This window comes from Physcomitrium patens, chromosome 17 (genome assembly GCF_059467195.1).
Source record: "Physcomitrium patens ecotype Gransden chromosome 17, ASM5946719v1, whole genome shotgun sequence".
Lineage (NCBI taxonomy): Eukaryota > Viridiplantae > Streptophyta > Bryopsida > Funariales > Funariaceae > Physcomitrium > Physcomitrium patens.
The window spans coordinates 10,015,310-10,076,257 of record NC_143426.1 but is presented as its reverse complement, the minus strand read 5'-3'; the positions used below and the strand labels follow the sequence as shown (position 1 = coordinate 10,076,257).

General features: G+C 34.7%; 7 protein-coding genes across 12 annotated transcripts; 5 read left to right on the top strand and 2 right to left on the bottom strand.

The window, feature by feature from the left end:
- The first annotated feature begins 5,914 nt into the window (after positions 1-5,914).
- On the top strand, positions 5,915-9,092 carry LOC112294479 (RHOMBOID-like protein 1). Of its 2 annotated transcripts, XM_024544946.3 has the most exons (3): positions 6,021-6,711; positions 7,228-7,322; positions 7,516-9,092. In XM_024544946.3, the coding sequence occupies exon 3, from the start codon at positions 7,543-7,545 to the stop codon at positions 8,509-8,511; it is 969 nt and encodes a 322-aa protein (XP_024400714.1). In that variant the 5' UTR covers positions 6,021-6,711; positions 7,228-7,322; positions 7,516-7,542; the 3' UTR covers positions 8,512-9,092. The 2 variants fall into 2 exon arrangements, with proteins under 2 accessions (XP_024400713.1, XP_024400714.1); XM_024544945.3 differs by lacking the exon at positions 7,228-7,322 and having other exon boundaries at positions 5,915-6,711.
- A 3,320-nt stretch (positions 9,093-12,412) lies between these two features.
- Positions 12,413-14,600, top strand: LOC112294480 (syntaxin-124). Its single transcript, XM_024544947.3, has 2 exons — positions 12,413-13,211; positions 13,817-14,600. The coding sequence occupies exons 1-2, from the start codon at positions 12,703-12,705 to the stop codon at positions 14,265-14,267; spliced, it is 960 nt and encodes a 319-aa protein (XP_024400715.1). The 5' UTR covers positions 12,413-12,702; the 3' UTR covers positions 14,268-14,600.
- A 14,855-nt stretch (positions 14,601-29,455) lies between these two features.
- On the top strand, positions 29,456-32,954 carry LOC112294829 (uncharacterized). Of its 2 annotated transcripts, none has more exons than XM_024545716.3 (4): positions 29,456-29,570; positions 30,445-30,611; positions 31,140-31,361; positions 31,504-32,954. In XM_024545716.3, the coding sequence occupies exons 2-4, from the start codon at positions 30,567-30,569 to the stop codon at positions 32,266-32,268; spliced, it is 1,032 nt and encodes a 343-aa protein (XP_024401484.1). In that variant the 5' UTR covers positions 29,456-29,570; positions 30,445-30,566; the 3' UTR covers positions 32,269-32,954. The 2 variants fall into 2 exon arrangements, with proteins under 2 accessions (XP_024401484.1, XP_024401485.1); XM_024545717.3 differs by having other exon boundaries at positions 29,537-29,755.
- A 5,271-nt stretch (positions 32,955-38,225) lies between these two features.
- LOC112294478 (60S ribosomal protein L28-1-like) lies at positions 38,226-39,910 on the top strand. 2 transcript variants are annotated; one of them, NM_001378277.1, is made up of 4 exons: positions 38,226-38,316; positions 39,029-39,177; positions 39,261-39,421; positions 39,585-39,910. In NM_001378277.1, exons 2-4 carry the CDS (start codon positions 39,030-39,032, stop codon positions 39,720-39,722), a joined length of 447 nt encoding a protein of 148 aa, NP_001365206.1. In that variant the 5' UTR covers positions 38,226-38,316; position 39,029; the 3' UTR covers positions 39,723-39,910. The 2 variants fall into 2 exon arrangements, with proteins under 2 accessions (NP_001365206.1, NP_001365207.1); NM_001378278.1 differs by having other exon boundaries at positions 38,248-38,316; positions 39,010-39,177; positions 39,585-39,908.
- Positions 39,911-40,660: 750 nt separating this feature from the next.
- On the top strand, positions 40,661-43,067 carry LOC112294476 (shewanella-like protein phosphatase 2). The gene is made up of 4 exons (XM_073540224.1): positions 40,661-41,661; positions 41,806-42,252; positions 42,343-42,758; positions 42,855-43,067. The coding sequence occupies exons 1-4, from the start codon at positions 41,284-41,286 to the stop codon at positions 42,886-42,888; spliced, it is 1,275 nt and encodes a 424-aa protein (XP_073396325.1). The 5' UTR covers positions 40,661-41,283; the 3' UTR covers positions 42,889-43,067.
- LOC112294477 (uncharacterized) lies at positions 42,972-45,785 on the bottom strand. Its single transcript, XM_024544942.3, has 3 exons — positions 45,643-45,785; positions 44,993-45,365; positions 42,972-44,855 (listed from the first exon to the last, which is right to left on the bottom strand). The coding sequence occupies exons 2-3, from the start codon at positions 45,044-45,046 to the stop codon at positions 44,169-44,171; spliced, it is 741 nt and encodes a 246-aa protein (XP_024400710.1). The 5' UTR covers positions 45,047-45,365; positions 45,643-45,785; the 3' UTR covers positions 42,972-44,168.
- Positions 45,786-49,420: 3,635 nt separating this feature from the next.
- LOC112294266 (flavonoid 3'-monooxygenase CYP75B137) lies at positions 49,421-52,786 on the bottom strand. 3 transcript variants are annotated; one of them, XM_024544560.3, is made up of 5 exons: positions 52,454-52,786; positions 51,424-51,921; positions 51,196-51,325; positions 50,614-51,064; positions 49,421-50,508 (listed from the first exon to the last, which is right to left on the bottom strand). In XM_024544560.3, the coding sequence occupies exons 2-5, from the start codon at positions 51,830-51,832 to the stop codon at positions 49,876-49,878; spliced, it is 1,623 nt and encodes a 540-aa protein (XP_024400328.1). In that variant the 5' UTR covers positions 51,833-51,921; positions 52,454-52,786; the 3' UTR covers positions 49,421-49,875. The 3 variants fall into 3 exon arrangements, with proteins under 3 accessions (XP_024400328.1, XP_090099851.1, XP_024400329.1); XM_090243725.1 differs by lacking the exon at positions 52,454-52,786 and adding an exon at positions 52,130-52,410; XM_024544561.3 differs by lacking the exon at positions 52,454-52,786 and having other exon boundaries at positions 50,614-51,061; positions 51,424-52,112.
- Between the last annotated feature and the right edge of the window lie 8,162 nt (positions 52,787-60,948).

Genomic DNA, 60,948 nt, shown 5'->3' with positions numbered 1-60,948 from the left:
TATAACTAGAAGGAGGCTTATTGGGAAGGATGAAAGTAAGGCATGGTTGGATGAAGGCAAGGGGTGAAGAACTTCATCCCTATTGGTCGAATACCATGCCCAATGGGCTTTGAGGAGGCTGCCCGAGGCCATATTAGGAATTAGGGTTCCTCTTTCGAGGCCATTCGAGCTTTTGAGGCTAGAGTCAGAAGGTTTAGGATTTTGGGTATAATTTGGGTGAAGATTTTGTGTGATTTCGAGTTTTTATGGAAAAGATATGAATGTTCAAAGATAAGGTGTCAATTTTGTACCTACTGTCACTTCTTTTGGGCATCACATACGAATACGGAGAGCAACGGAAGATCGGCGACTGGATTTGGAGGGAACATTTTCTTGGCTACACATTCTACTTACTGTATAGTGAATTCTAAGATTGGGTGAAGGAGTTATGAGGCGTTGAAGACAGCACTTGTAATTTGAAGGCAGTAAGTATATCGTTTTGTTGCTAGTTATGGGTGAAGCCATATCTTGAGTTTCTGGACGAATTTTTGGCTCAAAATTTCCACAAGTGTGTGTAATTGGGTTAAGAAGCTTTAGATCAAAGTTTCATAGTATTTAAATAATTACTTTGTGAGATATGAAGGAAGTTGTACACGGGTGTAAAAAAGCTAGGGTTTGAAGCTACAGTTAGAGTTTTCAAGATATCACAAGATTCAAGACGAATTTACGGTTGAATTTTGGTGTGGTAGTTGCTAAAGATATATCAGTACTCCATGTAAAATTTGGAGTTGTTTAGACGGTTAGATCGTAAGTTATGAGCTGTTGAACTTCGGGAAAATTTCCTCATAAGGATATATAAGTTTTTTATAACACCTTATCAAGTATTTTGGTGTTCTTTGGATTTTAAGGCTTGTATATTGATGTAATTGCTCCAAAGGAGAGGAGTTTATATATATAAAATTGTTACCCTTATATTTCAAACTTGATTGAGTATTTAGTGACAGTTAGAAGCCCAGCGCTTTCTTCAGGCAAACTCTCTCTACTCCGACAACGCTTAGATTGTAGAAAAGCTACAAATCAAATTTGGTTAAGAAACCCTCAAAATTTGAAGTTTGTACTATCAAACTACTTTAGAAGGTTAATTTGAACTCCTTATACTATTGGATAGGTATGTTTTCTTGTTGAGGTATAGGTGCCATATCTCCTTAGATGTAGAAGCTTAAAGAAGTGATTGCATTATAAGTTGAACTGCTCCAAGTCTTGCATCAACATAAAATCTTGCAAAAAATCTCTCAATTTCAGTAATTCTACAAGATAAAGTATTTAACATATTCATAATAGCTTCTAATTTGGACTTAGTAATTTCAACCATACTAACATCTTCTTGTCTAATCATCCTACAAGAAAAAAAAAAAAAAAAAAAAAAAAAAAAATCTAAACAATATCAGTTTAAAGGGAGATAATCTCCAACTTCTAAAGTACTCAGATGCATTCAAGAAGAAGAATAATCTACTCTTTGTTAAGAAGGATCAAGCTCTAATATTCATAAGAGGATAGTCTTGACAAACTATCATAGATATACTATACAAAAGATTGAACAAGAAATTAAACAGAAGAATTTTAACAAGAAATCTAGCATGAATTTGGACTAAACCAAATGAATATAAGATCAACACCAACTGAGGTGAGTTAGAGCTTGAAGAGACATATTATCAAGATTGAGAATTCCCTCAGCCTTGGCTCCAATATTTATTAGATATTAGAAAGTTTTTTGAGAAGTTCTCATATTACTTGGAAACAAAGCAACCTTAAGATCCTAATTGGACAACTTCCTTAATCCTCCTAAAAATTTTTAGAATCTCCTAAAATAATCTAAAAATCTTTTTAGAATCTTCTATTGAAATATTTTAAGAACCTTTTAGAATCTTCTATAGAAATATTCTAAAAAAAGAATTGAAACTTTTAAAAATCTAATAGAATATTTCTTAATTTTTTTTATTAGATGTCTATAATATTATATTATTATTTTAAAAATTAATAATAATATATTATTAAATAAATATTATAAAAATATTATTAGAATTACATGAAGTTATATTGCTATCATTAAATAACTTTATTATCAATAATATGTATATATTTTTTAAATTATATATAAAAGATGCATTAGAAAAAATTAGATATCTTTGTACATCAAATACTTGATAATTTACTATAGAAAAAATAAACACATTGTTAATAGATAAAATATTGATATATATTCAATTAGCATAAAATATAACTAAGTTTTTTGCTAAGTAAGAATCATCAAATATTTTTATAAACAAACTATCTCTTTTTACTCTAATACAACTTGTTAAATTAAACATGTGTTAATTTGTCAAAATCTAAAAGTTGCACTTACCATTGACTTCAAAATTTCTTTACTAATACTAATCTTTAATTGCTTAGCCAAAAAAAATTAAATTTTTTGTGCTTATCGTAATAAATCAATGCTTCACACTATTGTTGATAATTTAAACATTGCAACTTTGAAATTTGAACAAGCTTAGATAATAACTGAAAATTGATTTCTTTTGCCAATATAATTTTGTGGTAGTCTTGCTTTTGTCTATCAAAATATCTTAATAATTAAAAGAAAATTCTCTATTTTTAGGTATAAAAAAGAATATATTTTAAAAAAATTAATGAATTTTTAACTAAAAGGCATTATGCATATAAAAGAGTTTAAAGCATTGTAAAAGCTTTCTATTATTTAAATATGAAGCAATTGCCCTCATTTTGTAATTTTATAAAACAAGGTTGTTGTTATTGTATATTCTAAAGGATAAAAATGATATCTTAGAGATTTTTTTATTTTATAATTTTTAAAAATAAAGAAGCTTGCTTATGATACTTAAAAGGCTTCTAAAAGTTTTTGTTGTATTATTTAGCATATGTAAATCCTAATTATATATATAAAAAAATTAAATAAATTATAATCTTACTTTGAAATACATTCATTATTTTACATTATAGAAATAATCATCTTACAAATCTCACATCCTACAAATGTATTTCTTTATATAGATAAAAATGTATTTTATTTTATTCAAATCTTAAAAAAATTACTTTTCCATTTGTTTTATGAGCCTCCTTTTCAATTAATGTGTTGTTTAATTAAAATTACAAAAGTGCAGTTCAAGACGCATTTAGGGTTGAATAAATTATTTTTTATTTTACATATTGAAAAACCCAAAACTCAAAGTTTTATGTTCAATCCGAGGTCTCAGATTATATGTAGCCCATAGTAACAAACAAAGGCAAACACTTGTTGAGAAATGGTTTGTTTAATTTGAACAAACATAGACTATATCTTTTTTGATCAAAAGGGGTGTGGTAAGGAGAGAAGCACATTCTGAATTCCCTTCACTTTACTTTGAAAAGGAATGTGGGTCCCTGACGAGGTTTATCATTTTATGCACCAAACTTGGACGAGCAGTACAAATTTATAATGCTGTACATGTAGGAAAAGTTGCCACTTTGCCTCAGGGGTGGGTCCACGTCGGCACATTATTCACCCCTTTTAGTTGATCCGAAACTTCTATGTCTCCAATGTGTGACATCCACGTCAGATAATGACACTAAGAATACAAGGAACCTTACTTTGTGCAGTTGGAAGAGCACGACTAGGGGATGGTCCTTTTTTGTAATGATTCCTTTCATGCATTCCTGTATGTATGTATATGTATGTATATATATATATATATATATATATATATATATTTATATTTATATTTATATTACATGTTTGTTGTTCAGATGTCTTCCTTTGATTGACATAGCTAATAATTTATTCAAAAAATCACATTACATTATTCTTTGAGATCATTCAATCTTCTTTCTCCAAAAACTAATAAATGTGAATATTAAAAAGTTGAAGAAAATATGGTGGGGATAATGAAACCCATGATTTTAAAATATGAAATAACACAAAATCTCAGAACCATTGTAATTTCCTACTTGCCAATACAATGACTAACCTCTCCTCCAAACTCATTAGCTTTTATACTTTTTATGTACCACAGCCAGTAACAAAATTTTATTTGATATTATAATAACCTTAGGAAATATGTCTTTTTCCTTTTTACATTACTTTTTGCATTGATTTATGAAGAAATAAATAAAAAAAAATGCTGTGGCAAAAAGGCTACCACTAGTGTGAACATTTCCAAACACAGCATCATATGAAAATCACATTGCAAACTGTTTGCCTTCAGAAAATTTTCAATTATCAAATGATATATACATATATTAAAATTAATCAACAGTCATATCTTAATAAATTATATGATTATACTATACTTAAATTATATTTAAATTATATTACAGCTTTAAATATATAAATGTATAAATATATATATTTAAATTATATTGCAGCTTTATATATATATATTTAAATTCTGAATGTAAAGCTGTATTTTTCAATATACCAAATCATGCAATTTTAGAGGAGTTTGAACTTTTATTTTTGTAAGTGGACTAAAAATAGAATAATGGATGAGTGAAAGTTTCATGGAGTAGAAAGCCCAATGAGAAAGTTCCACTACAAAATTCACAAAAGAATAAAACTTTTTAACAGAATACAAGGAAGTTAAAACCTATTGTTTGGGAAAATAATTGAAAACATAAAAAGAGAATTCAAAAATCATTGATTCTACCTAAAGTTATTTTGTTGAGTTGTCTAATTTTATTTTTAATACTGTAAAAAATTGTGGATAAAGTAAAAGGTGATGAAGACAAGTGTATGTTGTTATTGAATGAATGATTTTTATTTATTTATTATTTTACTTTTTAATTTTTTTTCCTTTTTTTTCCCCCAAATCATGATATATCCAATACTTTGGATCAATTAGAAGAAAAAACAAATGTACAAAACAACTTAAGACCTTACATTTAGATCAAAGGCAAAACCAAGAGCAAAGAAGATCTATTAACTCTAGTAAATCTACATTAAAAATACTACTATGTCAACTAAAGGTGCACTCTCATGCACAATTAACCCACATTATGAAGCTCTTTAATTCTATCAAATATTCATGCCAACCCTCACTCTATGATATTCTAAACCATCTATTTCTATGTTCCATAAATGTTGATTTAACATTTGATTGTTTTTTCATTCTATTGCATTTTTTCTTCAATTAGATTTTCTCATGTTCAATAAAATTGTCCTATACCAATTTCTATTATTGTCCTATATTGTGTGGATGTCATTGTATAAGTAAGCTTCAAAATTATGCATAAAGACAGACCATGTAGAAGCAACCAAATTTTTAAAAATAAATTATAATTTAGTAAATTTTTGCATATAAAATTGATTAGTGTCCACAAAATATCACAAAAAAAAAAAAAAAAAAAAAAAAAAAAAATCACTAAAAATCACAAAAAGAATCATTATTTAGGTATAAGATAAAGACTCAAAAAAGTCTTCTCATTGGCCAATCAAGGGAATGAATACATGGCTGTACTAGCAAATTGCAAGTTTGTACTAGTCCTTATATATAAATAAAGGGAATGCTAAGTAGACCCAAGTTTTTTCTAAATCAATCCACACATCTTAACCATCATGAAAAAAATAATAATGATTTCTAGATTCATTTCCTCATTATTGGATTACCATATTCTTCATTAAGAGTGGGTCTACTTAGTAAAAGCATGGGTGTATTTAAATTCCCCCCAAAACAAAGAACATAAACAGTAGTCCACAACAACTCAATTCATATTTAATCACTTGCCTTCTTCCAAATTTTTTCGGATGCATTTGGACTCGACGCTGACACGGAGAAAAAACAAGGTAACCGGAAGGCACGGGCGATAGGGGTTCCTGTTATTATCGTCATCCGAGACAAAATAAATGCTCATGTGACGCAGAGAAACACACTCCTTTTGCTGTTTTTCAACCCCACTTTTCACAATTTCGCAGTCGCGTCAACGTACTTTTCCCCTCCCCCCAGACCCGACTCGATTCATTGCCGTTGCACTAACAACCATTGGGAACTCCATGTGCCCAACCCACCAGCAATAGTTTCGTCGCCAGCGTTCACCAAATTTCTCTCTCGCAAATTCACGGCACCGTGTTACCGAAATTAGACTTGAAGCCTGAGCGAAATTCCACGTCGCTGAGGTCAAGCGACCGTCGTCACCGCCATGAACCGGGGGGATCGAAAGCTGCTTCTGGATATGGAGATGCCGCAGCAAGGTGGCGGAGTCGTCGTCATGATGCTGGCAAGTGGAAGTCGGGAGAGAAATCGGGGTTGATCCACGATAGGTGCCATGTTTCGTCGTGAGCATGCTAGGATGTAGTCTTGATATAGATGAATTGTTCATGGGCCAGTCGGAGTAGGGTGTTTGGACTTTGAAGGACCCGGTGACCACGTCCCAGGTACGCCCCGCGGCCATTCATGACACACAATCTTGGGGAGGGAGGCGTGGCGTTGGAGATGTTAGGGGTGATCGGAGCTTAGTCTGCAGGGGTTGATTTCTGCGCTTATCTTTGCGTAAAGGAGGTGTGACTTTTGGACCTTGGTTGGCGATGTGGTGGAGGTTGTGTCAGAGTGGTGGTGCCGTTGCGAGATTGATCGGTGGTGGCGTTATTATTTGGGTGAAAGGAGGCCGTTTGCGAGAGGTTTAAAGTTGGGCTACTAATTGTTTTTAAAGCCCTTTCGAGAGAATTGCGTTCGCTAGAGTCAGGTATGGAGTCTTGCAAATCTTGAAGAATGGGTTGGTTTATCTTGTTGAGAGTTGCTACTGGTAGCATGGAATGACGTTTCTTTTCCAAGTTGAAGTGGGTTAATCGCGGGTTGCCCTTCCATGGGCTGCTCGGTGCGAGAGTTTAGCGCTGTTGATCATGTGTTTGTGGAGATCGATTCTTTCATTCCACGCTAAATGTAGTGGGAGAAGGCCGGCTAGAGTAGCCATTACTGTTAAAGTTACGTTTAAGATCATTGCCTTCAGAGAATTCTTAACTATCCGAAGGTAGACCAAAGGTAGAATCGCCGGGCAAGAAGTGGAGGTCGGTTTGTGGCTGAGACCTTCATTTGATGGTGCTTGTCTGATTTGGAATGAGGGTACTTTCGTTTCTTTGGGGTTTGGAGCTTGGGCTACTTCTTGGTGCGCATTCATGTTACGGCAGAGAACTTTACTAATCTGCAATTTTTTGAAGTTTGGTATAAACACGAATGTTAAATTGACTTGGCTCGTTTTCAGTACAAGCTTGTTACACTAGATTCAAGTCCACAAAAGCAGCCCCCACTTGAACAAAACACAAGTAGCAGCGACGTGAAGTTCTCGTTATCAACTATGTATGTAGTTTATGTCAACCCAATTCCTCTGATTGCAGTGGGATGATATGTATATATCAAGTTTTAGCCACAAAGTAGTCTACTTCAATCGGTCCGCACTGCTCCCCTCGTGCTCTCTCGAATGCATTACCTAGAGTTCGTTAGATACACCTTCGATGTTCATCTAACGCTCCCCTTGACACTTCTTGCACAGATTCGAGCACTGTAGAGACTTTTCACCATGCATAAAGTGTCTCCTCCACCTGATGGCTCATACTCTTCGTATGTTGCTACCCCGGCGAAGAGGCACAAGAGATGTTGGCCTATCTTCACCCTCGGGGCTGTGGTGGCAAACATCATTGTTCTTGTTGTTGTTATGTATGAAAACAATTGTCCTGCAAATATTGGCTATGGCCGGAAGTGTGTGCTGGGCTCTTCATTCAAGAGGATGTCGTTCCAGCCATGGAGCGAGAATCCTCTACTGGGACCCTCATCCGCGACGCTTCAGAAAATGGGCGGCCTGAGGACGGATCTGGTAGTAGACCAGAAACAAGGGTGGCGGTTGATGTCGTGTGTGTGGCTTCATGCCGGAGTCTTCCACCTTCTTGTTAACATGATTGCCCTCTTGGTCTTCGGCATAGAGCTCGAGAGGGACTTCGGGTTCATCAGGATTGGTCTACTCTACCTCATTTCTGGCCTTGGTGGCAGTCTTCTCTCTTCCCTGTTCAACCACAACGCCATCTCCGTCGGTGCATCTGGTGCCCTCTTCGGCCTCTTGGGGGCAACGACCTCTGAACTTATCACCAATTGGTCTCGCTACAGGAGTCGATGCTCTCAACTCTTCCAGCTCATCATCGTAACAGGCGTTAATCTCGCCATCGGTCTCCTCCCTCGTGTCGACAATTTCGCACACATTGGAGGCTTTGTCACCGGATTCCTGTTGGGCTTTATCCTTCTGATGAAGGAACAGTATCGCTACGTACAGCGTAGCACCCTTCTTGACCCTCGAATGGATCCACAACATGTTAAGCGATTTAAGACTTACCAATTTATCCTCCTCTTAGTCTCCCTCCTCCTTCTGATCGCTGGATTCGCTGGTGGATTCGTTGCTCTTTACAGCGGCGTCGACGCATACAATAGATGTAGCTGGTGTCATTATCTCAATTGTGTCCCATCCTCTCACTGGACTTGCGACAGTCAGTCAGGTTAAGTGTGCTTTCAAGTTGTATTCGCCCTTCCAGCTCCTTTGTTACCTTTTGCAATCACCAACGGGTGGGTGGTAACCAGCGTCGATGGTGTAAGTGCTAATTTGCAAATAGTATGGAATAATCACGCTCAAGAGGGAACGGTACAAAGGAGTTGCGATTGGTCTTTCGGACGGCAAGCGACTTGCTTTAGGTGAAGGGCAAACGTGTCCATCCACAGAGTTTAATGCACTTGAATTGTGGAGAAAATAACGAAAGGGTTAATTGTATTCTACATACACAATCAAGTTGGCAATGTCGAAAATGCCCACTATTTGTGATGCCTCTTACCGGCATGGGATTCAACCTGGTGTGCGGATATGGCTCATGTATTTGGTGAATTGCCCGTGATTATCCTATCGAGGCAAACTGAACCCAATGGATTCAACGTGAAGTATTCAAGTGAATTGTCCAACATTGTGATTTCTCATGACATGAGTTTGGCCACATCTAGACTAGTAGATTTGAAGTAGTAATTTTTAATTTTTGGTGTACAGATCTGGATAATAGTTATTAAAAAAAAAATCGTCCAAGTTGCCATTCTCAATTGTCTCATTTGTTTCTTTTAAGATTAATCTTCACTTCATACTTTGCGGCATTTTTCTATAAATACGGTCTGTCCAGGGTGCATTGAAAACTTTCGAGGTATTCAAACACGTTCGTTCTCTGCTCATGAAGTTTCTTGCCGCAATACACCCTCCGTGACGGTTCATGTTGCTCCTAAACGGATGTCTTGAGATCTATTTTGATGAATATTATTATAAAACCTGCGACATGTAGAAATTTAAGATGAATTCTCAGAGAAAAGGTAATCGACAACAGGCACCACCAAGTTGACTCTGACGCACATAGGAAATATGAACTGGCAGATTTCGTAGAGGAGATGCTATGTTCCTGCAAGCATTAATCTTCGTGCCCACTTCCCGTTTGCTGAATTCGCCCAGCAAAATCTCACAGCCGCATGAGCACACTACTTAAATCTCTTTGTCGCATATCCTTTTGTGTGATCTATGTCGTAATCTCCAGCCCTCTCTCCCACATTCTGGAAAACATTCCTTATAGGGACAGATATTTGACAAAATGGGATGTTAAGTTTGTTTTCTACGTTTCTTGCTTTAGAAAGAGATTATGTCAATGCTGCGGGGGCTATGTGATTCTTCTGGAACGTTGAATTCGGCCTTGGTCTTGGGGAAATTTGAGTAGATCCAATTCAAATTCTTTTCCTCTGCACAAATAAGTGGTGGTTGGTACCCAAGACATACTTATTTTTCTGCGGTTTTTTGAAATCGAACAGAGTTTCAAATTCTTGCACGCAATTTGGGCATTTCAATCAGTTTATCTGCATCTAAACGTCGGATTCTTCCTGTAGATCAGTGCGAGTGCTCTGTGGGCTACTGTCTCCATCACTGTCAGATACTTGGCATCCCCTCGGCTGCCGATATACATGTTGGACACAGTTTTCAACAAATTCATTTGCAACTGGCTTCACTTAGTCGTTGATCAATGACATAGTGGATTTTCAAACCCACTTAGAAAGCTCTTGGGCACCTCTTTGCCTTGCTAATGTGCGATGGAAAAGGAGATGCGTTGTTATCCGGTAGATGATTCAGATTCCACTGGATTCTTGCTCTTGTTGATCATTTCGTGACATAACGCATTTATGTTGCTGGAATCCGTGTCAATGAAAGCGACCTTGATTTCTTCCGCTGTTTTGCTTCAATTGTGTCTGTTTAGTAGATCGATCCACATACTTTGGACCTTAAACTATTGCAGTGGAAGAAAGATCGCTGTGGCAACGACATCGATGAGTTTCACCATGCAATCACGGGATGCGCTTTCAGTACACGAGATTGTCTTCATGGCGTTGGATTTTCGCGGAGCCTGCGAACCGGGATTTTAGGTAGATCCGGAAAAGTACTTAGCTGAAGTAACGACAAGAAAAAGAGTGGGATAGAATTACTCATGCAACTGCTTGAATACATTTAAGACTCATGGAGTGCAGGACAGTTAGCTTATCACAGGCAATAAAAGCTCCGAGGGCGCCCACAGACAAGTGCATCAAGAAACTGACGAGATTTGCCGAGACATTACTTTGACTACAGCAGCTTCTTCCAATGCCGAGAATGGAAATAAGCGAAGCTGCGAGGAGGAATTTTCCAATCAAATACCTCGTAAACCATTGCTCCGGAAAAATCTCAAGGATCCGGTAGAAGAATGTCAATTTCTTTTGCAGAAACTGAACGAAGAACAAAAAGATTTGGTGAATACTGAAAAGTATTTAATGCTTCGAGCCAACTTCTGGGCGCATTATTGTATATAATAATGGGTAAGACTTATTCACAACTTTGCTTTCAATAGATATTCCTGCAAGAGGGCACTTCCGTAGCGGCTCTGTTGGCATATACCCGAGAGAAAACGCCTTCAAGTCACAAAGAATACCTGACGGAAGCGGTACTGTCGTACTGTCATCCCCATTCTGTTTGAATATCGCGACCTTTTCCTCATTTACTCATACTCCATACCGATAAACTACAAGTCTAGTTCGAGTTTCTCATAGAGGTGATTCAATCAATTTATTTACCAGCCCTCCGAATTAGTAGTTGATACAAATAGATAGCTTCATGCGGTGTGTTGGCTACAAAGTTATTGCTAGTAGACGCTCCCGCCTCACACCACAGCCAAGCGTTGTGGATTTCAGAGTTCACAACTGAGTGCATCACCTGCTCTAAGAAATACTTACAATCTCCCCGAAATAAACTGACGGATTCTTCAATGGTGTTGCTTCCATGGCCTTAGGGTTTCCTCCAAACCACCACGTGGTATTTTCCTTTGGACAAAGTCACTGCTCACCATGCTTTGCTGCATCCGGATCAGTGCACGTGAATCATTTCCCCGTTGAAAACGTCCTGCGTCAAGAATCATGAGCATAGCATCGATTCACTACCACTTACCATTCTTTCAGATAATTGCGTGTGCTTAAGATAACAAGAGTTGATCGAGCATTCCAACAAAAAGGTCATGAACACCGAGAATTTGAATAAATCTGTGCATGAGGATTTGCTCTTTCGAGAAAGGGAAACGGCACTTCATCATTGTATGCACCGCGGATATGTCAAAGTTCATGGAAGTCAACGCCCCGCTGAGATTGGAAACACATTCTAAACACAAGCGTGAATTGAACCATATAGGAAATGATCCTCCAAGGGAGCAGATGACCGGTAATTTGTAAAGAGAATTCACCAGGCACCGGAAGTCAATGCACACGCATCAGGGAATTCGGTTTTACTTCCGACGCTTCCATCGGTAGCGGCGAAACAATGTCGATGATTTGCTCGGGCGTCTTAAATTAGACTTTGGCTCGAAATCTTTGGTATGATGGATTCGCTGTAGATGCGAAGATGCCGACACTTCACTTCATTCCGGCAAGCCATTTTTCGGCATTGATGCGTTGTTTCGGCATCAGAATTGTGTATTTATACTTTGCTTGAAAGATACGGTCGGTCAGGATCCGTTGAATACTGGGGGCATGCAAGTGGGGGTCCCGCAGGGTAGGCCACTACGCTACCGTTTTTTCTTCTCCGCTAGTGCGCGGGGAAGCGTGAAGGTTTCAAGTCTTTCTGCGTGGTTGCTCTAGCAGAAGGTAGGTTACTTTCCATAGTTCCCCTGCCCGGGGCACCAGCGACACTATTTTAAGGCCTTCATCTACCACATGCTAGCTCGATGACTTAGGTGGTAGCTTCTCCACTTCGAGGTTGTTTCGTAGCTTGGTGCGGAGGGAGTGTATGATTTTACTCGTATTCTTGGGAGGTGAGTGAGGATTTTAGCGGCATGGGCGTGTTGTTGCGATCTCTATGAGCTTCGGTCTGCAGGCCATCGGGCCAAGGTTTAAAACGATAAGGATGAGATTGAAGCTAGTGGTGAGAGTTTTGAGGGAGCTTGAATAGGTTGTGGTGGGTGTGGGGCGGAAGGAGGGGTTACACTAGAGGTCTTGAACTCGAGGATAGTATGAAGTTGGGTTGCCGACCAAGTTTGGCTTGAGCAGCACATGAAACCCTTTTAGGAGTTTCGGGGACTTCTTGGGAAAAAGGTGAGAAGATCGCCGCTGTGAGGAGAAGGTGTGGTATTGTACGATCGAGGCTTCTTGAGGGGCAGTCACGATGAACAATTTTCTGAACAACCCGCTCGGGAAGGCCAAGAACTATGTTGATCTCAAGAAGGACGCCCGCAGGGGTGACATTGAGATGGGGGACACGGCGGGGTCCGGGGGTGAGTCCGAGGTTGACATGACACAGTTCTTTGAAGAAGTGGGAGTGATTAAGAGCGAGATGGACAAAATCAAGCAATTGCTGGAAAAAGTGAAGGCTGCTAACGAAGAAAGCAGGATAGTGCACAAGGCACAGGCCATGAAAGCTTTGCGGTCCCGTATGGACGCAGACATCGCGCAAGTGACTAAGATTGCCAAATCTATCAAGCTGAAGCTCGAGGACCTTGACAGAGCTAACGCCGCAAACAGGAGAGTGAGAGGGTGCGAGGAGGGAACACCTACGGACAGGACCCGAACATCCATCACGGGCACGCTGAGAAAGAAGCTTAAGGATCTCATGGGGGAATTTCAAACCCTTAGGCAGAAAATGATGGAAGAATATAAGGAGACTGTGGAACGGAGGTGAGCATTACTTTCATTGTTTCTTTTACCTGCTACAAGAGTGTCTTGTATGTTGTCTTCAACGTATGGTTTTAGTCCTAGGGTTGTTGGGAGCATTCTAATTAGCTGTTTGTGCTTGTTTAGCCTTCCTTCGTCAACCCATCGATTATTCACAAGTTATGAACATAGTATCACATGCCTTTCATTTAATTGAAGCTAAGTGGACTCAATATCCACAATAAGTGGCGCAGCTTGTGAGTTGTATTGGTGATACTATGCATTGTTCGAATTTGTTAAAGTAGGGGTCGTGGATTGGTCTTAAGTCTTACCGTTGAACTCAGTATTGAAATCAAGTCCTTTGCTTAGGCAGAAAAAACTGTGCTTGTAGAGTTTGCTCACAATTCCGCCTAAAATATCTTGTTCAAAACAGACCAAGACTTTGTTAGATTAAATTGATGCATTAAGTCTTGATTCTACTAACAATCAAGACTGGAGAAGCTGTTTTCTCGATGAAATGTATGGCCCAGTTAGCTAATCTCCTGCCTATAATGTCTGCCTCACAAGAAGGTTGTTGGGTTTTGTTCAAGAATGCTAATCAAGACTTGCATTTCTCTGGGACAATGCAGATATTACACAGTAACTGGTGAGCATGCGGATGATGACACTATAGAACATATCATTGAAACTGGGAACAGTGAGACGTTTCTTCAAAAGGCAATTCAGGAGCAAGGACGCGGTCAAGTATTGGAGACAATAAAAGAAATTCAAGAACGGCACGATGCCGTAAAGGACATAGAGAGGAACCTAATTGAGTTGCATTCAATTTTTATGGACATGGCAACATTGGTTGAGGCCCAAGGAGAGCAATTGAATAACATTGAATCACACGTGAACAAGGCGTCATCATTTATAGACCGAGGAACGCAGCAACTGAAAATAGCCAAAGACCACCAAAGAAACACCAGGAAGTGGATGTGCATCGGCATTGCGTTGGTCATTATTTTGATCCTGATCATTTTACTTCCGATCTTGAAATCTGTAGGTGCCTTTGACCGCAGTGCACCGCCACCTAAATGAGTTTATCTTACCAGACGTATCAAAATGAATTTTAGAGCTGGAGATTTCTGTCGATGCTTGTCCAGGATCTTGGAAGGCTTTCTCAAGAATCATAGAGCTCAAAGATTACGAGGAAAGTGAAGTTAGAGGCCTCATTGCAGTAGAAGAAAGAGCTCAAGGACCCAGTTATGTTTGTACGATATTGCTGTGATCATATATATAGTTCACTTAGCCTCTTTTTTGATTGCCTTGTACTCACTAACCTACACGCATGTAATGAAAGCGTGTTGATACCGGAACCAGTAAGTAAAGTAGCATCTGCGTAACGTGAATGCTAGTTACATTTGACGAAAATGTTTGACCAGGTTTGTAAAACTATTGTGTTTGCATATAAGGTTGTACCGTTGTGTTTAATCTGTACCTCTCACGGATTGAGAGTGGTAATGCAAACATTGTGTACCCATGTTTCTAAACTTCGTTTCTCAGGCTGACAGATCTATGCTGTCGAAATTTGTGTACATACAAATCAACAAGTAGCTAACCCTGTTTAGGTGTTGCGTTCTGCAATTTTGGCTAACAATAGTTTTATTTTTTATTTTTTATCAAGCAAGCAATTTTAGCTTCCGACTTATGTATTCTGTTGAAAAGAGGAAAATATTCCACCATTTTTATCGTGTTACTTTTGCATGCGTCTGAAACAAAGTCTGCTCCCCGCACTAGACATCTCGGTATCTTAATTTCAGAAGGAGATTAGCAACAATAATGATATCACAATAGTTATCGTTCTTGTTCGAAATTACAACTCAACACTAAAATGACGTGTCCTAAAAAATCTGTATAACCTACTACAATAAGCATACACATGCAAATTTCCTTCTGCACTTCCAGCATGTTGGGGCAGGAAGAGTGCACCACTTCCCAGGCAAATCCCCAGTTTAGACCAGTGATGATAGCGCTTTGCACCTGGAGAGGCGGTTTTAGAAGAATGTCTTGAGTTTAATTTGTGGCAGATTTTGTAATTTCTACGGAGCGCTAAGCGCTTCATTTTAAAGATTTCAGCACCAGAGAGTAGTACATCAATGTAAACACTTAAGGTGAAAAAACGGTTGCATACAAAAACATAAATTATGGCAGAGTCACACTAAGTTCCTGCTCTTTGAACTCCAACTCAAATTTCCTAAATAATTCAAAAGAACACTGTAATACCACACAAGAATTCAATACTATCCAATGATGTAATAAATTAGCATAAATATTTTTAAAATTGACTACTAAACAAGGTCTCAACATTTTGATGCAGAAAGTTCAAAATGTGAATTAAGTGTTAGGTTTTAGGACCTTGAGTTGCCAATAGTAACCATTTGAAGTGCAATTTATGTTTTTTTTTACAAATTTAAATAGCGTAGAAAAATAAAGAACTCACTAGCCATTGCCAATAAGTTCAAACATTTTGTATTTATTTATAGTGTTTTTCTTTTTAACAATTTTTAAAACTTCTAACATATACATTTGGAGATTTCAATAGTATCCAACATATGAATAATATCAACAAAGATTATAAGTAGTAAAAGATACAAATAGGAAATCATAGTGTAAAATATTGAAATATATTACTATATAAGCCATATATATAAGTTGCATTGTAAACAATTTGGCATTTAAATTCAAAGAAATGTCATAATTATTTTTTTATTTCTTAATCTATATCTTAATTTTTAAGCTATTTTTTTATCTTTTTAAATAAAGATAAAAATGAAACTTAGATCATATGATATTGTGAGTAAATAAGCAACTAACAAGAATATATTGTATAGCACAAAAAATAGGAAATATTGGAATCCAAGGATTAATATCATTGCACTTTAGACAAATTTAGCCAAATTCTCTTCTATAAAAATCTAATAAATAGAAGATAATTTTTTTAAGTAATTGCTTGAATTATAAAAAGATTACTATGAAAAATTCAACCAAAAAAACATCAATTAGAACTTGAGGTTCAACAATTTGTCTTCCAAAAGCTTAGAATATTTCATTTAGAAGTATGACCAAAAAAATATTTGTATATTGCCACAAAAAATTTGATATAGTGATAAAAAATGGATTACTCATAAATATTTTTATTTCTGGATTTGATTGTTATTATTTCAAATAAGTAGAAACTAAAGTAAATTATATATCAAAATCTAATGTCTTTAAAAACTTAAAAAATATAAAAAGTTGATCAAATGTCAAGTTGATTATTTCTATGTTTTAAATCCTGAATCCTAAATCATGAAAAAAAAAATGGCAAAAAGAATATTGTTGCATACATTAAATTCTTTCAATCTTTAATCCAATTTATATCCTTAATGCAATAATTTTTTTGTTTTAAGATTATAAGCATTAGTATTACACTACTAGTAGGTTGTAAATAGTTGTCTTGATTTCATAACACTCTTTAACTTTATACAACATGGTATATGTACATTGTTTATCAAAATATATGAATACTTTTTAATATATTAAATCCACACTATTTCTTCCAAAAATATGTGTAAATAATAGGAGTGCAATGAAACATTGTAGAACAATAAGTGATATTAATTAAATTAGAAAATAACAAAGAGATTTAATAGAATATACAAAATTATAGGCATTTTGGTAATTAATATATATATATATATATATATATATATAAAACTTAACTTATAATATTTCCTATAAATATAAAAAATGACATAATTATTGAAAATAATCAATAAACTGATATTTAAATTTTAAATAAAACCATTATAAGATTAATATTTAAAAAATTTTGAAAAAAAGTTAAATGTTCTTGTCTTGGAATTACTAAAAAAACAACCAACGCTATTGAATATTTTGGCAAATTATAAAAGTAATTATTAAACTTCAAGACTACTTTAGAAATTTAACAAATACATTAGAAAATTTGAAGTATTGATATAAAAGATTTAAAAAATAATAATAAATACTTTTCTAAAAAATATTATAAAATGATCTAGTTTAGCTTTTTAAATTAAAATTTGATCAAATAAAAATATAAGTTTATCAATCTTTATCTTATATATTATTATTCTAAAATCAAATAGTAAAATAAAAATATGTTATAAAACTATAGTCAATAACTTGTTGTCATGGAAAGAAGTTATATTATTTATAATACATCATTAGATGTATATTGCTAATAATAAAAAAGACAAATAATTTAATACAAATCTAAAGTATATCTTTTCATGGAAGATTTAAGTATTATTATCCATTTATCAAATCATCAAAGTTCTAATACTTCATAAAAATTAATACACAAACCACTAAATCAATATTAAAATATTTTGAGCTAATATTAAAGTTTCTTAATAAATTAAGGATTTTAGTTTATAAGTTGAAGTAATCAAACTATTTTTTTAAAGCTATGATCAAATCTTTGACCAAAATATATGAATAATCTTTTTTAAGATTAAAATAAAAAATACATAATTTATATGAATTCTAGAATTTTATATATTTGACTACCAATTCTACACTTAACATCTACATATATAAACAAGTAGTTATTCATCAATAACTACTTTATATACTAAAATTAAACATGATAAAGCATTATGGTATTTCAAATAATTAAAGCATATTAAATATTAAACCATTAGATCCAAATTCAATCTCTCTTCTCGCTCTGAATATCAAAATCCTTGCCCACCAATGCACCAACGTCAAGTTGAGACGGATCTGAGGCAATGGAAACAGGCGCTACCGCTGCCAAGAGAGACACCAATATGCAAGACTCAGCAGGTTAGGAACACTTGTTAAGGTGACCCACATGCGATTTCTACAAACCACGGTATGAATGAAACTAGGAGAGTGGACAAAAGTGCTAGTGCGATGCAAGACAAGGCTTCTGCAAGAGAAAATCGAGGCACAGATCCGGCAGAAGAAGCACCAACGATCCAAACTAAGGTGGTTTTGTGACATTTCTATGGCGCTGGGACAGTAGCATCATTGCCTTCTCCAGCATCATTTTAAGGTAGCTGACCCGTTGTCCGCCACCCCCCATTACCGATACGTAGGGTGTTCATATTTCGTCTAGGTCGACTACGTATTGTCCATCAAGTCTAACATTGTGTTGTCAACAATACGTCAGGTCCTAGCGGAAATGGGTTGAATTCTTCTCACAATGGATTTCTGGTCACTAGCAAAAAGTAGTTTTTGCATTAATTGATATATGGGTGAGTACGGCCGTTGTTTAAGGATTGGAGGTTACTTTGTTTAGGTTCATGCTGTGGTTGGTGTGCAAGCTTCTTCATAACTACATCGGCCACATGGCAAAAAACCATACAAAAGTGGTTGTGAACTAGATGAGGTGATTTGTGTTGCTTCTCCACAATTGGAGTTTACAACCATCGTATCTAGTGTGAGGCAAGTGCGGCAATAAGTTGGTGAATTCTAGATTTTGAAGTGCTCTGGTGTGGCAAATTGGAAGGTGCGGAGAGGCAGCAACTTACTATACTATTTGCATTGCATCAAGAGAGTGGGTGGTGTTTATGAACTGTTTGGAATTTTTTGAGTAACACTATCTACATTGAATTGTGTGAGTCAAGAGGAAGTGGATGGTTCTTTTTCAAATGTTTGGAATTTTTTGAACTCTCACTCAATTTCAATGTTATATTGTCTTCATTCCTTTGTGGTTATAGTTATTTTAACTCTGTATCGACCTCATCAGTTTTTTTTTTTCATTATTACATTTTCAAAAGGCTACAACACCTATGATTCTCTTTTGAAGGGATCTAACTCTCTCTCTGTTTCTTCTTTTGGCTCTCTTTGGCTTTGATTTTTGTATATATGTTTCTAAAGTCTGGTTGGAATTTGTTGTTGGCTTTTGTTTTGTTTTGTTTATTTGTTTGTTTGTTTTTTTTGTTTTTTTTTAAAATCTATTACAAAGAAGGGTATATATTTATCTTGGGATTGGAATGAAGATAGAAACCTCGTTGTCTTATGAAGTGAAATCATCTTAGCCAATGGGAGTTGGCAATATTCTAGACTAGATGGCATGATGTGGTAATACCAAAAAAAGATATCTAAAAGAAAAGAGAGGTTTAGCCTTACAAAACTTAGATCTATGAAGTTGTGTGGTGTTGGGGTCTATTTTTTTGTGGCTACCATCATGATTTTATTCATCCAAACTTAAATTGTCATTGTAAATGAAAAAACTATAGACGAGTTGTTTGTTGGAAAATATTTAGAAGTTATTTTTGAAGTTTCTTTGTTTGATTAATCTACGATTCATTATATTTACCTACCAAAATTTGCTCTTGAAATCCTCCAATCAACCAAAGCAGATTAAGGGGCCTTGATTCAATGAGAGTCACTCCAAATATTAGTTTTTGTTAATATAAGGTGTAAGTGAGCCATTTCTATTCTACTAAACTATTCCTTAAGAAGTAGACTATTGATCTCTTTTTTGTCAAAGGTTTGGAAGTCAAAGTTTAGAATGTTCTTCAAGTGGTACAAAGATAGGGAACGAGAGGTGGAAAAAATCAATCAAATGAGGTAATGGAGGGGCAAGGTTGTAAAAATATTTTGAAGGATTTCAATCAAACGTTAGGAGAAAGATATATGCCATACTAGTTTGGTACCATCAGACTGATTACTAAGCTCTCTTGGTATTTTGAAGGCATTTCAAAGATTTTTGTGATTACAATCTAACAATAATCAAATATTTATCCAACTACAATTTCTCTACTTTGAAGAAATTGAATGTCTTCGTCTTGCTTGAGTATATTTTAGTACTTTGAGAAGAAGAGGATGCAAAGGAAAGAGGATGGAGAGAAATAATTAATAATTATGAATTTTTACTTTGAATTCATTGCTATACATATTATTTAATTGGTAATAATTTAGGTGAATATGATCATCAAAAAATATGAAATTTGTTATGTGTAAAAAACTCAATAGTTGGGACCTAAATACCTTATAAAGATAATTTATGTATTCAATCCAAAACAATAATATATAATAATGTACACTTTTTTTATGATAAAAAGTTATCAATAATTTGAATGTAAACATATTTAAGTCCTTCTATTCAAAACATATAAACTTAAATTTTTTTCCAAATATAAAGCATTTTGAACAATTCAACTAAAAAATATATTCATTGTCTATGAAGTGTTGATTCATATATAAAGTGCCGACAACTTTCATTTTTTAATTTATTATTTTTCTTTTAAAAAATTACACATATCAATTTGAATACTATACATGTGGATGTAAGCTACAATTTTACAAAATATGAATCAAAGTTGGATTGGTGCTTTTTGGTGCATTAAGCTTAAAGTGGAATTAAAATAAAAACTAAAAAGCTTTGAGCAAATTCTTTGGATTACCAAATTTTAATATTGATTTGAATGTTTTTTATGTTTATATATAATTATAAAAAATATTATTTAAATTTATTTTTTAATTTTTTATCACATTTATTATTAATATTAAAATAAACATAAACTAATGGTACTTTTAATATTATCTTGGTGAAAGAGGTTGAGGCAATGTGCTTAGAAGAAGACAAGGAAGAAGCTATCAAGGCAAAAAGAAGGCTAGTTCAAGTAGAGATGTGGATAAGACAAGAATAAGGATGGAGAGTGGAATATTGTTGTATAACAATCTTAACATAGAAGATATCATAGGCATTTGAACAACTTTGCAAGATGTCAACAACTAATATTTGCAATCACAATCATTAAGATAATTGGTAAGTGGCACTTTAAATATAAGAAAAAATTCTTTATAGAATGATGAGCAAATGAGAGGGGCATTAGTAGCATATGAATAATATAGAAGCATCAAAAAAACAACCATAAACCATGACATTCCATACACAATTTTTATGGAGTGGTGTCATGAAACATGAACTTATAGAAGAAAATAATAATAATAATAATAGAATTCTAACTAATGAGAAAGAAAGCAAAGTTATAAAGTATATTTTATCTATGTGTGATAGAAGCCTAGATCTCTCACCTACAACTTTGAAAATGAAGGTTTTTGAAATAACTAGAATTCAAAGCATTCCATTTAAGAATGAAATTTCTAGTGATGGATGGCTGAGGTGGTTTAAAAAATGCCACTCAAAGCTCATAGTGAGAGTGATTCAAGCTCTTACATCTTTTAGAGCAAAAGAACTATACAAAAAAAATGAACAAACCTTCTATGATAATTTAAGTAGATTACATGCATTGCATGACTATCTTCCAAAAAGAATATCAAATTGTGATGAATTTGATGTGCAAGCATGAAAAAATGATAGTGCACTTAATATAGCTTGAAGAAGTGTTCATTGAGTACATTTCATTATTCTAAATAAAAAAAAAATCTATTAGTGTTGGTTTGTGTTAATATAGTGAAGGTCAATATATTATCTTTTTACATTTTTAGAGATAAACAATTTTGATAAAACTACATACAATATTGTAAGCCAAATACAACTATGGTAATGCAATCCAAGACTTACATGACAAATTATTTATTTTTTGAGTGGATTTTTTATTTTATTAAGAACATGAAATAATTTTGTGGTATTTTTCCTACATATAAGAATTTACTAATTTTTGAAAAATATATAAGTTATATTATTATTAAAATAGTGAAACTAGCACATGATGCTAAATTGGATATTTTAATCCTACCATCTCATACATTGCATGCCATACAACCTCCAAATATATGTGTATTTGAATCCTTCAAGACATATTTCAAAGAATATTAAGATTATTGGATTTTCAAAAATCTAAATCAACTTGCCTAAAAACAAACTCTTGTAAATTAGGTATTTCCAAGCTTAAAACGTGCTTCGACAATAAATAATATTATCATAGATTTTAATTCTATTAATATCTTTTTACTTGACAAAATAATAATAAATAATCACATGGGCCAAGTCAAACTTATGCGCAATCTATAGAAGAAGTTGGACAAGGTAAAAACAATGCAAGTGGAATTTTTATACAGAATGAAGCTAATGATATAAAGTCAGTTGGTGAAGTTTTACATTCCTTGTTGATTTACGACATTGGAGAGGATTTAGAGCTAGCTTTGAATTTCACTACTAAACATTTTTTATTGATGCCAATGTATCAAATTTGGAATTGGCAAAAGAAGTTTGTAGATTAGACCTTGCATACTCTAATCTCAAATCCATAATTTACTTTTTAACATTTTCTACCATCATAAATATATCCAACCCAAGAAGATGGAATGTGAATCCTATAGTGGACTTTTCTAAATCATTAATGCTAACCTTAGAGGCATATATAAGTATTATGTAGTAAATATAAGATCAAAATCTTGAATAAGAAAGAAAAAAAAAAAAAAGTACAAATTTAACGAGAAGAATTAAAATGCATAAGATTAATAAGTTTATAAGATAAAAAGATTTTTAAAAAAAACTCACCAAGTTGCAATGGCAAAAGAATGAGCTTGCAAGTCTATATAGTGAAAGGTTGTCACATAAGAGCATACATGCAAGGTACTTGAGTAAGATGTTGTCGTAATACATGAAGTGTTGCTTGAAAATGTGGAGCCGTGGGTGTAGAAGGTAGAATAGAAATTGCAACAACAATCCTAACTCTAATATAATACTAATTAAACTCTAATTAGACCATAAAAATTTTAAACAAGCTTTAATCAAATTCAAAGAAACCTCAAAGGAATTATAAAGAAACAATAAAAAATCTTAAATAAATATTAGAATGATTACAAATATATCTCAAATATATCTCAATTCAATCTTAATTTAATCTTAGTTAAAATCCTATTGGACTTCATTCAAACTTTAGGCCAAAAACTAACTAAATCTCAAATCCTAAATAAATTCTAATAAAATTCTAAATCCTAAACTTCAAACCCTAATTAAACCATAAATCCTAAATCGAATCCTAACCAAATCCTAAACCAAATTCTAAACTCTAAATCAAACCCTAGTAATTCCTACAACAGATTTAAACCTCAATTACTAATGAATGAACCGTTGATCTTAATCCAAAATTTGCATGATTTTTAAAAATTAAGTTGACAAGAAGCACAAAAAAATTTAAAAAGAATCAGAATTAACAAATAGACGATAGCCTCAAAAACGTGCTTGGATATTGGCCAACCTCCTTCTCTGACCTTGATGCCAATCTTCCAGAGCCAATATCTCTCCTTTTCACTATTCGATTGATCTTAAAAATTTTATACACATAGAAAAACAAGGCTAATATCCTCACATATAAATTTAACTCCAATCCAACTAGTAGATTGTAAGAAATCTTAAAAATCCTTACTAGATTTAAAATTCTACTTTCTGAGATCTTGACCCACTTGAACCTCAATAATCTTTAATTCAACCGTTAGATCGAGCTAAGATTTATAATACATACTAAGCACAACTATGACCATTAATCCACAAAATTTCACTTATAGATCTATTACAAAACTCTTGAAATCACTAGAAATGTCAATCCTATTTTATATCATAAAATCGAAGTCATCTGAAAACAAACTTGACTTTATAAAGCTCTTACAAAGTTATTAAAAATCTAAATTTCCCAAAACCAACACTCATAGAAACCCTATCTAGTTTGTTCTCAAACTCCACTCTCCAATCTTCAAAAGAACCCTCAAGTTGCTGTAGGTGCTCGGTTTTGTACCTCAAGGTCTGATTTTGACCTAGGTTGATAACCGGCCCTCCTTGGATATCAATATCTAATTTTTCTAAATAACTTTTGCTAGAATTTACTCTCAACTTCCTCTTAAAGATGTTTATATTATTTATTTTTCTAATCTACCTTATTTTGCCTTATTTTTGGTCCTACAAAGTAAATAGAAGCTATTTTTCTAAAAGAGCAACATTACTACTAAAAGTTTTACTACCTTCATATCTTTTATCCATATTTTTCTACTTTATCTTTTAACTTGGCTCTTCTATAATAAGATCCATATTATTATCTTTCACCATATAGTCATGTTATAACACGACAATGCTTTGGTAGAAGAATATGCTTGTAAGATATTTAAGTAGAAATCTTTGCCCTTAACTACACCCAAAGCCACTATATGTGCAAAAAAGGCACAATTTCAAGTTTTACAAGAGTAACAAGAGTCCTTGTTCCAAACTTGCTTTGCCCTCCAAGCCAAGTCTTGTGCATTGTGATTGGCGAGAGGGTTAAGGAGACCATTGAAACAATTCAATGCCTTTATTCTTCTACAAAATATGAGATCATATCTAGACAACATTAATAATACATGTGATTTTTTAAATACTATTTTTAATATTTTAAGAAAGTCTTTTACTAAAGTAGAGGTCGTAATAGGTATTATAGAAGACAGAGTCACCTCCAAGATTAATATTGTAGGAAAAATCCATGCCCATATGAGAATCAACTCAAATTGTTGGTCTAAGTTGGTACGATGAGCTCAATGCCGAAATTATTTTGTAAATGCATAAATTTTTAAGTCTTGGTTACATGTCATTTGAATTAATATTGAGATTTTGAAGAATTTTAAAAATTAATAATATAATTGTTGGATTTAGATTTTGAAAAATAAAAATAAGTTTCCAAATTTTAGGATGTTGTGAGTTTTGTAGCATATTTACAAGTAAAAATTGAGCAATTTTTTGTTGTGCTTGTTGTAAATGTGTGTGAAAAATTTGATGTCAATTAAATAATTAGATTGAAGCATATGAGGGACTTTGTAGGTTTTGGTCTTAGATAATTGGAATTTAGAATCAATGCAAAATTTTATAATTTGGCAATATTTTCTAGTTTAATTGAAAAAAAATTTGGTGAGAGAAATTTAGACTTAAATATCTACACATAATTCAAATTATTGGGCAATTGAATAGTTTAGCAAGAAAAAATCTTTATTAAAAGATCAACATTCAAGTTGGAGAAGGAGGGTGGCCAATAACTGAGAGGTTTTGGAATCTTTTCTTGCAATTGGTATGTTCAATCTTCTTTAATTATTTTTTTTACTAGTAGCTTGTTTAGTTGTTGGAAAATGTGCAGATTTTGAGTCAAAATCAAAGATTCAATTATTAATTATTTTATTTTTAATGTATTGTAGGATTCTTAAAAGTTGTTTAAGATTTAAATATTGATTAAAGATTGATTAGGGTTAGTTTAGGATTGAAGATTTTGTTAGGATTTATTTAGGATTTAAGATTTGTATAAGATTTGGTTAGGATTTAGGATTTTTTCAAGGTTTAATTAAGATTTGACTAAGATTTTATTAATATTTGATTAGAATTTAATTAAGATTTGATTAGGATTTACTTAAGCTTTTATTAGGATTTTATTGGAATTTTACTATGATATCATTAATATTGGTCTAAGATTTAGGATTTTATGAGGATTTGATTTAGGATTTGATTAAGATTTATTAGGATTTTTATTAGGATTTTAATTAAAATTTAATTTATACTTTGATTTAAGATTTGATTAAGATTGGTTTAGGATTTTATTAGGATTTATTAAGAATTATATTAGGATTTGATTAGGATTTAGTTAAGATATTTATTTTTGATATTTTTTTGATATTTTTATATTATATATATTTTATTAAGGTTAATTTATTATTTCTATATATTTCTTTTATTAATTCTTGAAAATTATTTTGATTTTAATTAAAGATTGATTAACATTGCTACAATTTAATTGGAGTTTATTTATGATTTTGTTAAAGTTATTAAGGTCATCTTATTGCAAGTTCCATTTTTTCTTCCACAGCCAAGTGTCTAGTGCATTCTCAAGTAAACTTCACATAATACGACATTGTTATTTGGGATTAGTAGGGCCAAACAATTACAAGCTCTAATTGATGCTATAGGCCAATCTCCAACTCCAATTGGTGCAGAGCAACAATTAACAGCTATAATAGGCATTGTAAAGATGTCCATCATACTTGGCACTATGGAGGTGTCGTAAGAAACTTACCTTGAAAGTATATATATATATATGAAGTTTAGTAACATTGTGGATTAAAATTGGAAGATGGAACATGTAAAAAAATATTTATGATGAGCAAAAAAAAGTATAAATAGTGGCAAAAATCCAACTTGAACATGGTAGATTAATTACAAACAAACATTTGAATTTTCATGGCCTCATTTATACATTTAGATCTATAGATAGCATGGAATTATATGAAGATTGATAGAATTAGTATGGACCACACATCATGGTTTTATAATAGTTGAATGTTTGGTTTTGTAATCCACTATTAATTGAAATTAAATAGGTGTATATGTCCAAAATAGATAGAAGAGAATTTTCAGCTAAAATATTTATATAAATTATATTTTTAGACCAAATTGTGTGAAAACACTTGAAAGCTTTTTTTATTTTTATCTTCCTATATAGAGGCACTTTTCTATTTTTTCACCTATTGAATGTATACTAAAATTCTTAGGTTATTGGAAATGGGTCATCTACCTTGGACTCTAAATTTCCATTTCTACTTGGCTCTCTCTCTACAATTGATAAAACTCACATTTTTGAGAGAGAAAATGAATACCTTCTTCTATGCAATATTTTTTCATTTTTAACTTTCTTTATTGGTGGACTTTGTGGCGTGCATGGTCTTGAGTAAGTGAGTGCAATTATGGGCTTTGTATCACTAGGAGTGTCCAAATCATGTAAACATATATGTGTGTCTTGCAATGTTCACTCAATATTTTTTTAATACCTCAGTGGTTTTAGTATGACTATTAGGTTTTTATATTATTTTTTAAAAATATATTTTTATATTTATTTATTTTATTTGGTGATAAAAATTATCATAAAAATAATACTCTTTAAAAAAAATATCTATTTTTAAAGATAGTATAAAGTAATATAAGATTAATACATTGATTTTACTACCCTTTAGCTTCAAGGTCTATATTTTATTTTATTATGATTTAAGCATTTTAAAAATTATTAGTATAATTATTTTATATAAAATATAATAATTATAAAATTATTTAAATTATTTTATAACATATTAAAATAATTTTTTAAATACAAATTATAGTATCTCTTTGAGTTATTTCAAGTCATAGAATTCATGCATTATAAAGCCTCAAACTCTTTATTTTATTGTGCACTTGTGGTATACCTTTTTTGTATTCTTAAAAAAATTAATATTATAAATATATAAATTTATTTCCAACTTACAATTTGTATAAATTTTTTTAGAAAAATTAAAAATTTATTTTTATTTTTAAAATATATATTATGATATTATAACTATTGGTCTTTTCAATAAATAATATCTATCTAATATGTTTCTATATGTATATATTTTCTTCTATTCACTTTAATATAATATGTATTTACAAGATAGTCTTTAAAATATTGTTAGATTATTTAATTAATTTAAAAATATGTATTACAAAATAATATAAAATTTTAAATCATCCATCATCTTTGAAGGTCTTGTTTCTTTCAAATGTACTTTATTTTGTAAATATTTATTTTGATCATTTTAGTTCCAAATAATGTGGTTTTTTGAAGGTTTTAAGAATTGTGGCTATCATTTTTATTGTATATTTTTTATTATAAAGTTATTTATAAAATATAAATGATATTAAAGTAAAATTTAACATCTTATATATTTTTAAAAAATAGAACCTCATATATATATATATATATATATATATATATGAATACATATTGGATATTGCTACTACTACCCCAATTTAGCATCTACCACGTGCCACTAGAATTTTTGCTATTGCTACCACCATCTACCACCTAATTAACATATTTATTTAATATCAATTAAAAATAATCAAAATTTTAATAATAATAAGTTTTTTAATTTTTAATTTTAAAATATTGTAATATATATATATATATATATATATATATATATATATGGCAAAATTATGGATGGTATGTAATAAATGGTAGGTTGTAGTAGCAGTAACAAAATCTATAGTGCCATGTGATGGATGGTAAATTATGGTGATATTAGTAATAATCTATCTATCTATCTATCTAAATTTTTGAAACAACAACACAGTTAAAAATCTGCTACAATCAAATCTAATTTCAGACTTGAAAAAACTAAAGCCAATGCAGATATCAAGAATCTTTAACCACCCTAAATATAAGACACAGGGATGGCCATCGTATGTACATGATATGGTACACATTACGTACGGTATTCGTAGAGTAGAGGAAGTGGGATTAGAACTTCCATGCAGTTTTTGAACAGAAGCGACACATCAGCCAGGCTGAGGTTGAGGCAGAACGTTCCTGAAGGGGAGGAAATGCGCACCATCCAGGTGGCACATACCCCCCTGGATGCAAATATTACGTGGCAGGCAATTCGGAGATGCACGTGAAGGACAACTTGGAGCAGGCGCATGGGTCTCCCGCCCAGGCACTCCTCCCTTCTTTATCCACGGAAAGACGGTGGTCCTTCTTTTTCCCCGCTGCCTCGCCCTCCTTTTTTTTTTTTTTTTTTTTTTTTTCTGTTAGCTGAGCCCTGGTCCCACGATCATTTCCTCGGTTGTCCCCCTTTCAGCAGTCCCAACATAGTACACGGGACTTGAATTGTGTAATAAATTCCGAATCCTGGGTTTCGAATTCAGATTGGGGTTGGTGCCACTGCTTTTAGGTCCTCCCCTCCCCCCAGCCTGGCGATTGCCTTCAGTGGACATCGGAACCAACAAATACACTATAGAGCAAATAACCACCAGATTTCGCCTTCATACAGCTTTTGAGCCGGAGTGAGCAGTGCCCTTTATCTCCCAATTTCTGTCAAGCTTCGTGACGATCTTCAGAGGAAGAAATGCTCCAGTTTTACCGATAGTGCTACCATCAAAGAGAAAAACCATCCCGTGCACAGTGATCGAAGGGTGCAGCTGCCATCCATTCAAAATGGTGTTCAAATGGAACAACCGTGGTTTAATATAAGAACATCCTCATCCCAGCTCTTCGGTGAGTAGTTTTCAATTGCGCCAGTGCTGCGATGAGTAACAACAAGTCAATATTCTTTTATTGTGTCAACACAAGCTTCGGCTTTTGAAGCTGCGCAATGAATTGCAGAGGAGAGATAGATTGACACCTTTTCTCGTTTCTGCCGCCACATCGCTTTGTCGCGTCAAGTGAAATTAATCTTTTATCTTTCCGACCGAGTGAGAAAGATGTCGTGGGAGGTAAAAGATGGTGTGCGTCTGTGTGCCAGCTTTGGGCTTCTCCTCCACGCTCCCTCCCACCATCCCCTCTGTGGAATCTAAGCCCCGCCCCGCCTCGCAGCGCACACCGTCTTGCAGATCTCTCTCGGTGCCTCCGTCGCTGTGCGGTACTTGTTCCTCACCGCTTGTTTCTGTGTGTTCTTATTTCAAACCAAAAAATAATAATATGCGTTGGTTTTGAGCGGAGGACGCGGTTGTAGTAGTGTTAAGGCGCCAGACGTGTCCTCGAGGGTTGGCTGGCTGTCTGTGAAGGAGGCGAAGTGCCGGGAAGCTTGTAAAGGATCCTACAGAAGTGAGATTTTGCGGTAGTCGTCTTGAATGGGTTTTTTTTGCAGGATGCGTGAGTAGGATTGCCTTGCAATTGTGATAGAGGCGATTGAGGTCTCATCGGTGGTGTTTTCGGAGTGGTCATGTGGCGGGAAAATTAGTATGGTGCACATTTTAGGGGATACTTGTTGGCATGTTTTTTTGTTTGGACTTCGTGCACACAAGTTGTAGTTTGCGTTAGAGCAAGCGTTGGTTTTGTCGCCAGAACGTGCGGGTTTTTGGTTTATACTTGGCACCAGTGTTGTAGTTAAATGTGTAGCACAAGTGTTTATCTTCTTTTTGTCTTTTTTTTTCTTTTTTCTTCCTTCAGGTAGGTCTTTCGAACGGGGATAATGGTGTAATATATTTTGAAGTATTTATTTATTTATTTATTTTTATTTGATTTGGTCAAACTTGTGCTTGGAGCATCTTCAATCCTCTGTCATGTGGCAGTTTATTTGAAGAACTCAGAGCTGTATATGCGTGAGTAGAGTTGAGGAGGGGTATGATGGTTTTTGTCGTGGCAAACAATTACAGCACTTTACCGGTTCACCGTCAACACTTAGTTCGCCATTTTGTATTTTACACTACCTGTGTAATCATGTGTTGTGCAGTCGTAAGTATGTTAAGCAGAGAACCAGGATATAATATTCATTGCAAATTGTGTCAGTGCAGGTGATCACATTGGCTGCATGTGAATACAATTTCCATAATGTGACGCGGACACGAGACATTTTGGATGAGCCAGCAGTGTTTCTGTCACTTGATCGAGCGAGATGTTCTTTGTTTGAAGCAACATGTCTTCCAACTGTTCATGTTCGTGTAGTTCGTCGAATGAAGATGTAAGCACTTAATCTTCGCTGGATTAGTATTGCTTTTTCTGAGCACGTTCTGTCATAGCTGGATATTAAGCTTTTGCTTTAACCGCTTGGTTTACATTAATCAAGGTTATGCTATATATCTAGCTTGGGCAAGTTGAGAGATTTGAAGATTTGTCATCGGTTACTTAATATGCATGCTTCGATAAAGTAGATATTGTAAACCAGGTATTAATTCTAGACTCCTAATCGCGCGTCCTCCCTCTTTCTTTCTTTCTCTCTCTCACACGCGCGCGCGCACGCTCTTGTATGATTCTGTATAGGAATAGTTTCACACGTGGTAGTTTTTGAATACGTGAAGATGTTGTAGGAATTTGAACGCAGGTTAGGTAGCTATGGTACGACCAACTTGAGCCACGCTTTTCATATCTCAGTACTCAAGGATGGAAACAGGCGTCTACTTGAGATATTTGTTTTCGTATGTTAGTGTCAAGCAAGGGTTAGAACAAATCAGACATGTGATCTGATTTTGACTTTAAACGGTGTGTGCAGGTTTCTGGCGAAACAGCAACAGAGCGACCAATGCTCTTGCAGGGTATTGGGTCCATTGCTGTGTCACTGACGTTTTATATACTCCGTAAGAGCCGGCGCCTGCCAGGTCTTGTTGGACCTGCGATAGGTGCGGTTGAGGACATTGTTAGCCCGTGCATTCAGCCTCTAGCTACCAGAGTGGGAACTGAAAGCCTGTATTTTCTGTCTCTTGCCGACGAGAAGGTATTTGACATTCCTAATCACTCTGTTGTGCATGGTCATAGCCTAATGTGGTACTTTTGTTGACTTCCTTATCCAGTTAACGAGGGGAAGTTTATCATTACGTTTGAATTCTAACCCTGTCCTTACTTTTTCTATGTTTCAGCTGTATGAGCTGGGGCAGATTACTACGAAGAAAATTCCATTTTTATCAGGCTTAATCAGGAAAGTCAAGGGTGTTCATAGTTTGATCGGTCAGGCTGGAACTGTTGCTTCATCTGCATATGAGCAGGTTTCTGAGCGTGGTGTGATCGGTGCTGCCGCGGATACTTGGATGAAGTATGAAGTGACAGTGAAATCTAAAACGGCAGACTCGCTTAAGTATGTAAACAGGGTGCCTCTTCTGAACGTATTTGTACCAGTTATTTATACGGTCGGTACCTCTATTGCATCAGCCATTTCCAGCTGGCTCAGTAAGCATAGCGAATTTCAAGATGTGCATCTTGTTTTTCACGAGGTCCACCTACTGGATGATGAGAAGGATTTGAAAACTGATCCAGAAGTGAAGCATCTGTATGTGGTGGATAGTAGAGCTGAGGTTAGTTCTAACATGGATACGCACAATAGCAGTTCTGAAATCGGCATCTCCACTTCTTCGACTCCCGAGACCTCTGAAAGGAGTACCCATCCTGAGGTGGTTAGAAAAGCAGATTTATTTGAAGAAGTTGATGAAGGGAAGCCCTCGTCTGGTGGAAGCGATGGCAAGGGGAAATTAAATGTTGCTCCTGTAATTCCTGCGAGCTCCCCTGGCGAGGATTCCGATGACGAGCTAACCGTGTTGTTTGACGCGGGTTGGAGCTTGGGAAGTATTAGTCCCCCAAGAAAGGTTTTGGTGGAGTCCGAGGACAGTAAAAAATGGTGGTGGTTGTGAGCAAGAGTTGTTGACGTAGACATGAAGTGACACATCCGTGGTATCATTCTCTACTGATTACGCATTACACAGTGATAGAATATCGGAAACCTCGCTTTCAATGAAAGAAACCTAGAGGTAGTTTTCAGTGTACATTAGCAACAACCATACAAATGTCAAAGCACTTTTCAACATTTCAACATCTACTTTCTAAAGGTGAAGATGACGGGATTTTTTCTAAACAAGATCAAGTCAACGGGGCATCATGCTTTGGAAGAACTACATCAGCACATTTCCCAACATTAGTGTGACCTGCTGTAAGAACTCTTTCACTTTTCTGCGATCCTTACTATCAGGTGTTTCCACAGCATTTGCAGATTGAAAAATCACCGTCATAGCTCTCAGTGCTGAACTGAGGTCTTTAAATTGATAGGGTTGGCAACGACGTGCCATTTACAGCTAGACTTCATAGATGGATAGGTTAAGCCATACAAATAAGTGTTGCACCAGCTCTTGTAAATAATGATCAGGTACTTCCTACGTTACTTATATAGTCTCACAGTTGTTTGCATGTTCTATATTTGGTACTGAAGTATTGATTAGAGAGCTTTTTGGGGAAGCCTAAAAGTTGTAAACTTAGCTTGATGGGTGTTCTGAGCACTGCAATGTTGTACCACCATTTTCTGTTCACAACCTTACTTCACTATGATTTTAGCAGTCAAGCTTGATGCAAGTATGTATGTTGATGATGAAATAAAACCCCTTTGTCTTAAAAACCTACTATGTGTCAAAAAGAAGGAAAAATATATATTTAAAAATCAGGTGTACATAGAAATGTATGTATTGAAAGTGTCTGTTTAGGAATGAACATTGGATTCATATGTGGGAGTAAGAGTTGGTTCAAATATAAAACTAAAAATAGGAATACAATGATTAAATCATAAAGTCTGATCTGATATGTCACACATATCCTAAAAAGAGTTTGAAATCATGATATTTAGATGCATGAAAAAGATTGTTTTGTTTAAGGATTTTTTGACAATCATTACTTTAGGTTGAATTATCCATGTGTAATGAAGGAAGAATTTGCAAAAATGAAAAGCTCCATACAAATATATAAAAACTTGATAAATAAATAAATGATAAATAAATAAATGATAGTTTTGCAAAATGTTTTATTTGAAAAGATATGCATTGTTTTATATATGTATATAGGTAATTAATTCAAATCAACTTTTTATTAACTAGGTCCATCAAAGAATAGACTTCTATTAGTATTTGTAATTAGATTATCATCCTTTATATTCAATTTTAAGATACAACAAACTCAAATATATATATATATATATATATATAGAAGAAAATGTTAAAGTAATCCATATATTTTCTAAATCAACCTACTATATTGTAACCATCATTAGAAAAATGAATCATCTCTGGAAACCAACATTAGAATCAGGGACCTCATTTCAATCCCAATCTCCTTGTTTCAACTCCTTGAGATTCTTCTTATCTTTTACCTTGGTTAGCTTCAAGTCCTAGTCCTACTTCTCTCCTTCAACCAACAGTGCAAGCTCAACATCATCTAGATCCCAAAGCATTTGCTGCACAATACCTCTCATAGATATTCTTCACAGTTTGATATTCTTTGGTTTAAGGTGGCACAATCCTCCTACATTCAATCACACATTTCTTTTGTTTGTTTGTTGCTTTGTTGGAAGTTTGGAGGTCAATCTAGTTCTAGACATGCAAATAAATATGTGCTTCTTCAAACTTTATAGGCTATGTGAGGCAAAAAGCAATAAAAATATGCTAATAATAGATGCCTACATGCAATGCCTTATGTATGTTAAGCTGAATAAGAGCAATCTCAAGTCCTTGTACTACAAGAGCAAAGTGCTATTGGACTTCACTTTGCCTTTATTGCCTAAGAGACAATACCTATATATGGCAATAGTCCACACATGAAGCAATCTTGCTATCCAAGATGATGAACCATGAACTAGTATTAAAAAATAAAAAATAACCCAACAACAACAACAACAATTGTAGAATCATTCTAATATCTTATAAGAAAGGCATAGAAGCTCTTGGCCAAGTAAAGGAGGATGGACTGATAACAATTTGTTGTTCTAGATGAAATGATAAGGTATCTAATAATTGCTATTCTTTGTCTTTTGATGTACATTATACATTATAAAGTGGATCATGATTTGAAATGGAGATCGTGACCTTTAAAGATCAGATTTATAACTTAATAGCAAACATAGAGGTTCAAAGAAGCAAATGTAATCTTAGAGTGCAAAGAAGATTATATTGTTTGTTTTGAAGAGGTGGAGGGACTTCTTATAATGTACATCAAAGAAACTACTTCTCGAAAGCGCCCAAGGTCATGCTTTGTATCCTATATGTATGCCAATGTAAGTACCTCTTGTACAAAATAAATTTGGAATAATTGCAAACATCAAAAAAAGTGTCTCATTTGCAAGAAGAAACTATGTCAAAAGTCCATGCAGTCACATTGCTAATGGTACCACTTTATATTTGCATATATGTTGAGATTTGGTGCAAGTTAATCTATTTGAATTCTAACTCTATCATACCTTGGTTGTAAGAATTTGAGATTGGATTGGATTTCCTTTTTTTTCAAATGAAAGAGATTTGGATGAAAAAATTGCAAATTTTAATTTTATCTATTGCATGGAGAAATTCAAGGCTTGACTGTTCTTATGAATCGAGCCTCAAAGCGCCATATGTGGATGTAGGTCTATCAATGCAATCAAATGATCTACTCTAAGAAATACAAACAAACAAGAAGGCAGATATATCCTTCTATACAAATCCAAAGACCCATTTTGCATGACAAACCAAACTCCAATTCAATCTCACATAGAACAAATTGTATGCAATATCTTACAACACTTTAATAATAATTTTTTAAATCACCATCAATCAACTTTATAATATACAAAATATACTATAATTGCTGTAAGTTTTGCAAACGTAAGAAACTTAATTCTTGTAACTATTTGATTGTTTTCGCATGAATTCATTTAGGAAAAAAAAAAAAAAAAAAAAAAAAAAAGGCCAAGAAGAGTGTAAGAATCACCATAATAGTTACATTTTTTTTACTTGTTATTTATATGGTGACGAGGGTTGAAAGCAAGGGTTGGAAGTGGATGCTAGGAATGGAGGAGGTCAAAATGAGGGTTAGGAATTTGAAGAATGGGGGATTGGGATGAGAACTAGGAACAAGGGTTGAGAATGAGGGAGGTCAAGATGAGGGCCATGATTCTAATTATGGTTTTTAGAGATGATCTATTTTTTTAATGATGGTTTTGATACAATGGGTTGATATAGTAAATGCGTGGGATACTTTAACATTTTCCTATGTATATATATATGTGTGTGTGTAAATGTGCAATCTTAAATTTATTAATTAATATGATAATTGTAGATTTATAAAAAAATAAAAGTATAAGAATGTAGAATTATGAATGGACAATTTGTTGTGATTGTATTTAAGATGTAATTTAAAATCTTGTCGTCTTCATATTTTAATTTCATATATATATATATATATATATATATATATTCATATATTCACATATTATAAAATAATCACTAATGTATTTATTTGTTTTTCTCTTTTATTTTTTCTCTATTTTTAATTTTCTTTATTTTATGTTTATTTTATGTTTTATGTTTTATGTTTTATGGTTTTTTTTTTTTTTTTTTTTTTTGAAATAGCTGCACTGCAACATATCAAGTTCCTTAATGAATATAAAATTTGAGAAACGTTCTAGAATCGGAATATATATATATATATATATATATATATACATATACATAATTCTATCAATAGATACAAGTACATTGTATTTTGCAATTGAAAATGTGTTTTAAAAACCAATTATACATCCTTTATGTTTTGCAATGCTCTTATTATTGCAAATATATAGTATAAAAATGTTACAAGTAATTTTTTTAAAAGTGCATTTTACTTTATGTATCAAACTTTTATGATGCCACTTTTTAACTTAATTAAATTTAAAGAATTTATATGTTTGTCTAAATTAACATGAATAATATCAACATTTTGAAGCAGGAAAATATTATAGATAAATGAATGACATCTTGATGATTTGATTAATTACTATTGTTGATTCTTTTCATTAGTACATGGAAAAAGAATTCTGTGAAAACTCTGTTTAATGTATAACAATTTGCATTTTACATAGAAACATTAATGTGTGAAAACCCATTCAAATGAAATTGTCAGATTTTAGAATTTCTAAGTTAATTCTGACATGTTCAAGAGTTTTTCAAGTTTAATTACTATTAATTTCACGTATACATATACACACATTTTTAATTACAATAAAACTTAGCTATCATGTTGCTACTTTGGTAAGAAAAAATTTAGAATTAATTTGACAGAATCGAATGAATTTGATTGATATTGTAATTTTTAAAAATAATGACACTAAAATTTTCAAAATTATCCTTTAATTTAATTAATTTTTTTGAAATACAATGAGTTTTAGGGAAAAAAAAAAAAAAAAATTACAAAAGTTGCGATTTTTTTTTCCCCTGCCTGTACAAATAAATTTAAATCTAAGTTTGTGTCATATTTAAATGTTATTTTTAAGAGATAATGAAATGATTCTTAAATCAAAAAGGAAAAGAATGTTCTTTTACCAAGTGTTTACATCAGGTTAGAAAATATAATATTTTATTGTACTTTATTATCAGAAACATACCCTTGGAAGCAATATATATGTATATATATATATATATATATATATATACATCAGATTAGAAAATATAATATTTTGTTGTATTTTACTATCAGAAACATACCCATGGAAGCAAGATATATATATATATATATATATAGTTAAAAATTTTCTTTTAAATGTTTTATTCGATTTATTTTGTTTTTTTTTCTCCTTTTTTTGATTTTATTTAGAATAATCATGATGGTTTTGGAATTTCAAACAACAATATTTATTCATCAAACAGAAATAAACCCCAGGATTTCATCATTGAAAAATTCATAAATTTTTACTACAGTTGAATTGTGAAAAAAAAAACGAATAATGAATTGTGAATGAAACATGGACACGTGTAGCTCGTATCCATATTTGTTTATGCTGAGTTTTATGATGTGTTTTCTGTTATTTTGATAGCCCATCAATATTTATTCAAATTAATATTATGGTATATTTTATCAATTCATGAAAGTTCTTAATATTAAATAATATATTTCAGCTTCCTACTTTGAATTATTTTCATGCTTCATATCTTTCTTTTTAATTTTGGTAAGTCTATGCATCTTGCGTTGTGCTTTTATTTAATATTTTTTTGTATTAATTGTTTCGAGTTAATTGTGTACAATTACATGCAACAAAAAACAGTAAAGTTCAAGTAAAGTTAAAGCAATGTAAAGTTTTAAAGTAAAGATGTAGTGAAGTTGACAAGATTGAGAAAAAAACGAATGAATGTATGTATATATATATATATATATATATATAACCAATTGAATTTTATTCTCAATATATAAAATTCAATTTTATTTTCAATATATTTTTTAAAAATATTCAAAATTACTCAGATTGGATGCTGATTAAATTATTTTATGTATGAATGTGACTGAAAAAAATCTCAAATTATTTTGCATTAAAATTGTACTCATAATGTAATATAATTGTTTTACTCATGTTTTTCAAATCTTACAGTTGTTGGTATTGTATTACGCCACCTAAATCATCGAGTACATGCCTAACGTTTTCCAAAAACACATTTAAGTGTGAAATTATAGGACCAAATGGTGTAAAGAAACAGTGTTTTGAGCCCAACAAGGGTTGAGGATGAATGTCGAACCTAACTCTTAGAAAAGGATGAAATACTTTTATCATTCATTCATTATTTGGCACAAGGTGTTTCTTAGGGCAGCCGCCTGTCTCGAGAGCTCTCTCTCTCTTCGCAATTGTGCACCTGCTGCGTTGCACGCACGCGCTCCATCGCTGCCTTGCCGCAGTACTCACGCCTCCCTTGAACCTTCAGGTACTTCCCCCCTTTTACCTCTTCGTCGCCCCGTCCCCAACCTGCGCTTCAAAATGACATGAGAATCGCGTCTTATGGTGCCTTGGCTTGATTTTGGTGTTGTGGAAAGTGATTAGGGTTCTAGGTTTTGCGGAGGCAATCCGGTCCTTACCACGGAGCTGTGTCATCAGATGTTTAGTTTCTGGTTTTTTCTTTCTTTCTTCTCTCTCTTCGTTTCAAGCGTAGCTGAGTTTTATGTTTTGAAAATCATCTGCGAGTTGTATCCTTTGTGTCCCCTGCATCGTTTAGTTTTGGGGTATTATCTGGTGATTTAAGCTTATTCTTTTTCTGGAGGGTTCGATTATTCGTGCTTTTGCCACTTCATTTCAACGCTCGCATTACTTTTCCGCTGAATAATTATTGTTTCTTCAAGTTCTTCATTTAGGTCAGGCTGCAGTTTTTCTGATGCGTCATTTACTTTTGTTTTTACATGTAATCCATCTGTTATCTTGGATGCTTGGGAGGGGTAATATGAGATGGGTTGAATGTCTACTCCGTTTCAATATTGTGAATGTGTAGAATACATCATTTTAGGGTTTTATTGTCAATCCTTCAAGAAGAATCTGCTGTAGTGGTTTTTTATTCTGTCACTTCGAACAGTCGTTTTAAATTCAGGTTGAGGTAGTGATTGAGTGTTCTTACGTTCTGGAGAAGTGTTTGTTTTGTGCATCAGAATGGCGTCTGTATCAGATGACTTGATCTGGTTGTTGGTCAAGGACAGCAACAGGTTCTTGGTGAAGAGAAATGGAAATAATAACAACAGTGTTCAGTTCAGCTCAGAGCCCAACAACCTTTACAACTTGAACACCTTCAAGTACTCAGGTACACTCTTATCTTTTCTTTACGTTATAGTGTGGTGCTCGTCACCTTCTCTTCGGATCATCTCTAAAATGGTTGATTTTCAGGGTTGGCAAACAAGAAAACTGTGGCCATTGCTCCCAATGAGGGGCTTTCAGTGACCCTGACCACCACCAAGACGAAGAAGAGGAATCAGCCCGCTAAGGCGCTTCACAACTCCCTCTTGAAGAAGGATTTTCGCAAAATGGCTAAGACTGTAGTCAACCAGGTAATAACCGTATATTTGATGACTTAATGTTAAGTGTTTTTCGTTCACTGACGGTGAATCATCACTTGACAGTCTTTCTCCTACGCTGATTAAAAAAAGTATTACTTCATGGAATTGTTTCGTTGCAGTTTACTGACATGTATGAGATTGTTTGTGGGTCTAGGTCGCCACCAATGATTACAGGGCCGATTTGAAGTCTGCCGCTTTGGCCAGATTGGCTGCAGTTCACAAGAGCTTGCGTGTGGCTAAGGCTGGTGTCAGCAAGAAGAAATCGAAGGCCAGAACCCCAGCAAGGAAGTGAGAAGCGCTCGCTTGTCTTGGGGTCCAGGGTTGCATTAGGCAAATCTGGTTAAATGGCCATTGTGTTTCTTCCCCGTAAGCCGATGTTGGCGTTGTTATTGAGGCCTTAGTTTTACCATCTGCTTTTGACTCGTGATTGACTAATTTCCTTGTGAAATGTACCGAAATGGATTGAATGTTGGTGATTAACTTTCGGCACCATAGTGTCTCATGTGTTCCTGCTTCAATCCCTGAAGCATTTCATCCCCACAATTTGGCACGCCTTGTTGACTATCAGGAATTTGCATAGCCTATTTTGAAGCTATGAATTTTGGGCAATGTGAAAGGCTGTTGCCAAATGATATGTTCAGTTCCTTTTGACTCGCTACGCCAGCTTGAGATTTTCTTCAGAGAACAATTTGAACGAACACCTGTTCAAAAGACGTAACGAGTTCAATACTTTTTCATTCCTTCATTACGACTACTGTAAAGATTTAAGGTGCACATAACTTAAAATACCCCTGATAAAAAAAAGACCATTTAAAAAGTGGCCAAAAGAATGCAAAATTTAGGTGGCAAACAGAACTTATCGTTTTATGCAGACGATGTTCAGGTGAATGTCACAATCCTCGATTGAGAATCAGTCCTTTGGGATGAAAGGCGGTTGAAGATACAGTAAACCACATGTCCTGCTCATATGTTTCTCAGACTTCAGTTGCGTCTGATCTTCGTATATTCTGCGTGTTAACATGTGCCCTTTTGTGTTTTGGAGCAATCCTCAATTAGTTGCAGTGAAGATCTAACGGCTTTCACTTCACTGAACTCAAGATTGTGAGTGCTGAGGTAAATTCTCGCGATGCCTCGCCCTCTCTCTTCATGTTTCTCTGTTTCGACCGTCGCCTTTGAGATGAAATCCGTTCGCCTTTAGGCTCATTAGCAGCTGCGCATCGTCTCTAAGCCCCTTGTGGCCGCGGGCTCATATAATGTCCGCAGAGTAGTGGACTTCGTGTGTATGGAGCTCCGTCCACTGCATTCGGCAAACATTGAGTTTCATCTGCATATCTTTTTCATTCTGGAGGAAATTTGTCTGGAACTCCGTCTGTGAAAGAGTTGCAAGCAATTTCTTCTCGTCAATTCTCTTGTTGGATCGCGACTATCGGAGGTGTAATTTTTGATTGCTGGGCTCTCGTCAAAAATATGTTTTGCATAGCAGTTAGGGTTTAGTTTCAGAGAAGGCCATTAAAAAAGTTTTTCTCTTTTTTACAGGCCGAAACAGTCAAGAAACCTGGTTTCTGAGTTCATGAGAAATTGAATTTTAAAATTCACTTATTTACTTCTTTTCGTTCCAGTTATTGCACCTCGAACAGTATTTCCAGCATTTAGGTCTAATATTTCCTCTAGCCGTGCTTTTCTCGGTAATAGCGACACTCGTGTGTGTCTAGAATTGCAGAATTTGTTCGAGGAGCATAGTTGCTTCTAGAGAGTAGGATTCTCTAAATCTCCCCATCCCAATTTGCAGTGGGTCTGTTGTGTAATGGTGAAGAGCTTGTAGTTCGACAGCCTGCGCACAAGTATCTCAAGCCATGCCTGCGGTGGCAGAAACTTTACGCCACCTGCAGCATGTGGACGAAGAGCCTGCCTTGTGCAAACTAGTCCCTTCCCTGTTCTCCTCCTTTGTAGATACATTCGTAGACTATGTGGTTGGAGGGCAGGTCCTCAAGAGGCTGGAGGCCCCCTCCGTTGATCCGAATGCAGTTGGCTCAGCCTTCACAAAGCTGGATGGAGCTCCTCCGATTGTTCTCAAGGAGAAAGGGCTTCAGACATGGCTGCCGGCCCCCAAGCGCTTGATTGCCGTAGGCGACATCCACGGGGATTTAGCGAAAGCACGGGCAGCCTTGCATGTTGCTGAAGTAATCGACGAGAATGACCACTGGATCGGTGGTGAGACTGTTGTTGTCCAGGTAGGTGTTGGATCTTCAGTGTAATTTGACTTCGCACTGCTTATCAATGTGTGAATTTCAAGGCTGTACCATATTTTTTCTAGAGCCAATCGATTAGGTTTACAAGAAAGCTGTGTCCTTCATATCATTTTCTTATTTCTGTAGGTGGGAGACTTGTTGGACAGAGGTGGTGAAGAGATCAAAGTTATTTATCTGCTGGAAAAGCTGCGAGGAGAGGCGCAAAAAGTAGGAGGGAATGTTCACATTATGAACGGAAACCACGAAATCATGAACATAGAGGGCGATTTTCGCTACGCCACTCCTCTTGGGCTAGACGAGTTTCAACGCTGGGCGCACTGGTTCAATTTAGGCAACGTCTTGAAGGAGAAGTGCGCAGGTCTCGGAAAAGAAGCAGATATATATCGTGACATTTCAGACTCTTATTCAGCTGGTTTGCGAGCTCGGATTGCGGCATTGAGACCTGGTGGTCCCCTTGCTTCACGGTTCCTAGCAAAACATCCGACAGTGTTAGTTGTTGGGAGCTCGGTCTTTGTCCACGGCGGGCTACTGCCTGTCCACGTTGAACATGGACTCGAACGCATCAACCAAGAGGTCAGCTCTTGTGACTAATTTTCATGAGGGTTTAGACAGAAGCACTTCGCAATCTATTCATAGCTTCTCACTACGGTATATGTGGTGCAGGTGAGCGAGTGGATGCTGGGCACCAAGGGGTGGAGGGGTCCTCGCTACTTGCACGGTGGCAATGCACTCGTTTGGCTACGAAAATATTCTGACGTGAAGGAAAGCGAATGTGATTGCGATCTTCTAAAAAGATGCTTAGGGTCAATAGATGGAGCCAAGAGGATGGTGGTCGGGCACACGATTCAACAACCGATAGGTCTTAATGGTGCATGTGACAACAAGGTGATCCGTGTGGACGTTGGTTTATCGAAAGGCTGCAGCGATGGGATGCCTCAAGTGCTTGAGATACGTGGAGATAGCGAGCTGCGTATTCTCAGCTCACGATTACCTCCCACTGTGATTGAGTCTGGTGACAAAAAAGATATTGTGGAGGAGAAGCAGGGGCTTGCATCATTGCTAGCAGAAGCACCCAAGAGGTACGCTTGATCAACATTCACCTAATTAATTAGGTATACGCTTAGTCTGGTAGACGTCATTTTTTCTCCCATCATACAAGACTAGTGGTGTCGCAGGTCTGAAGCAGCCACGGATACTGCTGCCTTGTAAGTAGCTGGATAAGATCAGAAAAAAGAAGTTTTAAGCTTTGTGGTGCAGCTGAAACTGAAAACCCTCAATTTTCCGTCAGCGTGTGAAGAAAAGTCTGCTGCATGTTATTCAACGTCTGACATTGTTCTTAATAAAGATGGTGGCCTTTGTGCAAACACCGCCATTCCTGTTACAAGAAACTTACTGTTGAATACCAACTCCTACAAGTTTAACTGTGCCCATACTCTTTGTGAAAGCTAGGAGTTGCGTTTTACTCGAGCATTTCATTTTCAATCGCCCCTAAAATTCGTCGTTAGAACTACCGTTACTATTTCATCTATTAAAGTGTTGAACAGACTGGGGTTCTCTGTAGGATTTCGGTTCATCGCTATGCGCATGCATGTCTCACGTCATGAACATTACCACCCAACTTTCATAGCTTCTCTTGCCAGGATATTTATCGCCTTATTGTGAACCGATTGCCTACCAGCCTTTTCAGCAAAACTATTCAAAAGAATAGTTTGGGTACTATGACGACACTCAAACGAAATCAATTCTTTGAAGCGGAGAAAAGAAGAATGGTTCATCTTGTGGAGCAAAGTTTTCGGACCCACAACCCTGCATGTGGATTGTGTGCACAAATTCAAAGGTGGAAATGCTTCTCCGCAATTAGATTTGAACTCCTGCATACGCTTTGGAGATGATGGCACTAGTAACTTCTCATGATAGAAAACGTGATTCCCATGCTTCTAAACCTCACAGCCGCGACATCATCCTCGCCACGCGGCAACATCAGTCCACTTCGTCAGGCTGTCTGGTGCAACCTTAGTTCCGTTTTCCATTCGCATCCGCCCATTCACGACTAGTGCGACGCTCGCGCATGCTATATTACCACTAATTCGCAGCTTATCATTCAAAGATCAATCTCCGCTGCTAGCACTAACTTCTACACTGACGTGATTCTGATTTATAGCACTAACAACAGTTTGCAACTGCATCTTCCGTTCAAATTTCACAAGCTTAAGACTAAGACACCAAGGCATCTGCTATCCATGCTCGGATCAATATGGGGACTCCAGTGACAGCTCCGATGGCGGCAAATGGTTCAAAACTCAAGCCGCTAACAAACGTGCAATTCAGAAACGGTGAGCCTCGAACGCAGATCAGATATGACAATGCAAGTAAACTTATCTAAACTTCGACCGCCTTCGTCACAAAGGCACAAAGACTTCACACTAATGTTCCTGATTTCCATGCGTCTGGCAAACATCCTAAAAGTATCCTGAGTGTGTTAAACATTCTTACCCAGCGAACCTATGAGCGTCCTGCGACGAATTAAACACTAAAACCAAAAAACCAGTAAGATCAGGCTGATGTGATGACCGTGTTGACCGAGTGTAGTTGCGTTCAAGAAAGCGTCGCTGGTGAAGAAGGCGGAGGGCAAAGTGGAGCCCGGCATCACGGGCAGGCAGAACGCACCCAACACTCCCCACTCTCCCCCTGGACTGAGCGGCAAGGAGATACCACTGGGCGTCAAAACCTCCACCGCCCCTCTGGCGCAGGGCAGCGACAAGCCCGTGACCAAAAGGATCGTGTACGGATATGTGTACGACGAAGAGACGAACTTCAAAAATGTGCCCAAAGAATTCAACTGTCTCCGTAAGTTCACCCAGCTCCCTCCCCGACTCATTCCTTACGCGATCGAAGCACGGGAATTGCTCCCCACCAGTCCATCGCAATCCCCGTGTGGATCTGTTTGACCGGGTCCCGCCGGATTGGCTTCTGGGCTCCTGACGTCTTGTGCTTCGCTGTGGTGGTGATTGCAACACGCGCAGCTCCTCCAAGTCGAGGTTCCCCATGGCCAATTCGGCGGCGTGTGAGATGCTGGACGCCACCGAGGAGGACGTCGCGGTGTCCCGCGGCAGCGACGTGATAAAGGCTCTTTGCCGAACCAGAATTAGATTCGTCCCTCGCCGCGGGAGCTGTTTCTGTGTTGAAGCAAGAGTGTGACGTAGGTTAAGGAGTTGGTGGCAGACAATTTTGATGGAATTGGCTGTATGTTTGTGTTAATACACGATTTCTATGAATTTGTAACTACTTCCAAATTTGTGAGCAGACAACTTACGTCTTCGGAGCTGCTCGCATGCTCGACGAGTGTGTGTATGCATGCGCTAGGCATTCATGAGCTTGGACGTGGATGTGTGGTCGACGATCTTTTTCGATTTGCTTGGTTTCCCCTTTCTCCGCCGTAGTGCCAGATAATGCGATCGCTACGCACTGCTCATGCAAAGCACTCTTCCACGAGTGCGGATGTCGTGCTCACAGTCCGTAAGTCCGCAAAGCTGGTGCTCACTCATGGCTGAATTTCACACCGTGGTCACTGCGGGCACGCGCCATGCGTTTTGTCTCCCTCGAACGGCTTGGTGCAATTATTTCCACGCAACGTGCGCTGGGCATCAAGTCTAACTACCTACCTGTAATCATTCGACGCGGAGTATCTGAAGGAAGTCCAACCGAAAGTTGTAAATCACTTGCTGATTGAAATGACTCGGTGGCAGACAATTCGATCTTATGATGTTTGCATCGGAGTTCGATTCGAACCGGAACGGTTCCAGAATGAAATTCTGCCTATTTGTGGGTGGCATGATTCGAGACAGTGTTTCTAGCCCTGTCCCACGGGGTAATGCACGGTTGACAGTTGCAACACCCAACCTCCACTCTCACGTCCAACATCCACCTCACTCCAAACGCTGCTTACCAGCCCATTCCCCTTACCTTGCACCCAAATGTAACAGCGAAAGTAATCACCCAGCACACTCGACCAATTTCCAACACCATTCAGCTGGAGACAACGCAGCACACAACAACCTCCACGTCCATGTTCCGACGTGCTCTGAGGGTACGTCCGTCGCATGTAAACGCTCCTCTCATCTACGATCGAGTTCGCGAACCCGCTCCCGGCTGCTCGCAAGACTTGAAAAAGAATACTCGTGGCAGGCATTCCCTACGATATCTACCACAACTCCGATCCTTCCCAGGTGCAAGTTGAACACATGTGGCTCGTCCTCGACACCATCGGTCGCTGCTTTGCAAGGTCGCCATTGTGAAGCCCACCTGCGCAACCTTGAGAGAGATCGCTTGCGATGTGGAACTGCCCACTACACATCTCTGCTTTTCTACGTCTTCTGACCCCACCAGACTTGCAGCTCGTGGGCCGCGGCAGAAAGACCCAGCGTCCTTCCTGCAAATAGCCCAATGGCCGTTCCCAGTTCTGCGCATTGACACCGCCATCGCCGACTTACTACCCACCACTCTCACACCTTCACATCCATCCAAAGAAAACGACCCCGCTTCACCCACATGTTTTCCGAAATGAGTGGCATTGCCAATCTTCCAAATTTGTTAGGCATCCACATGATTTACACCTCATCGCCGCACTACACTACTCTCCTAAATCATCGTTACATCGCTATCCACAAACTCTAGGATCCTCTACACATTGATTCACACACGTCTAGTTCCACACGTCGCTGCAGCTGGTCCCCCGGTCTAGTTCTGAATGCGGTCAGCTCCCTTCTGAGCATCCCTCTTCAAGTCGTGCGCGGTGTCGCGAGCGGAGTCACCCACGTCCTCAGCCTTGCGCTGCGCGGAGCTCGTCGCCTTGTCGGCGTTCTCCTTCAGGGAGTCGCCGGCGTCCTGCACGGCGTTTTGCGCCTTGTTGCCCAGATTCCCAGCCTCGCCACGGACGTCGCTGCCGGCGCTCTTGGCGCTGCCCTCGATTTCCCGGCCCTTGTCCGCGGCCTTGTCACCCAGCTTCTCGGCCTCGTTCTGAGCATCGCGACTTACATCCCTGGCTGTGTCCAGGGCATCGTCGGCCTTGCCCCCCAAGTAATTTCCGGCGTCCTCAAGCTTCCCCTTCGCAGCGGAAGAAACAAATCTGCAACGAGAAGTGGGCCGCGAGGAGGAAGAGTTGAGAATCGGGAGCAGGATTGGGGATTAGAGAGGTCGATAGCAGAAGAGGCGCTTTCACAGATGTAGATTATGGATGGTGATGGAGTAGGAGCGGGCGGAGCAAAGTTTTATAACCCGATCGAGAGCGTTGTTTCTGGCCGCATGCGCCCAAACACACACACGCACAAAAAGCGAACGGAGTGCGTGCAGGGTGCCAAGTGGCTTGGTTTGGGGGGTGTGGTGGTTCCAGCACATGTTAGTTTGTGATTGGGTAGTTTATGATTGCGTTTCGCAAGTCGGGTGAGGTCGAAGAGTAATAGGAATTGAGTTGTCACCTGGTCCTGGACGAACTGAAATTCGGGTGGTTCCATGCAGCTGGTCAAGTTCATCAACCCCTAACCCTTCCCCTTGATTCGGTTTTTCACTTTGTACCAGCAATTAGTTGAGCTGGCGTATGTGACTTTCACGGTGCATTTCAGTTTTCAGGGTGGACAAATTTTGTGGATTCAGGTCCATGGTTGGGTAGCACTGTCTTATTGGATTTATTTTACGCAGTTCATAACGTATCATGTTGTTTCACACACTTGATAAAATCGGTAACCCCCCCCCCTCCCCCCAAATCCTTTTACAACGTAATATTAAACATTGAAATGAAGTGATTATTAATTCTTTTTTTAGTTTTTTGGCTTATCCAAATAACCTATATAATCATGGACATGCTTGTGTAAATCAAGACAATGACTATTCATTTGTTTAGGATGTTTGTTCGTGTAGTCGGGAGTTCATGTTGAATCTTTTATTTTATTATAGATTCTTAGAATCTGTGTGCAGTGTATTTAGTATAAAGTATTTGAAACTAGAAAACATGTCAATTTTTATTCTTATTTATTTAATTTTTACAAAATATACAAACTTATATATATATATATATATATAAATATTTTGTCTTTAAAAATAACAAGAAAATTTTGTCTACTAAGCAAAGTTGTTTGAAAATAATCATATATATGAATGTGGTAAATGATTTCCAATTGATCAACTTATCCACAAATTGAAATTAATACAAAACAAAATTTTGAGTTGTTTTCTGCTTATTGATTTTTTACAAAGACCAATACTTGGTTTTATTGAAAGTTTTAGTGCTATTTCTTCATGTATTATGTCAGTAATTGTTATGATGCTTGCTCAAATCAAGATTGTTTATTTTTCATGTGTTTAATAGCACCAAAATCAACTATGTAAGTTCTTTTTTGAAGAAGAAGAAAAAAAAAAAAAAACTCTTCTAGTAGGTTTTTTTTTTTTTTTTTTTTTTTTTTTTAAGTTCTAAGAATGGTGCAAAGTCAATTATAAAGCTGGGATTATAATTTAATTAATTTTTTTCTTGTTTTTTGAAGATTCTTTGTTGAGTTGAATTATCCAAGTGGTTTGGTCATTATTGCTAATAAGACTAGAAGATCTTGTGCAATTATGGCTCCAATGCCTCTATTATAGTTTTGAAGACTTCATGCTTACTTCTCTTTTTACTAAGATTAGTCAATTTTTTTGCTATGTATTGTACCAAATTAGAGTAACTTGTAATACTCTTTGTTTTGTGAAGTTAAAAAAAAAAAAAAAAAAAAAAAAAAAAAATCTAAATGACAATTATATATTCTTCTTAATATTATTAATGATATATTTCTAATCAAGTCTACATGTCTCAAGATATTGTGCTATATATGATATCTTGTGTAAAAACTTGTCTACAAATAAATGAACTATGCCTGCAAGTTGTTTAATATGCACAAAAATAAAACCAAAGAATAATATCTTCAAGGTAGAATTTAGAATGCATACACACTTAAATTTTAAGATTATATTTGATACAACATATTACTCATGCTTGAATATACTAATATATATTTTGTGTATATTTTTAAATCTATATTAGTAGATGTAATTATTCATTAGATCAATTGATATCATTGATTATAACATCTTTTATATTATAATTAAAATTTTATTTTTTTAATATATTTAAATATTTTCTTCAAGTTAAAATACTCTTTTATTCTATTTTAACATTTTTTTCTTAGACCTTTGGTTCAAATTTGTTACTAGTACAATATATTATTTATTTTGTAATTCTTTTAAATAGATCATTCTATCACTTGTTTTGTTATTAAAGTTAGTTATTAGAATTTTTGTTAAATATGTTATATTAAGTAAGTCTTCATTTATTTATAGTAAACTTTCTTGTTTATCATCTAGCTCTTATAATATTTAGTTGTATAATTGCATTAGATTTTTTGTATATAAAAATAACACTTTGCACACTTGTCTATTCTCTCTTTCTAATTGTCTTGTGGTATTTTGATTCAAAGGTTGAAATACTTTTTTAAACTATTATATTATTTTATTATTATTATTATTATTTTTTGTTTTGTTTTTCTTCTTCTCTTGCAAAATTAATGTGTTTGTTTTTGTTTGTTTGTTTTATTTTTTATTTTTATTTTTTTTAATGTTTTTACAAATTTTTAAGTTTACAACAAACATTAATCTTTTCATGTAGTGAAACATTTATTCCTTCATAAAAATTAAATTTTCCTTTACTATAAGCTTAAAATTTATCCAAACAATATTTCTTTAATTAATATTTAAAAACTTTAATAAAAACTTTTCTACAAGATTACCGTTAGATTTATACCAAACTTTGAACAATGTATAGAGCTTGGAATGACCACACTAACCTTAAAACCTGCTAACATAACCCCAAGACATCAAATTACATTTCCCAACAAGCCTCTCTCTCAAACTGAAATTAACCAAAACCAAAAACATGAAAAGAAGAGTCCGGCATTCCATTTGCTGGGATGGAATACGGTGAACACCTACGGCGGTGTTTCATTCTCTTCAAGCAGCGACACAGCACCTGGTTACACACCTAATCTGTCCACACCCCACAGATGAAGAACTCTAGCTGGAATAGAAGGGGTGCAGAAACACACACTTCCCTTTCTAATGTGTGAAAAACGCACCGAGGATTCAGAAAAAGCCGTTCTGGGTGAGGTGGGTCGTCACTCAGTAGAATTGAGCTGCAGCACGAGGCTTTGCATTCAGAGACAGAGCGTGCTCCCGGGGCACCTTCAAGCCACAGGCCTCCGTCATGTCCACGTCCTCGGGATCCATGCCAGGGGGCAGACTCCAATCCAATGCGTGCACAAGCGCGGCCAGCGTGAACTGCACAAGGAGAAGGCCGAGCGACATGCCCGGGCACCCTCGACGCCCCGTTCCGAACGGCAGCAGACGGTAGTGCTTGCCCTTGGTGTCGACGCTCGCGTCCGGCCCCGTCATGAACCTCTCTGGGTCAAATTCGAGCGGGCGATCCCACGCCTTGCTGCTACGCCCAATCGCGTAGATGTTGACAAACAAGCGAGTGCCAGCGGGAATTCGATACCCCGCCACCTCGCAGTCGTGGGTGGATTCGTGGGGGACGAGGAGAGGTCCCGCTGGGTGCAGACGGAAGGTCTCCTTGGTGATGGCTTGCAGGTATGGGAGGTTGGGCACATCTGTCTCGCGCACTCGCCGATCTTGGCCGATCAGGGCGTCGAGCTCTGCTTTGAGCTTGGCCATGATGGGTGGATTTCGGAGCAGCTCAGACATGGCCCATTCGATAGTGATCGTTGCAGTGTCTGTTCCTCCGGCGAACATATTCTGAGCACATGGTAGGGATGGTGAAATTAGAATTTGACGTGTAGTGTTTTGATTTTGGAGAGATTTGGGGTGGAATTAGGGATGGAAAGGGCAGAATTGACATACTAGGATGGTGCTCTTGATGTTGTTTAAGTCCATTTTGTGTGGTTCGTTGGGGTCTTGCTGGTGCATTTCATTCAAGAGGACGTCAATCATATCTTGGTCCTCCTCCGCGATTGGTCCCTTTGCTCGCTTGACTTCGTGGTCGTCGAGGATCTCGTTTAAGAAGGCGTCCAGGCGCTTTCGAAGTGCTTTCATGCGCTTCTCCTTGCCGCCGAGGTCCAAGGGACGTAACCATGGGATGTAGTCTCCGATCATGAATATGCCTTGGAGGGTGAAGTGATCCTTCATGATTTCCTTGAACTGTTGCGCTCTAGATTCCTCCTCGGCTGTGGAGTCTACGCACCTCATGAACCGCTTGTTGAGCACCATTCGTGTTACCACGTTTGCCGTTAGAGCATTGACCTCCAGCTTCAGGTCTATGAGCCGTCTTTGGTTCGCGTCATTCAGGATGCTCCTTGAGAGAACATGGCATGAATTGCCAGGGTTAGTGAACTTTTTTGTACAAAAAGTGAAACAGACTATACAAAAGATCATTCATTGTAAATTTCACGACTCATATCTGGACTGAAAATTTGAATATCTCACCTGATCATGCACTGCATTTCCACGTCGCGCACGCCCTGCGAGGCTTCCATTCTTTTTTGCGTAAATAGCTCCGACGTACAAATTTTTCGGAGATTGCGCCATACGGGAGTAAATGGAGCAAACGCAATACCTGAACCCATTTCCAATTAGCAAATGACGAATGTTAGCATTGAAGTGAAACAGCCATAACATGAGATTTTTGGGGAACGCTTTGGAAGAGAAGTGGACCTGTGTGGTTGTAGGAAAGGTAGTAGCCCGACACATCACGGACAGTGCGTGACGCCCAGATTTTGTCATGAGTCAGCAAGAACTCCTTGGCCATCTCCGGCGTGGTGACCACAATGGCAGGCACCGACCCTAAGCGGAGGGAGTAAATCTCCCCATACGTCTTCGCTATGTTTGCAATGCTATGATGTGGCAGCTTGCCAAGCAAGTGCAAGTGCCCAATGATAGGATAGGCCGGTGGCGATGGCGGTAGCTTCAACTTTGGCCGCCGCATTAGCTTCAGCAACACAAAGGGCAAGATGAACATTGCCGCTAGAAACACAATGATTTCGACTCTCTGGTTGGAAAGTCCATCTTCAGGTTTGAGCCCCTCGAATGAAATTCTCGCAACCGTGCTCTTCGCAAAATCCATCGTAACGGAATACCTTCCCCAACAACCTAGGTTCGTTGTCTTGGTTCTGGTTCCTCTCGACTTCAGCCAAATTCTAGCAAGGCAAATCTCTGCATGGACTCACAATTTGGAACCGAATAGAATTTGCAAGTTGAGTTTTGTTCTGAGGATCTGTGCACTGTATAAGTTGGCACCGATCTCGTGTGTGTACTTAAAGTTATGTCATTGCAGAATCAAGCTTTTGATAACCATCAGACACAGCAATGGATTGGCAGAGTACTTCAACAAATGAATTTCAGCAAGTTTCAAGTGTAGTACCTCGATCCTACGACAAAACTTGTACTTCAAATTGATACAGAGTTAGAACGTAACTAGCACTGATAGCACTGTTAGTGGCTGACATCTCGGAATCATAGAGACAGTGTGACATGGGCGGCAAGGACTACTGATGATGGAAGTGTGCGACAAGTTTAGACACAGCAAGCATGTGGCAAAACTCTCTAATGCTGTCACCTATGGAATGGAACACCGCAGCTTTAAGGACAATAATCAATTCTCAAATTTTGCGAATCCATGCCAAGACCAGGAATCCACGACCCATGGAGACTGCAACCGAAACGAAACCAGGGCTGCAATTTTTACCTGGAGAATGACGCTTAGAGTGTACTCATCGTACACACAAGCGTACACAGCAGCGCTAGTGTGTACCCATCGTCATTGTCGTAACTCCGTAGCACCAATTCAGTTCTGGTGGCCACCATGAAATGAAAACAGCGCTTGATGAATGAACTGAGAACTGCGCTTTGATTCAATACAAAACGACCACCTTGTCAGATGCTCAAAACTTCGATTCTGGGGTGTGTTCAGCATCCTGTCGAGAAGATTGATTCGTAATAGTACTTTCGGAGTATGATTGTCGACCACCCCCATTTCCGTAAGTCTGACGACCCATTGTCCATCAGGTCTGACATATTTTGGTCGGAAATAGATCCAGCTGGTTTACAACGTTTTTGGTCACAAAAAAATGTTGTAGGATGGAGTGGGTGTGTTTTGATATAGGTGGTAGTTGTTGATTGGTTGGGGTGGAATAATAGTATAATTAGGTGTCACTTCTCAATTCTGTAAAAGTTAGATTTTTCAATTTTGTAACCCACCACTAGTTGGACTTAAGTTGCCCTATATGTAGGAAATGGATCAAAGAAAAGATTTAGCTAGAACACTTATATAAATTCTATTTTTGGGCCAAATTGTGTGAAAATACTTGGAATATTCTTGATCTCTATTTTCTTATATGAAGATTTTTTTACTTCATTTTTACACTTATTGGATATATATTGAAATACTTAAGTTATTGGAAATGGATTGGCTACCTTATTGGGAGTTCTCACATGGTGTCATGGAACAAGCCATTTAACACAAATAACAATATAGAAACAAGGGAAAAAATGGATAGAATAATTGTAATAAAGTTTAATTTTTTTTATTTGATTTATCTAATTTTGAAAAACTCATGTTTTTATATATAATTTTTTTGAATAAATAGTAGAGTGATCACCCAAAAAGTGACATATGTATATATATCCTGGTGTCAACCCTGTGCAAGTCAGACTAGAGTTGAAGCAAGAGAGACATGGTAATTAGTAATGTAAACACATTGTAAACACCATAATTACCGAAAGGGACACTATAAACTTTGTAAGAGCATATCATGTAAAAAAGCCTAAAAAGTTTTATACGTCTTATGGATGAAAAAGCTACATATATGACAATAAAATTTTATTGTACTATATAATATCTTTGCATATTTGACTTTTATTAATTGGCTATATTTTTTGTGAGCAAAACAATGTCATGTTTGACCAGATTTATTTGAATTGTGAATTATATAAAAAAATTGTATGAAATGTTTTCATACATAAATAGCAATGGTATTTTATGATTTAAAATTTTCAGTTTTTTAAAAATTTGGAATGATTTCTTAATTATAATAAATTTATTTTTGTCAAATAAAATAAAATGGATAATCAAATTTTAGCCAAATATTTTTTTATTTATTTTTGAAAACCAAACTTTTAAAATAAAATACATACTTAAGAAGAAAAGTTATTTATCAATATCTCATTCCACTAAATTTTATCAAATCTTTACAAATACTACTAAAATATTAGAAACATATATAATATAAAATTTATAAAATTATTCTATTTTTACAATCAATATTCAATCAATCTATTCATTTTTAGCAACTACATTTATTATGATTATCTCTTAGTTTTTCAAAAATATTACCTTAAATTTAAAATATACTCTTTTTAAGTTAGTGTTTTGCTTTGTGAGCATTCAGATCCATTATAACTCAATAAAATTTAATTGGTTATTGATTTTAGCAAAGATATTCAAGAAATTACTAAGATCTAATCATCCAATAATTTTTTTAATATATTTTAAATTAATATATTTTAAATTCATAACCTTGTGTTTTGTATAATAACTCAAAAAACATTAAAAATAGAGATCATATTTTATGCATATAAGGTTTATAATAGGTGAATGTAGATCCAACAAGAGAAGTTTTTTTTTTTGCATTGCATTGCATTGCATTTGGAATTTCGGAATTATTATTTCTATGCACAGGCAATAATGTTTTAAAACATTGTTGAGGTTATGTGGATACAAATTCCATGAAATTTTTCTCTACCAAAATCCAAGTATTAGTGTATATAAATGGTTTAGAATATTAAAAACAATACCATCTTACAATGTAGTCTTAGTTATGTTCACAACACAAATGTAAACCAAACATCAATCTATGATATTACTATTGGAAAATGAGTTATATTCACTCAATTTTTTTCATGAAGACCGTTCAGTACACAACATCAAAATGTGAGTGAAAATTCCTAATTTCAAAAGTTTATTTGATAAGAATTGAAAAGATAATATAAAAAAAGAAACAATGGCAATCTTGGTTGGACCTTTATAACATAGATTGGCTTTCAATTACTTGAACTTGCAGCACCAAGCACCAATACATTTAAATCAACAAGATGTCAATATTACCAAACAAGCTACGAAACAAACAATCAAATAACAGCTAATTTGTCATTGTAAAAGACAACTAATTAATGTTGCAAGCGTTGGCAACATCTTAGCACCTCGAAATATTATTCAAAGCACTTTGAAATTATAAAATTGCATGATGCCAATTAAATTTTTTAAGCCTTATATTATCTATAAAAAAATTTATCTCCTAAGGTTACAAATTAAGCAACTTATATATATATATATATATAGAAATTTATTTTGATATGAGCATAACATATTATCTTGTTTTATTTTTTATAAAATTTTATTTTATTTTATGTGTGTGTATATATATATATATATATATATATATAATTTCTGTATATTAGTGGAATTAACTCGTCATATCAACAAGTGGAATAAGTTTTAGTTGGAACCACGCTTTCTTCAAATTCATGTAAATTTTAAAATTTTGAATTAAGAAGTAGTGCAATAATTTTTTATTATTATTATTATTATTTTGTTAAAAATCATTAGTAATACTTGATTCCTTCAAATGAGTCTCTTTAAGGTTGAGTGCCAATACAATAAATATGATATTTTGCAGTAAAACATTTCATAAGTATGTTTAGATGGTGCTATCATTTTGTAACTAATACCACAAATTGTGACAAAACCTTTGTTTCTTTGTTTAATTCCAACATTTATGCATTAATTGAGAAGAAAGATTAGCAAATTTATGGATAACTTTTTTGTTTACATCTAATCACACTGCAATATATCCTCCCACATTGACAAAGTTGGATTGATAGAGGTATATCTTGCATGGGTCATGTGTTTTGCAAGCAAAATCTGGTAACTGTTGTGAAAGGAGAGTTGAATGTAAGTCGGTGCAGCATAAAAGTGTGTGGATTGGGTGGAGATTGAGCAGAGACTGCAACACCATATCCATGTATGAAGTGTTATGTCATCCCTACACGGCATGTGTTACCACCATAACAATTTTATGCATGTAGTATGTACATAGTACCTCAAACATGTAAAGTTTATGTTATATATAAGATATCATCCTTTAGTTTTAATAATTTTAATTTTGTATGTAGGCATGAAATGAACATTGAAAAGATTGTGCTTATTAAAAGTCTAAAAATAAGGTAAATAATTACCATTTGGCAAATTAAATAACATCTTTACATTATTAAAATAATGTATTACCATAGTAATTACATACACAAATACTACTATCGTATATAGAAATATTCATATTTATTTTATAAGTTGGTTTTTTTTTAATAGAAATGTATATATTTATGAAGATTAAAACTTGGGTTATCTCTTATTTACAAGGTATTATATAGGAAGTTTTTTTTTTTAAAAGATACAATGAAAAATGATTTAAAATAAGATTTAAAATTAATAAAATTACAACATTGTTTTAAAGAACAATATGTATCTAAAAAATTATAATCTTTCAAAGTATATGATGTAAGCATAAGTAATTTTTTATTAGTACTAGTATTAAAGAAATTAAAAATTCTAAGTTTTGTATAATTGTATTAGAAAAATGATGCTAATTTTGATATTATTTTTTTTTTGTCGATGGTATTCAAATATAATTTCAAAAAGTAGTAGCCTTCAAATAAAATATGAACTTATGTATTTATTTTTATAATAAATAATATTATACATAAATTATTTTAAAAATTAATCTTTAAAATAATGTAAAAAAAAAATACTTAGTCAATACTAAATAACTTTAGGACTATCTTCAAATAATCTATTTGAAATACTATCTTATATAATATCCACTTCCAATAATATCACCAAATACTAAGATTATTCTAAAATTGCAGTACTACATGTTTTGTATTTATTATTCTATTCAAATAAAAACATGTCTGTTTTTAAGTTTTTATTATAATTTTAACATTGTGAAGTTTGAAAATGTTAAGTGGGTCATACAATGTTTTTAAAATAATAGTCTTTAAGTTAAGTTTTTTAGATGTTGATTTTGTATCTTGGTAGTGCCAAAATTTGAAATATTTTTAGATAATAATAATAATTTAATCCGATTTTTCTTTTTTTCTTTTTTTAATAACATCTTGATATCAATAGCTGGTCTTTGATTTAGATAGATATTATCAAAATTAAAAAAAAAAACAAAAACAAAAACAAAAACCAATGTTAGCACATTTGCACAATACCTGGATAGTTCTTATGTATATTTACAAATATATTTTTTGCAATAATATACACAATATTAAAATTTATTTTATTTATAATTTAGATCTAAAACTCCTCTATTATAAATTCTTGATTGTAGTTAATTTTGAAAGAAGATGATATTAAAATTTTAGTTCTAATCTTTTGATAATTTAACTTTTTATAAGGTCAAATAGTCTTAAAACATATATATATATATATTATAAAAAAATAATAAAGGCAAAAAGGTTGTCTAGTTATATTTATGACAATAGATGGTATATCATGAATTATGAGAGTAAAATTCTTTTTTTGATCCAAATTAGAAGGTTACTTCATTTAATGAAGTCAAGTTATTAAAAAAAATGATATAGATATTTCTTTAATACTTAATTCACGTCTTTTACTTGTTCTTAAAATAGAAGATAAATAACTATAGATAATTCTATACTCACTTTATATATCTTTAAAAACATCCTTTAAAACTTTGATATAAAAAAGATTCTTGATTAAATACAATATCATTTATAAATTTATAACATTGATAGATGTTATCAAAAAAATATATTTGAGTTATTTTTTGATGATAGTAATTTTTAAATAAAACCAAAAAATACTATATTTATTAATAATTTTTTGATAAATTTTTTTAAAATATATTTGATTAAAAAATGGTTATATTTTTTCATAAATAAATCGTATTACAATTGATAAAAATAAATATTTGTGTTGTACTTGAAAGAAACATAACTGCTTTTGATTTTTATAAGCAATTATATTTTACTTGCAATTAAAAAGGTTATCTTTAATTTAGTATATATATATATAATTTTAAACGTGTAAAATACAGCATTTTTTAAACAATCAAATAAGCTTTATTAAAAAAATAAAACGTCAATCTGAATTATTGACTTTATAGATCAAAGATGTAATTACTCAAGTCTCAATTTCACTATTAGAGTCTTTTATAGTATTATAAAGAATAAGGTCGTTTGTCTTGTATATATTCATTTTTATACATGAAGTTACCAATCCAATTGGTTAAGTTCAATAGAAGAATACAAGGTGAAGAAGTTACATGACAAGAAATTACATAATAAGAAGTAAACTTTGAGATGATGTAGTGACTAGATATAGAGGAAGGACAAAGTAGTCGGTAGATAGAAAATTGATTTCATATTCCTATAGCTAATTTATCAAGGATCATGGACATTGCTACAACAATGTTAGTGCTTATTTTTGTTAAGAAATAAGTATTCTAATTTGGCACTTATATAGACATTATAAAGACCTTATTTTTTTTCTACCATTACTAAAGAGACTAATTTAATGCAATATGTTGAGTTCATAGTCATCTATTACTTTTTATTTTATTTTATGTTTTTAAGTGTTTAAATTCTAATTGAACTAATATAAAGTTGCAATTGATCAAGAACTAATTCATTAATGAGATCTCTTGTACCTAATTTCTTTAGAATCTAAATACTTCTATTCTAAGACCTGCTTATTTTCAATATTTTTTAGTATTAGGTATCAAATCCTTTGTTATATTTGATAATTTAAATAAAATAAAATAAGGATTTATTTAGCTTATAAATTTCTTAAATTGATGATATCTAATCTGTATGCGAAAAAAATCCTTAAAATGTATGAAATAGAAAATTTTGGCATAATTCCAATTCTATTATGATTTATCAGTAAATTGGTGGTTTTTCTTTTATCCCCTTTTTTTTCTAAATTTTACTTAAAATTATTCTATTTTAATTTATATCTATTGCAGGTGTTATGGTGATCTTAAATTATTATCTTTAAAAAGTTGTTTAGTAGCTACAGAATCTCTCAGAAGGCCATAATTTACTAGGTAAGGTCTTACTATTATTTATATATTTTTAAATTAATATCTTGTCGCAATTAATAATAAATGATAGTCTTAAATTCTCTTATTTGAGTACAAAGGTGAAAAAACTCAATTAATGTTTAGGTATACTTTAATAGACAATTGTTTTTATTATTATTCTTGATTTTGATGATATATAATTAAAAATATATATTTTCAGAATATGAATAATGTTCAAGATCAATCATGTAATTATAAAATTAACCATGCTCTATATTTCTATTAATTTCTTATAATTGATAGTACCAATTAAGGCTGTAAACTTTATTAAAAATAGTAACCTTTTCCTTGTTCCAAAAGGTTAATTTTTTAATGCACCTAACTTAATTGTGCATCATTAACCTTATTTATTATTATTTATTATTGCCTTTCACATCTTTGTAATACAATCAAACATATTATTTTGATATTTACTAAAACATTTATTTCTGTTTTAAGGTGTCTATAAAAGCCTTGAGTTTTTCTTGGCACCTTTAAAATTGTTTCATAATCTTGTCAATGCAATGTATCATTAGTTACACCCTTTTAACACACTTTTGCTCTACTCTCTTTTTATTGGCTTTTGAATCATCCAACTTTTGTTTAAGTATTTAAAATATATTTTTTTCTCATTGAACCTTATAAAAGTAGACATACTTCTTCTTATAGTCTCAAAGTTAGAAATCAAGTTAATTCCAACGTTAGATAATAATTCATCAATAATTATTCTAGATGATTATACACATTGCAGACTTAATATTATTGAAGAGATTTGTGTCTTTAATTCCTAAGAGATTATTGATAAATATTTTATATTTTTTAAAGAAAATAATTCTTTCTCTTCTATGAAAGTATTTATTTTAGAATTGGAGACTATTTTGCAACTTCTTATAAAAATTAGATCTTTTTGTTTAGTTGGAATTGTTGTCTATGGCTAAGTGGTTGTAATTGCCAGTAGTGGCTACAACCTTTACATTTTTTTCTAAATATTGTACTTTGAATGCTATTGGAACTTTAAAAAAAGTTATCATTGATTATCCAAATTTGTAAGAAAGTATAAGTAATCTCATTTTGATTATACATTTTTTTTTTTTTTTTTTTTTTTTTCTTCCAAGGTTTCAAACTTTAGACACTCCATTAGAATGTCTATTTGATTAGATTTCTAACACATTTGTTTTTTTTATTGATATTTCATTAAAAAAAATCTCATAGATTTTGTACTAACTAGTAACTACTTCATTCACAAAAGAAGTTCTAATTAAACTTTTTGAGCTTATTTGATGTCTTTCAAGTTTATTTTATTTTATTTTTATTGATTTAATTCTATCCTATTTATTGATAGATCCTTAAATAGATTTTTTTGTTTATTCTTGTTGTTTTTGTGTAACTACGTTATATATACATAAAATATAATTTAAATCCCTTCAATAATGTGTAATACAAGTTCTTTTGTTATTCATTGTTTTAAGCTTAAATTTCAATTTAAAAATATTCTTGTCAATAAACAATTAACTTCATCCATGTCCTCTAGAACTTGCATTCTATCCCAACCTATCAATAACTGCCACCTAGATTGGAACACACTCACTCCATCTTGTGGCACCTAAGTTGAAACACACTCACTCCATGATTAAAAATGCTATAAAATTAACAAGCACTACACATATTTCTGACCAGGAGGGGTCAAGATCAGTCATCCATGAGATGATGGACGAGCAGAAATATTCCATGCTATAAGGGAAATGGCCGTAGGGTGCTCGAAAATGGGTCAGTAACCTAAGAAGGGATTCGGAAGTGTGATGATGGGGTTCAAAGATAAAACCAAACAAAACCATTTATTAACACAAAGACACAAAATCAAGGGGAAGGGTTAGGGGTTGATGAACTTGACCAGCTGCATGGAACCACCCGAATTTCAGTTCGTCCAGGACCAGGTGACAACTCAATTCCTATTACTCTTCGACCTCACCCGACTTGCGAAACGCAATCATAAACTACCCAATCACAAACTAACATGTGCTGGAACCACCACACC

Coding starts and splice junctions, on each gene's coding strand:
- LOC112294479 (XM_024544945.3), top strand. CDS start 7,543: ATGCATAAAGTGTCTCCTCCACCTGATGGCTCATACTCTTCGTATGTT.
- LOC112294480 (XM_024544947.3), top strand. CDS start 12,703: ATGAACAATTTTCTGAACAACCCGCTCGGGAAGGCCAAGAACTATGTT. Junction 13,212..13,816: donor AAGGAGACTGTGGAACGGAG/GTGAGCATTACT, acceptor GGGACAATGCAG/ATATTACACAGTAACTGGTG.
- LOC112294829 (XM_024545716.3), top strand. CDS start 30,567: ATGTCTTCCAACTGTTCATGTTCGTGTAGTTCGTCGAATGAAGAT. Junction 30,612..31,139: donor GTAGTTCGTCGAATGAAGAT/GTAAGCACTTAA, acceptor CGGTGTGTGCAG/GTTTCTGGCGAAACAGCAAC. Junction 31,362..31,503: donor TGTCTCTTGCCGACGAGAAG/GTATTTGACATT, acceptor TCTATGTTTCAG/CTGTATGAGCTGGGGCAGAT.
- LOC112294478 (NM_001378277.1), top strand. CDS start 39,030: ATGGCGTCTGTATCAGATGACTTGATCTGGTTGTTGGTCAAGGACAGC. Junction 39,178..39,260: donor GAACACCTTCAAGTACTCAG/GTACACTCTTAT, acceptor GTTGATTTTCAG/GGTTGGCAAACAAGAAAACT. Junction 39,422..39,584: donor CTAAGACTGTAGTCAACCAG/GTAATAACCGTA, acceptor TTGTGGGTCTAG/GTCGCCACCAATGATTACAG.
- LOC112294476 (XM_073540224.1), top strand. CDS start 41,284: ATGCCTGCGGTGGCAGAAACTTTACGCCACCTGCAGCATGTGGACGAA. Junction 41,662..41,805: donor GTGAGACTGTTGTTGTCCAG/GTAGGTGTTGGA, acceptor TTATTTCTGTAG/GTGGGAGACTTGTTGGACAG. Junction 42,759..42,854: donor CTAGCAGAAGCACCCAAGAG/GTACGCTTGATC, acceptor GTGGTGTCGCAG/GTCTGAAGCAGCCACGGATA.
- LOC112294477 (XM_024544942.3), bottom strand. CDS start 45,046: ATGCCTAGCGCATGCATACACACACTCGTCGAGCATGCGAGCAGCTCC. Junction 44,856..44,992: donor ATGCGAGCAGCTCCGAAGAC/GTAAGTTGTCTG, acceptor GCTTCAACACAG/AAACAGCTCCCGCGGCGAGG.
- LOC112294266 (XM_024544560.3), bottom strand. CDS start 51,832: ATGGATTTTGCGAAGAGCACGGTTGCGAGAATTTCATTCGAGGGGCTC. Junction 51,326..51,423: donor CCTTTCCTACAACCACACAG/GTCCACTTCTCT, acceptor AAATGGGTTCAG/GTATTGCGTTTGCTCCATTT. Junction 51,065..51,195: donor GAAATGCAGTGCATGATCAG/GTGAGATATTCA, acceptor TGTTCTCTCAAG/GAGCATCCTGAATGACGCGA.